Source organism: Diabrotica virgifera, chromosome 2 (assembly GCF_917563875.1).
Source record: "Diabrotica virgifera virgifera chromosome 2, PGI_DIABVI_V3a".
In the NCBI taxonomy this organism is placed as follows: Eukaryota; Metazoa; Arthropoda; class Insecta; order Coleoptera; family Chrysomelidae; genus Diabrotica; species Diabrotica virgifera.
In genome coordinates, this window is record NC_065444.1 from 203,561,532 (window position 1) to 203,633,620 (window position 72,089).

Sequence of the window (72,089 nt, forward strand, 5' to 3'; positions counted from 1 at the left end):
TACAATTATTATGGACTCTAAGGGCCGGTTGTTCGAACGCTAATCAAAAATGATCATTATCAAATATTTAATTACTGTCACCAACTGTCAATGTCAACTTGGTTTGAGTTGCTGAAAACATAATTGATTATTGTTATGAGATTAGTTAAACAATTAACATAACATTTAATTAACATAATTGATTAACTAATTTCATAACTGTAATCCATAATTATGTTTTCAGCAACCCAAACAAAGTTGACATTGACAATTGGTGACAGTAATTAAATATTTGATAGTGATCATTGTTGATTAGCGTTCGAACAACCGGCCCTAAATCTATATTTATTGCACACTAATATAGGCTATTGATTATATTCAAAATAAGATAGCTAAAAGGAACTACAACGTTAACGGGGTTTTATTATTTCATATGGTCAATGAATATCTATATATGAAAAAACCGCGGAGTGCTACCATTTAAAGCGGTGTGTTTTTGAGAAATGGCTGAATTAGTCCCTGGGCACAGGTTACATTAGGGTGAGTTCCATGCACTTCTGGTACAAACCTACCTACATAAAAATAGTTCCTGGTTAAATTTCTTATCTAAATATCACTTTTTAATGTCAAGGATACTTTTTTTTACAAAAATATATTCAAAAGAAAAAGCACAAAGAAACCCAAAAGAAAGAAATTTTGTTTTTTGTGCCATAACTTTTGTCCACGAGGATATAGGTATAGACATTGCTTTACAGAAAAAAAACCTACATATTTCTTCTTTAAAATGTTGTTTAGTAGAGGTAATTAGAATTTATAGTTTTCGAAATATGATTTTTCAAAGTTCGCCACTCACAGCAATTTTGGGCAATTTTCCTTGTTATTTCGCAAATATTGTGCTGTAACTTTTTTCTTCGTAAATTTAGCTATATGCAATGGTACACGTAATAGAAATAGAAATAAATTACCTTTAAAATGGTCTACTGTGTATCGTTATACGACTTTTTTTTTAAAGAGATTATGGTTTTTCAAGGCTGTATACTTTTAACGATTTTTATAATATAATATAAAAATAAAATAATATTATTATATAATATACTATATATTATATAATAATATAATATATAGTATATTATATAATAATATTATTTTATTTTTATATTATATTATAAAAATCGTTAAAAGTATAATAATGGATTCGGTCGCTGACCAGCGAATAGAACACACGTGTTTAGCTCGTATCTTAACTCGATTCTCGGGCAGATATAGCAATAAAACAATTGTGTTATACAAAAGTGCAGTGTAACTATAAACCAATATATGTAGGTACATAAATAAACAACCTAATTAGTTAACTAATTATACAGTGAAAAAATCGGAAAAAAGTAATTCCAACGATAAGGAATTAAATTCTTGTGTAAAGGGATAAAAACTTGTGTGATATCGAATATAAACAAAGCAGGTTTTGCAGTAGGTGGAAACAAAACAATATTGTGAATGGTGTATTTCTACAGGAAAATAAAGCATATTAATAAACAGAATCAGCTGTAAGTAGAAAACTTTATTATAATATAATTAATTTTATTATAAACAGATAACCAGGGCCGGATTTTGATTTTGATTTTACCTAGGAATAAAAGTGCTGGAAAATTAGTAACGGCTAGCGCGGGTGCGGGTGGGAATTTGAACTGTGAGTAGAGTTCTCCACGAAACTTCACCCGTGACGCATTGACTAATAACTCTAGCACGAAAAATAACTAGGAATTAAGAACAATGAGTTCAGATAGCGAATTAGATGATGAAATGAAAAGGAGAAGGGAAGAGGAGGAACATCCCAGCAAAAAATCAAAAATAACAGCTAGAACATCACAAAAAACAGATGAAGATAACATAAGTGGAATGGAACAAATGATGAAAATGATGAGGGAATTAGCAATGGATATAAAAGACATAAAAAAAGAACAATATAGATCTGGAGACGAAATCACACAACTAAAGAATGAAATTAAAGAACTGAAAGATCAACAAAGCGGCTACAAAGATGAAATAAAAAAGCTGCGAGAAACAAACGAAAAAGCTATAAATCAAATAGGTCAATTAGAAAAAGAAATTAGTATAGCAAATGAAAAAATAGAGAAATTGGAAAGAGAAAGAAAGAGAAAAAATGTAATAATACAAGGAATAAAAATTGATACAAATGATCAGAAAGTTTTACGAGGGGCTATGGAGAATTTTATGGAAAAAGAGCTACAAGTTTCAGTAGATGTAAATGGAGCAAGGAAAATAGGAGAAAATACTGTCATAGTGGAACTCAACAGCGTGAAAAACAAAATAGAAGTAATGAAAAATAAAAGTAAATTAAAAACCAAAAAGGACGAAAGAATCTATATTAATGATGATATGTCAAAAGAAGAAAGAATTATTCAGAAAGAAATTAGAAGCAAGGCTATGGTAGAGAGGCATAATGGAAAAAATGTAAAAATAGGATACCAGAAGCTAATCATTAATGGTGAAATATGGACATGGAATAACAGCCAACAACAACTCATAAAAGAGAAAAATATACAACCAAAAAACTAGCAATACAACGAAAGCAGACTGAAATAACGGAGACGACATGGCAAAGTACAGGTACACGAAATAGACAAAATGTACAGATTATTAATGAAAAGCAGCCCATAAAAGAACATATATTAGTAGGAACATGGAATGTAAGAGGAACATACGAAGAAGGAAAACTGAAACACCTAGTAGATGAATGTAAAAAATATAAATTCGAAATAGTAGCACTACAAGAAACGAAACAACTAGGCCAAAACTCAATGGAAATAAATGACTATTTATTTTTCAATAGCGGAGGCGAAAATAGAATGTTAGGCACAGGATTTGTAGTAAACAAAAAGCTGAAAGATCTAATCGTTGACTTTAAACCAATTTCAGAGAGAATATGCATACTAAGAATAAGAGGAAAATACCAAAAAATAACATTTATAAACATACATGCACCGACTGAAGAGAAAAACATAGAGATAAAGGAAGACTTCTACAGTCAAATAGATACAGTATTCGAAAATATTCCCAAATACGATATAAAAATAGTACTAGGTGATGCTAATGCCAAAATAGGAAAAGAAGAAATATACACACCCACCATAGGAAAATATAGTCTGCATGAAACAACGAATGAAAATGGTCACCTCTTAATAGATTTTGCAAAAGAAAAAAACATGATCGTTATGAGCACGTACTTTCAACACAAAAGAATATATCAAGGAACATGGAGATCACCAGATGGAAAAACCATAAATCAAATAGATCATGTGCTCATCGAAAAAGACATGGAAAAATGTATAAAGAACATAAGAACATATAGAGGACCGGATGCAGACACAGATCACTTTATAGTCGGAATACAACTTAAACAGGTTATACCAGTTCTTAGAAATCAACAGAAAAAAAGGTACAAAGTAACTAAACCTATTAGACTACTGTCAGAAGAAGAACAAAGTAAATATGAAAGACTAGTCACTAGAGAACTGGAAAATATTGCAAAAAATGAAAACATCGAACAAAAATGGACGCAAATAAAAGTATGTATGACCAAAGCAGCGCAAGTCAGTAATAGAAATATAAAAGATGGATTCAAAGAATGGTTTGATGAAGAATGTAAAATAGAACTGGATGAAAGAAATAAGTTAAGACTCAAAATGATGCAAGTGAAAACACCAGAGATGGAGATACAATACAACGAACAAAGAAAACGAACTAAAAGAATCATAAGAGCAAAGAAAAGAAAGTACAACGAAGATAAATTGAAATGCATAGAAGAAAACTATAAAAATGGAGAAGTCAGGAACTTATATCAAGGAGTAAAAAATGAGAAAAAGGGGTTCCAAAGAAAACCTGTACACTACAAAAGCAAAAATGGAAGGAATTTAGTAAGCGACGAAGAAATACTGAGCAGATGGAGAGAATACTTCGAAGAGCTTCTAAATGAAATTCCCACAACAGAATATGCAGAAGAAGAAGAAGAAGGACCGAATGAAAATATTGATCAAGAAGAAATACAGGAAAGACCGCCTAATGAAAAAGAAATAAAAGAAATAATAGAAAAACTAAAGAAAAACAAGAGCCCAGGTAAGGATGAAATAACAGCTGAAATGTTTAAATATGGAGGACCAGTACTAATTAAGCATTTGGAAAAGCTGATAAAAGAAATTTGGGAACAAGAACACATACCAAAAGAATGGACTGAAGCCACACTGTGTCCAATTCACAAAAAAGGCGACAAAAGTTTATGCCATAATTACAGGGGAGTAGCCCTACTAAACGTTGCATATAAAATACTTGCAGTACATATAAAAGACAAGATAACACAAAAGATAGATAATGACATAGGAGAATATCAATGTGGATTCAGAAGAGGACGCAGCACGGTGGATCAAATTTTCCTGCTGCGTGAGATACAAGCGAAAAGCTACGAATACGGAAAATCTACAATGGCCCTATTCATTGACTTTAAACAAGCTTTTGACAGAGTTAAACGAAAAGAAATATACAAAGCACTATGTGAAATTGGAATTAGTAAAAAATTAATAAAGATGGTAAAAGTTACACTCAGAGAAACAGAGAACAGGGTTAAAATAAATGGAAAGGAAACAGATAAGTTTAGGGTCGGTGAAGGGGTACGACAAGGAGACCCACTGTCATCACTGTTGTTTAGTATCCTTCTTGAAATAGTCATCAGAGAAGCCGAAATTAACAGGACAGGACTTGTATACCAACGAAAACACCAATGCTTGGCATTCGCTGATGACATAGTAATGATAGCCAGAAGCAAACAAGAATTAAAAGAAATACTAAAAAGACTAGAGGCGATAGGAAGAAAGAAAGGGATATACATAAACGAAGAAAAGACTAAATATATGGAATGGACAGAACGAGAATACACACAAGGACAATACCTGACAATAAACACAGAGGCAAAAATATATAAATTCGAGGAAGTAGAGAGATTCCAATATCTAGGAGCGACATTCACTAGGAGACCAAATATAAAAGAAGAAATCCAAGCGAGAATTATGGCTGGCAATCGTTGTATCTTTGCTCTAAACAACTTATTGAGAAATAAGAACATATCTAGAGGGGCTAAGATAAGAATATACAAGACAGTGATAAGACCTATAGTCTTGTATGCCAGTGAAACATGGACGATGAACAAATCCGAGCAAGTCATGCTTAAAGTATGGCAAAGAAAAGTCCTAAGAAAAATATTTGGCGGAAAGATATGGAATGGAATGTGGATAAGAAGACCAAATGTGGAATTGGAGAGGATGTATGGTGAACCAAACATAGTAGGGATCGTAAAATCACAAAGACTGAGATGGTTGGGACATATCCAAAGGATGCCAAACACGAGACTTCCCAAAAAAATACTAACGGGAGGAATAGGAGGAAAGAAGAAGAAAGGTAGACCGAAAACCAGATGGAAGAAAGATGTTGAAAAAGACATAGAAGAACTGAAAATCACAAATTGGAAAAATAAAGCAGCAAATAGGAGAGATTGGAAAGGAATAGTAAACCAAGCCATGGGCCTTCTAGGCCTGGAGAGCTAAACTATATAATATATATAATAATACATTATATATAGTATATATAATATAATATTATATTATATATTATATGATACCTAATATAAAAAAATATTATTTTTTACATTTTTTACGATTATTTTTAAAATTTCTCATTATAACTTTTTTCTTCTACATTTAGGTATATATTATATTATATAATAATAAAAGCTTATTTTGTTTACTTTAAAATGGTGTATTACAAAACATTCTAGGATTATTTTTGAATAAGATATTATTTTTCAAAATGTAATAAGTACTTGCAACGATTTTTGATTTTAGTATTATTTTTTAAATTTCTCATTATAACTTTTTTTTTCTTGTACATGAATATACTATATATTGCTCAATAAAGAGAGCTTGCTTTCTGTTCTTTAAAATGGTGTATCATCTATATTTAAATAATGGAAACCGAGTGATTCTTTGATATTTTTTACCTGTATTATTTAAAATTATTTTTTTTACAAAAATTACATAAACATTAGTCTTAGAAAACATCACTTTAGTTAAAATTATTTAAACGTTGACATTTAAAAATTTTTCAAAATCAAAGTCCATCTGTTCGTTAGCATTAGCTTCAAGATCTTCCTCTGACACCTCAGTTATCTTAGAGTTCCCACAATTAGTACCCATGCACATGCACCCTTTGCAGAATATTAAACAACTAATTCCTATCTTCCTACAACCGCAGATTTTTGTACATCCTTTGGTACATTTACATGCTATTTTTTCAAGCAAAGCTTGTGGTGCAGGAGCTTTGACAGCAAATATTGAAATTAATCCATATTTTGAAGTTTGCCCGGCCGAGTCACGTGGATCGAAAGTATTACCTATAAAAAAGAAGATTTAATCATAACACACAATCACATAAAAAAGTTATAATGAGAAATTTAAAAAATAATCCAAAAATCAAAAATCGTTGCAAGTACCTACTTATTACATTATTTTGAAAAAGCATATCTTATTCAAAAAGAAACCTGGAATTTTTTATAATACTTATAAAACAGAATAAGCTTTCATTTTTATTATACGTATAATATATACCTAAATGTAGAAAAAAAACGTTATAATGGGAAAGTTAAAAAATAATCGTAAAAAATATAAAAACTCGTTAAAAGTATAAAATCTTGAAAATGATAACCTCTTTAAAAGAAGTCGTACAACAATATACAGTAGAACATTTTAAAGATAATTGTTTTCTATTCCTCTTACATGTACCATTGCATATGCCTAAAGCTGCGTAGAAAAAAGTTACAGAACAATATTAGCGAAATAACAAGGAAAATTGCCCAAAATTGATGTGAGTGGCGAAATTTGAAAAATCATATTTTGAAAACTGTAAATCCTAATGACCTCTACCAAACATCATTTTAAAGAGAAAATATGTAACTTTTTTTTCTGTGAAGCAATACCTATACCTATATCCCCGTGGACAAAAGTTATGGGACAAAAAACAAAATTTCTTTCTTCTGGGTTTCTTTGTGCTTTTTCTTTTGAATATATTTTAGTAAAAAAAAGTATCTTTGACTTTCAAAAGTTATATTTGGATAGGAAATTTAACCAGGAACAATTTTTGTGTAGACGTATTTGTACCAAAAGTGCATAGAACTCACCCTAATGTAACCTGTGCCCAGGGACTAATTCACCCATTTCTCAAAAACGCACCCCTTTTAATGGTAGCACTCCGCGGTTTTTTCATATATAGAGATTCATTGACCATATCAAATAATAAAACCCCATTAACGTTGTAGTTCCTTTCTATAGTACATAATCAATTGCCTAATAGTTGTATTCAAAGATAAATAAAATCAAGCTTTTACTACGTAGACTTTATAAAGTACAAAAAAGCCTTCGCTAGGATTAAACATAATAAAGTAATGGCGATTCTCAGAAGTAAATTTCTAGAGGAGTGAGATAGTACAATGTTATTATTCATCTTATTGTTGTTATTGTTAGCAAGGCAAGACTCGTTAATCTCTGGCACTTGGTCGTAATACCTTTGTACCATACCTTGTTTTTTCCGACATTATAAGCATTTATTGAGATGCCCTTTTCCCATCCTTCAAGTGCTGTTTTCATAATATGCTCTCCATCCCAGGCAACCATATAAGGTTTACAAAACGTTGAAAAAACGTCATAATTATCACCAAACGACGTCAGTTTATCACGTTTTTTCGACGTCGAAAATCACATGAATAAGTCCCACCATAATTTACGTCATTTTTATCACCTTTTAAATATGTGATTTGAAAAACGTAATTTTTACGTCGATTTTGCGTCGTTGTTTAGATTTATTTTTCATTTTATGGTTTTAGAAAAATACACAATAATTAAATGGGCCTGCCGAATAACGTTGGAAGCGTCACATGGTTTATTTTTGAGAAGTCAAAGAAAAAGTTTTAATATTGTGATAATGGTGAGTTTATACATTTTAAAGGTGAGTAATACAGTATATATTTTGTATTCAAAAACTGTATTACTAACCCTTAAAATGTATAAACTCACCATTATCACAATATTAAAACTTTTTCTTTGACTTCTCAAAAACAAACCATGTGGCGCTTACAAGGTTATTCTGCAGACCCATTCAATTATTTGTATGGGCATTGTTGGTATTGCAATTTTTCCATTTAAGTAAAACCAAATGGAAGGCTCGTTAAAATGCATAGAATTACAATATCCTCAATGCAATATATATAACATACATAGAATTTTCACTTTTTATATTATATTTACTGTGTCAAAACTGAAACAACATATAAACTAATAAGTCATTTATTAACAAATTAAATATTTAAGTCACAATTTAATAACAAACTTAAGTTTAAACCATTTAAGTTATATAATATATATGTATATATAATTAGTATAATTATACCATACCTACACTTTAAAGGTACGATTCCGACAACGACTGCAGACGGCAGTTACAGTTGTCACCATAACAGACGTCGTTACTTTGCACTATTAATTTGCATAATTATTAGCAACTGACGTTCTGCCGGACATCAGTTGCAGTCAGATGTCGGAATCAGTCTCATACAAATAAATAGTGCAAAGTAGCAACGTCCGTAACACTGACAAGTCCAACTGATGTTTGCAGTTGCCGTCTACAGTCGTTGTCGGAATCGTACCTTTAGTCAGAAATGAATACATACAAATAAGAACCAATATATTGAATTTCAATGAAAACTATCTGCTTTATATTTATAAATTTTAAGGAAGAGGATTGAATGATAAAAATAGGACAAAACTATAATAGTCTGTGTTCTCAAATATATTTCCATACTCTTATAATCCTCAAATTGATTTCAAATAATTATTACACATTTTTGCATACAAAAAGATCTACAGACACCTGAAAAATATATTTTTTGATTAAGGGACTGTAATGACCAAATTAAAATGATAAAAATAATTTACATGTGACATCTGATAATACACACTTAAAAGACTAGTACATAAATACTCATGATGAAGAAGTACATTATAATTAAAAATGAATAACCATTTTCATATCGCTGCAACATGAAGCCAAAGCCGTCTTATCAGTTCGTCTAGAGAGCGCAACAAGCACTCTGACTGAACAGTTTGAGAACTCATTAGTTTTTCATCAGAGAATGTACATAGCTGTAACAGCTGTACATGCATTGGGTTCTTTTTCTTCTGTCTTGCTGTGGGCATACTCAGCTGCAAATAAGATTGCTGCAATATGGCTGCAAACTTCACTATTACCGGCCAAACACATACAATGTGAATTTGCTATGCCATTGGAACTGGCTATCACCCAAGCATCTAGTGGTTTAGCATTAGCTTTTTGGGAATGCTTCACCTAAAAAAAAATATTTTATCTTTGTGGGAATGCTTCAACTACCAAAATTTATTTTTATTAGAGTATTTGCGTTGTTTACAATGATTGAGAATATTTTAAAATTAGACATTCATATAATATAATTTTAGAACAAACAATCATGACTGTTTATTATTCTCTTTTCTATCATAGCAACTATATGTCGTCGACCTAATCTGTAAACTGCGCAACTCCATTTATCCAAATTTTACAGGAGACACAAAAAACTATTTCTCTAAATATGACTAATGTGAATACTACGTATCTCTCATTTTAAAAGATAGGATGCTAAAATGGGATATTTTATAGATAGGTACACATATCACTAACATTTGTACCTATATTGTTTAATGAGTATTTAATATTATTTACCACCAACTTTTTCTTGAAAATATCACTTTCTAAACAGTGAGGTCAGTCGTGTGGTATGACAAACTGGGGATTTACATATTTTTCAAACTAAATTGGCCGCAAGGGATATACGGTGTATACGAAGCGGTCACTATTTACTCTTCTGGTAAAATATGCATGTGCATCATTTTTTACCCAACGAGTAGGGATTTTTTCAAATAAATGACAGTAATAACTCATTTTCAAATAAATATAGTTAGACAGTTTACAAATTAGGACGATAATAGGTCTGGTTTCATACAGATATATAAACGTAAATAAATCTAATATTTAAAACCAATTTATCCAAAAGACACTAATACTGTTATCTATATATTTCTTAATGGTAAATAAATAAAATAAAGACATACCTTTCCAACAATAATATAGAAATCATTAACAATTTTTACTCCTTTCAAAACAAATCCAGTTGTGAAGGCTTTTATGTGCCTGAAGGATTTTGTATGCTTTCATCTGCTGCTTAAAGTAGTAACTGTGAGACTCTACCAGATGATATGTATCTATAATACATTATAATAGTAATTGGTGGAATATGCACTTTACTCTAAAATCCAATTCTGATTGACTGAATTGTATACGGATCTAAATCTACAATTATTTTCAGCTTCAATAAATGTCTAAAACAATAAAAGAAATAATGTTATTGCTTGCAAAATTCATCATTATTGATAAATATCAGGGAAAAATGAACAGTAAATAAAAATTGTTTGGCCTACCTTTTTCTCCAACATTTTGAGTTTCCAATAATAATTTCCTTAAATAATCACTTAGTATTGTGGTAAATTTATAAAATTCACAAATGACAAACCAAAGTTTAAAAAAACAGCCAACAAAATCCAAATGAATCAAAAATAGGCAAAATAAAATACGATGTCAAACAAAATGAAACGACGATACAAACAACCGTTTTTTTTTGTAACTTTTAAGCTTCTCCCAATTTCGTGACGTCAGCCGTCCGACTTCGGCTGTCTGAAATGAAAACGTATTTTAAACGTATTTTAACGTCATTAATTTTACGCATTTAAAATCATCTACAAAAGATGTCGGTATGACGTAATGTTCAACCACGTGTGTATATTCAACCAAAACTGACGTTTCCTCGACGTTATTGACGTCTCTTGGCTGCCTGGGATATGCTCCCCATTGAATAATTGTGGTGTTAGTATACATCCTTGTCAGACACCCCATTCCGGGTGAAATTTGTTTGAAAGTGTATCGAGCACTTTTCACCTTTGCAGCCTGTATACCTTATTACATTACATAATTCTAAATTTCTGGTGTAAGTATCATAAAAGAATAAAAGATATAGAATAGGAATAAGCCAACTGCTCGCATAATGGCCGGTTGGTAACAGACGAAAAAGAAATCAGGAAATTGTTGTATATTGATAACTATAATTCCAAAACTGGTTACAAAAATATTAGTTTGAAATATATGCAATTTACGCAATTTTCTAGTCTGAAACTACAAAACAAAAAATAAGTTTTAACGTAAATCAAAGCTACACCTTAAAATGAAAAATCTATTAAGGTGTTTTCAAACACTTAGCAGACACTCATAATAAACTTAACAGTTCCATAAAGAAATAAATCACTTACATTCCGGCTGAAACTTCTTGAAACAGATGGCTACAGACAACAAAGAAAAAGCCGAAAGAAAGTTTGTAGGAAATTAAATTTTCTAGCGAACTAACTACAAAAGGCAGAAAACTTTAATGTCTACCGACTTGGAGAGAAAGTTTCTCCGGAGAAAATCAATTCAGTTAAAGCTGTGTAAATTTCGGTGCCCTCCGGGAGATGGCAGCACGGTTTTTAGAACTTTTAGTCGGCATGTCGGGTCGGTGTGTATATTTTCAAATAGTAATTGTAATAACAACTAATCATGAAATAAATTAGTTTAAATACAATAATAGTTTAAATCCAGTAGACTACAGATAAAACTAAAATAATATGAGTAGTTTAAAATTGTTGGCATATTCGGCCACTTCTCATTTGTACAGTTCCAGCCATTGAATAGTTTACACCTTTGCATTATCTAAGCTTTGTTTTTAAACCAAGAGGGGTAAACTAAAAAGACAGATTCACACCCAAGAAAGTCACTATAAATATCACCAATCACATCTTCTTTTTTGGTTGATCATATCGGCCGTTGACGGTAATCCATAAAAATTATATTACCGTCGAGCCCGCTTATTGGAATACCGGTTATAGGAATATACCGTTTAGAGAATAGAAATTTGCGTTTCTACTTGCCACCAATGATCGGTTATTAGAATATCCCCGTTATCGGGATACTTTTGCTTGGCACGAAGGCAATTTCAATAAGCGGGTTCGACTGTATACTAATACGTCGCTAAAGAGTTCTGAAAACTACTGTTTTTTATGTAGAAATGGACTAGAAATCTAAAATTTAAAGAAACGACGCAGAAAATACAAAAAATCGCTGATATAGTTTAATTAACCTATGAAATGCCAATAGTGTCAAAATTTTATAAATGTAATTAAGTCAAAATTTGATAACAGTGGAGTAAACTTATCTGAGGTTGTACCAATAGGGAACTTGCACATTTTTTTTATTACATAATAATGTTCAGTTTTGTTTAAAAATGAGATTTTTAAAATTTCACGCTTCGAAAACTCGTAATAACTTTATACAGAAATACAAATTTAAAGTCTTCTGCGGTATAAAATAGTTCAAACGACCCGAGACGTCACATAGTATTATTATATAGTTATGATTATGGTTATATTTAGGTATATTCTTCTTCTCCTTCTTTAGTTTATTGGCCTCCACCTACTTGGGTATTTTAGTAAGGGAAATATATTTATATTTTAATGATATTTATCGTATCATTGTAATAATATATACCAGTTTGTTGAGATTGGAGTTTGTTACAGTTTTTAAAGTAAAGGAAAGAAAGTTTACTATGGAAAATAAAACCATTTTGTAAAAGTACAAGTTTTCTATGGATAGTTCAAACGATCAAAAACACTTGTGACGTCACATAACTGTATTTTCTATTGACGTTTATAATGTCTAATTTAAAATTATATACAATTTTGTTTACTTTGTTGGTGTAGAATATTAACATATAACCGTATGACGTCACGACGCGTTTTGGGCTGGCTGGTATAATTTGAATTTTTAATCGTCTTTAGGGGCCAAACGAAAGGCAAACAAAACTTTTTTATCTTTGATACTGTTTTAAATTATGTTCTGTTGTGATTAATAACATTTTTGTCGAATTTAAAATTTTATGCAAGTTCCCTATTACAAACAAGCTTTAGGGCGCGGGAAATTTGAATTACTCCTCTTGGTTTAAAAACAAACTATAGTAGCCGATTTTTTTAAATCTGCTGACCCCTTTAACCTTTCCGGAACCGTGCTATAATAGTATGGTATAGTTAGACCCAAACCCAGACATCCAAAGTGAAAGTTATCCTCCAACACCAAATTGTTCTATATGGTCCACATAATCTTCAGAAAAAAGTCACACCATTTTGAGCGTCGGGTTTGGGGGTAGAGGGGGGAGAAATCTACAAATTCGTAGTTTTTTAGGTTTTTTGTCAATATTTCTAAAACTAAGCGGTTTAGCATGAACAACCTTCAACATAAAATTGTTCTACATTAAATTTGAAATAAAAAAGGCCCTATGCATAACCCTTCTAAAATGAACGGTTCCAAAGTTACGGAGGTAGTATGGTATAGTGGTCCAAAAAAAGGCCTAACCCAGACATCCAAAGTAAAAGTTTTCCTTTAACACCAAATTGTTCTATATGGTCCACATATTGTTCAGTAAAAAGTTACACCATTTTGAGCGTCCGGTTTGGGGGGGAGAAGTCGGTAAATTAGTAGTTTTTTTAAGTTTTTCGTCAATATGTCTAAAACTATGCTTTAGCGTAAGGAATGTTCTATAGAAAAATGTTCTACATGAAATTTAAAAAAAAACAGGTTCCATACATAATTGTTATAAAATCAACGGTTCCAGGGTTACGGAGGGTGAAAAGTGGAGGTTTTCGATACTTTTCATATTTACCGATTTCTCCCCCCTCTCCTCCCAAACCCGACGCTCAAAATGGTGTGAATTTTTTCTGAACATAATGTGAACCATATAGAAAAATTTGGTGTTGGAGGATAACTTTCACTTTGGATGTCTGGGTTTTTGGTATAGTTATATCATAAATATTGCCCAAAAAATATAAAAAGTATCGAAAACCTCGAATTTCACCCTCCGTTACTCTGGAACCCTTGATTTTATAACAATTATGTATAGAACATTTTTTGTTTTAAATTTCATGTAGAACATTTTTGTCTATAACATTGTTTACGCTAAAGCATAGTTTTGGAAATATTGACGAAAAACTTAAAAAAACTACTAATTTACCGGCTTCTCTCCCATCTCCCTCCCAAACCGGACGCTCAAAATGGTGTAACTTTTTACTGAACAATATGTGGACCATATAGAACATTTTGGTATTGGAGGAAAACTTTTACTTTGGATGTTTGGGTTAGGCCTTTTTTGGACCAGTTATACTATACTACCTCCGTAACTTTGGAACAATTCATTTTAGAAAGATTATGCGTAGGACCTTTTTTATTTCAAATTTAAAGTAGAACAATTTTGTACAGAAGGTTGTCCATGCTAAACCGCACAGTTTTAGAAATATTGGCGAAAAACTTAAAAAACTACGAATTTACCGATGTCCCCTCTCCCCCCCAAACCCGATGCTCAAAATGGTGTGACTTTTTTCTGGACATTGTGTTGACCATATAGAACAATTTGGTGTTGGAGGATAACTTTCACTTTGGATGTCTGGGTTATGCCATCTTTTGGATCAACTATACTATACTATAAAAACTTACGCTGCAGGCCGTGCGGGGCAACTATGTTACCCCACTAAAATACTTTAATAATTCATTTAAATTTTACATTATTGTTTGGAAAGTTATATAATAAGACACTAGTAACTGAAATAATTTGTTTTTATTATTTAAAAATTTACATTTTTTTTATTTTTACATGTAATTACAATTTGATTTTATTCCTGATTTTTACAGTCGGGGCATAAAAATGTTTTACTTTCTTCTCGATGTGTGGTACAAATTGGTTTTCTGCATGTACTACATGATATTTGAGTATTTCTATCACGTGCCCTGGCACAAAAGCTGTATCTTCGACATATCTTGTTGATATCTTGAATGTTGATAATCTTCCATATTGTTGAATGTCTCTGGCAGGGGTTTCTGGCACTGTGTGCCCCGAGGAGTTAATTTCAAATTTAGTATAAAATTTAAATTATATTTGATAATTTTTATAAAAAAAACGATTTAGTAATATATTTTCTAAGATACCTGGAGGGATAAAAAAAAATAAAAATATTTTGAAAAGTTATAAAGACAAAACGCATCTGGGGTAACCAAGTTGCCCCGCACGGCCACGGAAAGGTTAAACGCACATTTTACGTCAAAGTAACGTTAATTACCAGTGGTGTACCCAGAACAGGTTGATTAAAATTAAAAAATCAAAATAAAATCAAATTATTTTACCAAATGTAACAAAATGAAAATTATGGAAAGAAATTTTTGAAATTATGGACAGAAAGTTTGTTAAATATATTATAAAATAAGATATGGTTGAATGCTCGAATATAAGAGTTTCCCAAATAAAAGGTAGATATCGAGCACAGTTCTGTATTAAATCTTGCCTTAGTGCTTAAGTGTTGACAACCAGAACAACCAAAATATTAGAATAAATACGGAGAGGAGTCCGTCAGAATAGGGAACTTGCAAATAAAAATATTTTTGCATAAAATTGTTAATTAATGTTTAAAAATGTTATATTCAAAATATTACATCTTAACAATGAATAGTGTACGTACAACAACTGATAATATTTCCGCGCCCAAAATTTTCTTTTCAAACAACTTCAAAAGCGCGAGTTGGTCTGACGTGCGTGTCGAATAACTGTCTTGTTTGGTCGATGTTTATATTATTGTATTTAGTGTATAACATACTTTATCAAAATGGAAAATAAATCTACACAATATAACACTAACTAATCTACACTAACTATATAGTGCCAGAATCATGGGCGCTTATACTCATGGGTAGGGGGGGCCGTAGCCCCCGCCAGCTTTTCGTGTGCTGTTAACTATATATGGTTATCCAAAGTATACAAAATATAATGTGCAAAATCGTCACGTCTGCCCCCCCTCCTGAAAATTTTTTTATAGGCACCCGTGAATTTTTATATGGGCGCCCGTGGCCGGAATGCCAAAGCACAACTGTCAGAACATCCAACAATTATTTTTTTACTCTACCAGTAGAACCAAAAACGTCGATTGAAATGAGGATCATTTCAATGTCTCTGAGGATCATTTCGATGTGAATATTTATCTAATTAGGTACCTAATACTAATAAAACATTTAAAATATTAGGTAGTCGTCGGTTCATGAAACTTGTTTATCTGTTGCAGTTGGAACAAGACATGGATAGACCAGAGCGTATCTGTAAAAATTGATGTTTTGCAGAATTGCGTGGATGTTAATTAAACACCGAAGTACTTCTAGTCAGTTTTATTTTAAAAGAAAACTCAATAATTCTACAAATAACTTAAACATCAAAATCAACATTTATTTTTCCTTGACACTTATTTTTGCTTACAGTTGACATCTGACACTTATATAACATTGTTTCCAACTACATCATACAATAACAAAAATCCCCTAGATTTGCCGTTGCTTATTTTTACTGGGTATTCAACACCCCCCCTCAACGGTAAATCTCCTAGATCTAAATTAATTTTTTATTCTAAACCTAGCAACTCTCTAAATTTTTTAAACAGAGTTAAACCTAATGGTTTTGTACATATGTCAGCCTGTTGGTCACTTGTATTAAGATATTTTAATACAACAATATTTTCCTTAATTTTATCTCGTACAAAATGAAATCTAATATCAACATGTTTTAGTCTCTTATGAAATTCCGGATTTCTACTAACCCTTATAGCGCTTTGATTGTCTGCATGAATTAGAACCGCTACATAATCAGGTTTTATTTTTAAATCATACATTAAGTATCTTAGCCAACATGCTTCACTCACACATACACTTAGTGCAACATATTCAGCTTCAGTAGAGGACAAACTGACTGTAGACTGTTTCCGTGATGCCCATGACACCGTGCAATTAAAAACTTTGAATACATATCCTGATGTAGATTTTCTATCAGTACGGTCACCTGCCCAATCTGAATCTGAGTACCCTACTATCAAATTTTCCTGTTTATATTTATGTTTATAGTATATCAAACTCATAGTAACTGTGCTTTGAATATATCTCAATACTCTTTTTATTGCTACCCACAAATCGTTACTTGCACATGTTTGATACCTGCTTAATATACCTATAGCTATACACAAATCTGGTCTTGAGCATAACATTGCATACATCAAACATCCTATAGCAACTCTACATTTCTTTTCTATCTCTATGCTCTCAGATTTTTTTCGTTTGAGAAAATCGTGGTGAAAATTATTATCCATTGGTGTTGTTGATGGTTTGCAGCTTGACATGTCAAATTTCTTCAAAACATTTTTTAAGTAAACAGTTTGATTAATTTTTATTTTGCCTTCAGACAAATTTTGAGTTATGCACATACCCAAAAAATGTTTTATTTGACCTAAGTCGTTCATTTTGAAGTTTTTGTTTAAAATGTATTTTATTTTCTCAACTTCTTGATCATTTGTACCTGCCAACAGCAAATCATCAACATACAGCAAAATGTATATCCTACCTTTTTCATTTACTTTAATATAAAGACAATATTCATATTCAGATCTTGAAAAACTCAAATTTTGCATCAAATTATGAAATTTGTCATTCCAATTTTTAGGTGAACTTTTCAAACCATATAAGGATTTTCTTAATTTGCAAATAGTGCCCTCTTTTTCTTTAAATCCCTTTGGGAGTGAAATAAAAACATTTTCTTTAATATCCCCATTTAGAAATGCACTACAAACATCTACTTGATGAATTTTCATATCAAAAGTATTACACATGGCTAAGAAAATCCTTATTGATGGTAATTTTGCTACTGGACTATAAATATCATTAAAAAACATACCAATTTTTTGAAAACCTCTAGCTACCACACGAGCTTTATATTTCACTACTTTACCATTTTCATTTTTCTTTTTCTTGAACACCCACTTGCACTCAATGACTTTTTGACCATCACTACTTTGCACAAACTCCCATGTTTCATTTTCTAGCAACGCATTTATTTCTGATTGCATAGCTTTCTTCCAATTTTTACACTCACTACTGGCCACTGCATCATCATACGTCTGGGGTTCTTCATCATCACTAAAAGTCAACAAACTCATTTCGTCATCATCCAGAACATAATCATCATATCTTGAGGGTCTTTTTATATGTCTTCTCAGGTCATATCCATGCTCCTGCTCTATTTCATTCACATCTTCAACACTGCTATCAGTTTCGAGGTCACTCTCACTGCTTTCTTCTCTATTATTTTGAGGTTCTTCTGCTTCACTGTCATCTTCTTCTGACTTTATCTCCTCACATATCATCTGTATGTTTTTATTCATGTCTGTCTCCCCATTTTTTATTTCTATGGTTTTCTCGGGCAAAAATATGACATCTCGATGAATTTCAACTTTATTTTTGTCTGGGACAAATATTTTGTAACCTTTTACATCCTCACTGTAGCCAATAAAGAAACCAAACATATTTTTTGCATCCCATTTTAATCTCTTCTCTTTTGGGACATGCACTGATACTCTAGAACCAAAACTCTTGAGTGTAGAAATATTATTGACTTTCTTTTTGTACCATAATTCATAAGGTGTCACATTTTTTATGCTACTAGGGCCTGTTCGGTTTAAAACATACACTGCTGTATGTATGGCCTCTGCCCACAAGTTTTTATTCAACTTTTGCCCTTGTATCATAGTTCGGGCTGATTCAACTAGGGTTCTATTTTCCCTCTCAGCCCTACCGTTCTGCTGAGGCGTATACACTACTGATCTCTGATGTTTTATGCCTTGATAGTCAAGCATCTCCTTTATTTCTTGGTTCATAAACTCTAAACCGTTATCTGATCGTAAATTTTTCATCTTGCTAGTCTCTCTCTCGGCTAATGATATAAAATTTTTAAGGTGTTTCTTAACTTCTGATTTATTTTTCATGAAATACTCGTACCTATAATTTGTATAGTCATCCTTTAACAACAGGAAATACCTATTTCCCCCTAAAGACTCTTCTTCCATAGGGCCACATACGTCTGTATGCACTAATTGTAATGGCTCACTTGCTCTTGATTCACTTAACTTGAATGGTATTCTGTGTTGTTTACCTGTTAAACACTGTTCACACACGAATTTTTCGTCTATAAAATCAATGTTATTTTGCCTTAAAAAGTTTCTCACATATGTAGTATTTTGATGTGCTAGTCTGCAGTGCCAAACTCTCAAACTTTCTGTTGTTTTTGCAGAATTACACTCTGATGAAAATACATCTACTAAACAGCTGTTTTCTTGAACTTGACCGTCAGACAAGTTTTCGTTAGGGGTGCGTTCCGAAATTAAAATATTTGCAAAGGTTTCAGTGTTTTGTTCTTGTGAGAATAACATTTTGTATAATTTGTTATCCCGTGTTGCCAATGCTCTTATTTCTCCTTTGTCATTATAAAATTCACATTTTTCATTGTTTGAAAACATCTTATAACCTTTATCTAAGGCACATCCAGCTGAGAATAAATTAAATTGTAAATCTGGCACAAATAATACATCTGACAGGGTTGACTTTATAAATTTCTTACCATTAAATGCCCATAGAGTTATTTTTCCAATACCTTTAACTGGTAATTTTTCTCCATTTCCGACTTTTACTTGTTTTTTTATAGCTTATCTCTATCAATTCTTCAAACAGATCTTGATTCCAGCACATATGTTCGCTAGCTCCTGTGTCCAAGCACCATTCATTTTTATTTTTCTTACTCCCAGTATATACCATGAATGCATTACTGTCAATTTTATTTTCTTCTCTGCTTGTCTGTTGTTTTTCATTTTTATTTTTATTAAACCAACACTCTTGTAAGTTGTGTCCTCGTCTTTTACATTGACTGCATACTTTTATGTCTTTCTGGCTATTATTATCTCTCTCTTTCTTCTTGAAAAAGCAATTTTTCGCAATATGGCCACCTCTGCCACAAAAATGGCACTTTAATCTGGTTTTCTTTTGCCCTTTAAATTCTCTGCTTGTATCACTTTTCATCGCCAATGCTGTGCTGCCCTGTGCTGACTTACTTCTTTCTTCTTCGATAAGTAGTCTTGATGTAAGTTCATCTAGGGTTTGTTTATCAGATGGTACGGATTCCCATGCGGATCGAAAATGCTTATATTCCTCTGGCAATGCCATAAGTATTTTTGTCATGATCATTTTATCGGACAGCTCTTCACCAGCTTGCTTTAGCTTATTTTTTATCTCTTCAAGCTGTGATATGAATGAGGCAACATTTTTACCTGATGAAAACTCCAAGAGAAAAAACTTTTGTTGCATTAAATGAATGCTCACCTCTGACTCTTTGTCGTAGACAGACTTCAACTTTGTCCACATATCTTTCGAGGTCTCACAGGATAAAATGTGTGTCATAGGGCCTTGCTCTATTCTGGTTACTATAAATTCTTGTGCTTTTGAATCACTAGCATCCCATTTCTTTTGGTCATCTCCAGTAGTGCTCGGTCTCACAGACTTTCCTATTACTATGTCATAATAACCACGGCTTTTTAGCACTACCCTTGTTTGAAATTTCCAGGCTACCCAGTTGTCACCACCACTAAGTTTCAACGCAGCCGATGAATTTTCCATTTTTCGGATTTATGTTTTTCTTTTTTTATGTATATATACTCGAGCTTCTTTTTCACCTTTTTTTCAGCTTTTCTTTTTTTTATTTTCGTTGGCCGCGGCAAACTACCGACACAGGCTCTTCAACACTGACTTTTTTACTGGCGAAATACTCACGAAACAAGTGATCTGGGCCCATAACCTGATGTTTTGCAGAATTGCGTGGATGTTAATTAAACACCGAAGTACTTCTAGTCAGTTTTATTTTAAAAGAAAACTCAATAATTCTACAAATAACTTAAACATCAAAATCAACATTTATTTTTCCTTGACACTTATTTTTGCTTACAGTTGATATCTGACACTTATATAACATTGTTTCCAACTACATCATACAATAACAAAAATCCCCTAGATTTGCCGTTGCTTATTTTTACTGGGTATTCAACAAAAATATTAGTACATTTGGACGTTGAGAGGTGACTCAAATTTTTAATTTTTTTGCAGAAATTGCTTAAAAATAACTCAAGTAATAATATTTGAGTTATCCTCCATCTCAAAAAGGTCCGGAACATTGTTTAAATAATCAAAATGTCAAAAAATGAAGGAAAAATTCGATTTTTCTCTTCGTTTTTTGATTATAACTTTAAAAGTATTCATTTCCGAGAAAAGTTGTACTGACATAAAAGTTGAGTAATTAAATTTCCTACAATATAGAATTGGTTAAAAATTTAAAAAGTAGTTACCCTTGTTGCAAAATAGCAATAATTTCTAAAAAAACATACAAAAATAATTATTCGCATTTTACGTTTTTCAACCGTTTATGCTACACTTAGGACCTTCATATTTCACAAAGAGAAACTTAATGATACCGTAAAACAATAGTGTAAATTTCATTAAGATCGGTTTAATAGATTTTGCAAAATAAATTTTGCAATCCAGCTTTCGCAAAAAAAATCATTTTTTTAAAATGTCACAGGACTAAAAATTAAGCAGATAGCAAGTTGAGTTTTTTTTTCACTTATAGAAGTGTACTGTACCTTTCATTAGCAATTTGCAAAACTAAAATCAGTTAACCACCACGGCGTCAGGAATTTTTTTAAATAAACATTAATTATTGCTGCTACGCGCAGGACAGCGGATAGTTTGTTCTGATTGGGTATTCCAATGACCTTTGATAATGATTGGATACATTTTAATTTTTATTACCTTTCGATATAAGTAAATAAATTTGTTTATTGCAAAATAAAAACACATACATCCTTTGAAATAACACTTTTTTTAGCAAAAACTTTCTTTGTTCATATATTTTAATTTAGAGAATAAAAGTTTATTATTTTTAAACATATGGAATTGTATAAACAATATTTCACAAACAATAATAAAATTAGTTTGATTTTTTTGGAATTAAAATATTAAAATACAACAAAATATAGAGGTAGAATATAATATATTAGATAAGGATTCGAAGAAATTTTGGTGGAAATCAACTTGTGTGAATCAAACACCGCTGTCCTGCGCGTATAGCACCAAAAATTAATGTTTATTTAAAAAATTCTCTGACGCCGTGGTAACTAATCGATTTTAATTTTGCAAATTGAAAATGAAAGGTAAGGTACACTTCTATAAGCAAAAAAAAATTAACTTGCTATCTGCTTTCTTTTCAGTCCTGCAACGTTTTAAAGAAATGAATTTTTTTTGCGAAAGCTGGATTTCAAAATTTATTTTGCAAAATTTGTTAAACCGATCGTAATGAAATTAACAGTGCTGTTTTACTATATCATCAAAGTTTTTCTGGTTTAAATATGAAGGTGCTAAGTGTAGCATAAATGGTTGAAAAACGTATAATGCAAATACTTGTTTTTGTATGGTTGTTCTCGCAATTATTGCTATTTTGCAACAAGGGTGACTATTTTTTAAATTTTTAACCAATTGTATATTGTCGAAAATTTAATTACGCAACTTTTATATTAGTACAACTTTTCTCAGAAAGGAATAGTTTTAAAGTTATAATCAAAAAACCAATAAAAAAATCGAATTCTTCCTTCATATTTTAACATTTTGGTTATTTAAACAATGTTCCGGACCATTTTGGGTGGGAGGATAACTCAAATATTATTATTTGAGTTATTTTCAAGCAATTTCTGTAAAAAAATTTGAGTCACCTTTCAACGTCCATCTCAAAACAGATGCGCCCTGGACTAGGATAACTATATAAATTCAAGATTATGGATGGTCCCAAAATTATTAAGTCAGGTGTTGTACCGCGCATATAATTTGATTGTTAACTAGACAGAAAACGAAATTTTTTTGAGCCCATGGAGGGAAGCAGCCCTTAAAAGGGTTAAACGTCAGCTTTTTGAAAATGCCGCTTCCACGTCTAACTCTGTTCTAGAAGACAATGATAATCAGAGACAGTGTGATCCTAGTTTCACAAACTTAGTTCAACCAGGACCTGAATTAAACCAACCAGCTTTACCTCAAAAACTGAATAATGCATCAACACAGACTCACATCAAAATCAGAAGTAAAAGTATTCAGTGTAAATTTCAAAGAAGTGCTACAGTCGGGTTGTCGCCATTGAAAATACATAATAAGGATACATGAACTTCACCCATAAGAGACTTACAAACATTACTTAAAGATACAAAAAGTGAGTCAGAACGTTCTGTATTTGAAAATAATAGTGAATATAGTGTTAGTGATGACTATTGGTAAAATGAAAGTGGTTCTTCTTGTGACGAAGCTGCTAAAGAAGATGAAGCAAAACAATTTAAAATGTTGTCTCTGAAGTGTACAGTGATGAAGTTACAATACAGACCTAGATTGTATACGTTTCAATTAATAGAAATATATTGTAAACACAAAAAATGCATCTATTTTTAACTCTAAATAGAAAAGGACACATATTTATGTCTCTTGGAGATGATTTCGGCATAAGCGAAAGCAATGCTTCGAGAATATTTGCAAAATCTATTACATTAGTTAGTAAATGTTTAAGATCTTGTATTTTTAATCCCCAAGTTGGTCCAGTTAAATTAAACTTACTCTTAGTATTTCAATTAAAGACGATTAAAATGTACTATACAATCCCCAGAGTAGCCTAATCGCTTTCTTTTGTAAAAGCATCGTGAATAATAGTATCTTCTTATGCGTTTTAATCATTTTAGATGGTAGCAATTTCTAAAGATTTATAAATTTCACTTTGAAATTAAACAAACTGATTGTAAAACTATGCAAGAATAAAAATAATATCTGGTTATTTCCAATTAAATACGATTAAGATGATATATACAATTTCCGTAGATAATACTCCAATCGCGTTTAACCGGGCTCGACTCGTAGCCCGGTTGTGGTCCGTGACGTCAGACCGATAGAAGTACGTTCAAGTGCATTCTAAGAAATTTGAATTTTATAGCATTTTCAAAGCCTCGTCATAAGCGAATGGGTTAAAAATATTTGATTCTTTTACACACAGGCGTTTTAAGATCATGTTAACTTATGTTTTTTAATATTATTTTAATATTTAAATATTTATGCAAGTTCCCTTTTGCTTGTTCTCCTAACTACTCTTCAATATCTACAAACAGTAAAGCGGTAAAAAGTTTCTTTTTTGTCGGAATATAAAGTTAGAATTACGCCTAAGGACGCTTCTCAACAGGGTCTCCATAGCAATGATGATTTCCGACCTTCGCGAGAAGGTGGAATTTAAAAAAAGAGAAGTACTTTAGTTCTCAGAGCATCTTAAGTTGACATTTCTTAAAAATCTTAAAAAAAATTAGATTAAATAGATTCTCTCTCCTGTCATTGCCCATAAGTAGCTTCCAGAATAATTCTTTTAAACTATTTGTCATCTTGTCTGATGTCTGCTATTTGTATAATTTTATGTGAATGTTTACTACATTCCTTGATGGGCTGGATAGCCTCCTATTTTTTTTGACGAAATGCCTATGACGATGGTTTGAGAGCGAATCTATTAGGACAAGATATAATAATGAACCGTGGTGGATATCTACCTTTTTAAATATATTATGTTCTTAGTCTGGGTTAAAAATATCCATCTTATTTTAAATCAATTTTATACCAAAATTATAAACAGTAACAAAATTAATATTTTTAGTGGAAGTTGCCGTATTGTCAATACCATTTTGCAATCTTTTGTTTAGAGATAGTACCTACTAATCTCCTCATGTTATAATCATTGAGCTCCTCACATGCCTGCTCAATTGCTTCCAATCGTTTAATTCTCTTCCGTGGCCTAAGAGTTTGTTCATCTTATTTCGTTGTCAACTCTGCCCACATATTTTCGATATGGTTAAGGTCTGAACTCCGGAAATTCCGCGGAAGGATATGAACATGAGTTTGTTCCAACTACTAGCAATCTGTAATAATTTTACTCTTATGCACCAGACAAATGTCATGTTGGAAAATGAACTTATTATTGGGAATCTCTGGATCATTCATGCCAAAATTTGGTGAAGAAGTGTCTACCGAGAATCCTCCACCATTTTTTTATTTATGAGTACAGTTAGGTCTCTTTTTATGCGGATTTTTTTATGCGATTTTGAAGTTATGCGGTTTGTATTTCATCCAAAAATTTCTATTATTAATAACTAGTATAATTAATATTAACTATTCCCATCCAGATGTCATTAATCTGAGGGTTTGCAATTCGGGTATAACGCGTATAACCTGTAATTCTTTTGAAATTAAATTTAAATGTTTAAGTATTTAAGACTTTAAAGCTCGGTTTCATAATCAGTTAAAGTAGTCTACATCGGTTGTCATTAAAAATCCTCCATGCGAGGCGACCATTTTGCTATCTGACACCGCAGTGTTCAAATGGTAAGGTTTTTTTGACCTTACCATGATCAAATATTCGTTTTATATGTAATGTAATTTTCGTGTGAAAGTCCTTTGTGCTCGTTCTTGATGTTTAACTTTTCTGGATACAAAAATAACCAACAGCAAATTGAACAATTTTTTAAACAGACAGACAAGGTTTTTTCCAACCAATAAAAAACTACATAAGAAACAGAAGTATGTATTTCATATCATACATGGAACCCATCTCTCTTTATAGTGGTATTTTGACCTTTTTGACCATAGCTCCGAAGATGGCTTTATAAGCGGAAAGCGCTCAGCTAAGAATTTTTTATTTTACACGCTTCAAAAGTACACTTCTCCCCCTTTCAGCTGTTGTCCTAAGGGTGTACAAAACTATTTCAGTCTTTACATTTAAAAAAAAAAATTTGTTTTAAGAAATAAAATAATTTATTCGTAATTTTAATGTCAGTATTGTATTAATAATGATTAATGATAAATAAACATTAGTAAAACATATTTTAATTCAAACTGAAGAAAGAGAGAAATCATCATTCTGAACATAGAACTAAAGAAATTTTAAAATATACACTAATTCACATCGTCACAGGTTTAAGAAACATTTTTTTTTAATACTGTAATGTTTCTTACAAATAATTCCACATAATAGACGGTACTTACCTAATACAAAATTGGAACATGGAAGGCCAACGGAGTTCGTCTTTAACCCTAAATTCAGAAAAAAAGATTCTTAAAATATAAGGAATTATTTTTATTACAAAATATGAGGGTATCTTTAAGGATATTAAAGTAAAATAAAAAATAATAAGTTTAAAATTAAAAATATTTCTGAATTTATTAAGTAAAAACATACATTGGGGCCAAAATTTAGCCCCCTTGGCCATCCGAAGGTTAACAGCTGTCTATTTCATTTTTCTATACACGCGAAATTTTTGACAAGTACTTTGGCATTTAGCAAATTAGCACGAGACTGCAATTTTACAGTATGAAAATGTAAAAATGAAGGTGTCAACTATTCAGTGACCGCAGCTCTCCATACGTCATAAATCCATTAATAATACAATTTAAATTAAAACCTATAAAGCAAAACATATATCTCGTCGATGAATCTTAGTAGAATGGATCAATATTTCGGTGAAAACTTTTATTTCTTTTGAATGAAGTGAATAGGGTTACAAAGGTGACTCTTAAATTTTCTGAAACATACTGGTTGTCCTAAAATGACGTCTAAAACAAACTAATAGATAAAACCACCATAATCAAATATAAAGAAGAAGCTTATATTAATAATGGGAAGGTTTGTGGCTTAAAAAGCAAAAAGACAACGGGGTATCGATTTAACATACCTCCGTCAACGGAGGTTTAGATTTATTTAGGAGATCCATCAGGACTTGTGGATATTTAATATTCTGCTTACCCAGTGTTTATTAGAATTAACGGTGATGGTTTTATAGTCCAGTCGGGTTAGATGAAAAACAGTCCTAACCTTACATAGCGAGTATTCTAACCTTAGGGGTTCAATAGTACTGTAAATTTAAAATCACAGCTGAATCCTGCCACCGTGTTAGCCGTCATCATGAATTAAAGGAAAACCGTTCAACAACTTTACATATACTAACATGAATATTTTAGTACAGTGTTAGAAAAAGTTTTTTAGAGAATTATTGTAATATTTACAGAATAGCCATTATAGGAATATTAACAATATTTTTGGATCCTGGTATATAAAGAAATTATTTTGTTGCAAGTATTAAATTTAATTCAATGACTGTTACTAAAAATAATAAATTAATGCAGAAACTGGATGATTAAAAAAATACAAAGGTATTTATGGACAGAAGTTTCATGGATCCAAATGTACTAGAATATATGGAATTTAACAAGACAAAACAAAAAATAATAAGAGAAGACATCAAGGACAACAGTACATAATGATTACTCTACAGAGTTATACTGAGGGTCCTGCGTAGCAAACTCTGAAAACCTTGACATGTAACGAAGAAAGCTAAATGTAAGATCTGAAACACTCCCAGAAATTACTACCGGGGAAATTACAAATGCATTAAAACAGAAAAAATAAATAAAAAGTTTTGGAAACGACGGAACAATAAAATAGATAATTACAGCTGGAGATCAAACTACTTTGGAGACAGTTAAAATCTTATTGATCAATTGCGTATTTGGGAACGCTATCCAATCTATTGGCAAACTGCCCAAACACCCTTACTAGGTGCATAAAAAAGGAGGAAAACATCTACTCAGGAATTATAAAGCAAAATACCTGTTACCACATTCGTACAAACTGATTATCATAATAACTGCCAACAGACTATAAAATAAGTCCAATATCTATCAGAGATGAACAAGCGGGATATCACGAATGTTATTGTACCATAAAACCCCTACAGAGAATATGTAAGCTTATCGAAAACTATTATGAAAACAATGAATATCGTCATTTGGCATTTGTTGATTAGAATAAAAGATTCGATCGTATAAAACTCTACTCTATATTCTATACAACTCTGGACCTTACTAGACGGATGAATAACGTAAGGATTATGTCGAGAGATAAAATATTGCTAAAATACATACTTACACGACAAGGTAATGAAAAAGATTTTACCAATCTAATTAAACGAAACCGTCTACATTGGACAGTACATAGAGTGAGGACGTTTGAGTTGGAATAAATTCGTTTTCTTGAGAATGGGCAACTCTGGAGATAAATCCTGAAACAGGTCAATTTTTATTTTTAAATTACCTATAATTGTTTGGCATAATATGTATCATACTAGTGACGTCATCTATCTGGGCGTGATGACGTATTCGATGATTTTTTTTAATGAGAATAGGGGTCGTGTGATAGCTTATTCGAAAGGCTATTAAATTCTCTATTTAGCAATATAAACAATAACATAATTAAAAATGAATAAATATTTTCAATTTTGTTGCAACACGAAACTACAGCCCCACCATTACTCCATTTCAATCCGAGAGTGCAGCAAGCACCTCTACCGGTTTCGAAACTTATTAGTCTCTCATCAGGAGGCACATATGCTGCTCTCTCTGACCCAACTAGGACAAACCCCGGTGTGCAGTCACGGATTGCAACCAAATGGCAGGGATGCCCTAGCGGCAACTGCTATCAAAAACTAAGTTTCTAATCTAATAGCACATAAAACAACATCCAAAAATGTTATTTTATATCCTACCAGACTGAAAACAATGGGAACCTTCTCTGGTAACACCTCTGAGGCTTCTACAATTTGCAAGCCATAACAGATCCTGAGACAAAGGAAGATGAGGGAATTTTACAATTTATAATTCACGTCCCATCTGCTCAGCGCGGTAAAGTTCCAACGAGAATGGTTCCCTTCGTACTCCCATCGGAGTAAATGTAAATAAAAAATGAATAACCATTTTCAATTTCGTTGCAACACGAAACTACAGCCGCATCATTCTTCCATTTCAACAAGAGAGTACAGCAAGCACCTCTACCGGTTTCAAAACTTATTAGTCTCTCATCAGGAGGCACATATGCTGCTCTCTCCTACCCAACTAGGACAAACCCCGGCGTGCAGTCACGGATTGCAACGAACGAAATGGTAGGGATTCCCTAGCGGCAACTGCTATGAAAAAACTAAGTTTTCAGTGTAATAGCACATAAAACAACATAAAAAAATATTATTCTACATCCAACCAGACTGAAAATAAAGGGAACCCTCTCTGGTAACACCTCTGAGGTTTCTACAGTTTGCAAGCCATAACGGATGCTGAGACTAAGAAAGATGAGGCAATCCGTTACTGCACGCCGGGGTTTGTCCTAGTTAGAACAGAGAGAGCAGCATATGTGCCTCCTGATGAGAGACTAATAAGCTTCGAAACCAGTAGAGGTGCTTGCTGCACTCTCTGATTGAAATGGAATAACGATGCGGCTGTAGTTTCGTGTTGCAACGAAATTGAAAATGGTTATTCATTTTTTATTTACATTTACTCCCATTGGAGTACGAATAGAACCATTCTCGTTGGAACTTTACCGCGCTGAGCAGATGGGACGTGAATTATAAATTGTAAAATTTCCTCATCTTCCTTAGTCTCAGCATCCGTTATGGTGTGCAAATTGTAGAAGCCTCGGAGGTGTTACCAGAGAAGGTTCATATTGTTTTCAGTCTGGTAGGATGTAGAATAACATTTTTGGATGTTGTTTTATGTGCTATTATATTAAAAACTTAGTTTTTTTTAATAACATAATTATTTATACAGGGTGCCCAAAACAAAATTTTTTGAATTAAATTAATTGATATAAAAAAAAGAATGTACGTTATTTATTTAATGGAAAATACATTTTACTGCTGTCAGAAAACAGAAACAATTGTTAATTTTAAAAATTATGTTGCTTTTCGCTAAATGTTCAAACTACTAAGAGAAAGGTGGGTGGCACCTTAATATTGAATTTAAGCTAAAAACAATATATATTTATCAAATAAATATTTTTTTCTTTTCGGAAAACAGTCAAATGTATTTCGAAATAAATAGATTATATACATTTTTCTTTGTCTCAATTAATTTAATTGAAAGAAGTTTTTGGGCACCTTGTATAAATAATAATGTTAATAGTTATATTAGTGAATAGAGCATTGAATAATCTTTCGAATTAGCTATCACACGACCCCTATTCTCATTTAAAAAATCATTGATATCTTCATCACGCCCAGATGGATGACGTCACTAGTATGATATACAGCGTGTCTACTTAAGTTGGAAACATATGGGAAAGTTTTTTATTATTAATTTTACGAAAAAAAGTTATTCTCTATAAAAAGTTCTGCATGCCCCAAAACCTAAGATTCAATCATCAGATATCAAATTTTCTCAATATTATACGAGGTATGTCAAAAAATATGAATTTCGGTCGAGGGTAAAGTACCTTTATTTCTCTCAATATCAAAAATTCTTATAATAAAAAGTTGTTTGGAATTAAAAACTAAGATCAAATATGCAATTACATGCTTTTAATTGAAAAAAAAATTCTCTAATTTATGGATACCTAACATCGTTTTTAATTATTACAAATATGATAACTCGTTTATTATTCACTTTACGAAAAAAAGTTATTCTTCATAAAAAGCTTTGCTTGGTCTAAAATCTAAGACACAACCATGATATATCAATTTTCATTAATTTTATACGAGGTGTGTCAAAAAATATGAAATTCGCTCAAGATTATAGTACCTTTATATTTCACAATATTTCAATTAGAAGGATGTAATTGCATATTGAAACATAGTTTTTAATTCAAACAACTTTTTTAATAACAGTTTTTAATATTGTGAAAAATAAAGGTACTTTACTCTTGAGTGAAATTCATATTTTTTGACATACCTCGTATAAAATTAATAAAATGTGATATCTGATGTCTGCAACTTTGTTCTTCGGACATACAGAGCTTTTTATAAAGAATACCTTTTTTTCGTAAAAGTAATAATAAAAGAGTTATCGTATGTGAAATAAATAAAAACGAAGTTAGTATCAATAAATTTGAGAAAAATTTGGAAAAATTTTTTTTTCAATTAGAAGCATGTAATTGTATATTTTATCTTAGTTTATATTTCCAAACAACTTTTCGTAATAAGAATTTTCGATATTGAGAGAAATAAAGGTAATTTACTCTTGAACGAAGTTCATATTTTTTGACATACCTCGTATAATATTCACAAAATTTGATATCTGATGATTGAATCTTAGGTTTTAGAGCATGCAGAACTTTTTATAAAGAATAACTTTTTTTCGTAAAATGAATAACAAAAAAATTTCCCATATGTTTCCAACTTAAGTAGACACGCTGTATATGCCAAAACATTAAAATTTAAAAATAAAAATCGACCTGTTTCGGTATTTATCTCCAGAGAGAATTTATCATTTTCGAGAAAATTAATTTATAGGGGAGTGCAATTAGAACGAAAACATGCATTGTTTCGGAAAAATTCAAACAAGGTTATATTTTTCTAAAACTTTTTTTTTTAGTTTATACACATGTTAAAGTAAAAAAGTTCTACTCGCAAATTTGTCCGCTAATTGTTCATTAATTGTTTAAATAATAACAATTGTTTTGTAAAAGTAATTTTAAAAATATCGTTGAATTCATCATTTGACTTTGATCAAATATGTTTTTGTTTGGTTTTGATTATGCCGAATCCGAATATGGCATTACAATTTGAAAATTCTTATACAGAAGCTCTTATACAGTATGTGTGCGTAGCTAGGAACCACATGCAAAACTTTTTTATTATCAAATTTAGGAAAAAAATTATTCCTCATAAAATGCTCTGGATAGTCGAAAATTTAAAACTCAACCGTCAGATATCAAATTTTATCAATTTTATACGAGTTTTATCAAAAATATAAATTTTGTTAAAGAGAAGTATCTTCAAATTCCAGAATATCAGAAAATGCTATTATGAAAAGTTTTTTAAAATTAAAAACTACGTTTCAATATACAATTACATCATTCTAATCAAAAAATTGTTTTTAATTTTTTCTTCATCATTATTTTATTACGAAATAGGAAATACCCATCATCAGAGATACCCATCATCATTACTTTATTACGAAAAATAGGTACGATAACTATTTTATTTTTAATTTTACGAAAAAAAGTTATTCCTAATAAAATATTTTACCTGGTCTAAAATATAAGATACAACTAACAGATATCAAACTTTTGCAATTTTATACGAGGTATGTAAAAAATATGAAATTTTCTTAAGAGTTAAGTGCCTTTATTATTCACAATATTTTAATTGGAAGGATGTAATTGAACACTGAAATATATTTTTAATTCCAAACAACATTTCTTAATAAAAATTTTCGGTATTATGACATATAATGCTATATTACTCTAGAGTGAAATTCATATTTTTTGACATACCTCATATAAAATTAATAAAATATTTGATATTTGATGTTTGTGTTAGATTATATATATGATACAGAGTATTTTAAAAAGAATAACTTTTTTTCGTAAACCTGATAATAAAAAAGTTATCAATAGGTTTCAAGTTACGCAGACATACTGTATAAGAGCTAACATTTTTTTTTTGAACATTTAATATTGTCGAAGCTTTTTATCAAATGTATTTTAGGTAAGTTTTATAGAAAAACCTTTTGATCACTTTGTATAAACACTTTTTAACTGGTAATTCTCGTTTTTTTTTTTTTTTTTTTTATTTACACAAATAAACCCGCATCAACCACTAAGGGTTATTAGCGGGGGGACATACACAAACAGTAAGATACATATTGTTATATAAAAATGCTTTACAATCTGATGTATTGTTTAGTCATTTTGAGATAATTTAATAAGGAGTTTAGGTTTGAAGTCAGTACACTTTTAATATTGTCACTAAGAGCACACGCGATCCTTTCTTTCTGGTACACTGGACACTCGATAATTATATGTTTCACTGTCAGTTGCGTGTTGCAATTGGTACACATCGGAGCGGCCTCCTTGTTGAAGATATGCTTGTGTGTTAGTAACGTATGTCCTATTCGGAGTCGGTTGATGATGACTTGGTCTTTTCTATTACTTGGTAACATGAGTTTAGTTCCTACTTGACTTAGGCATTCTTTTAGTTTGTTGTTAGTCTGATCCCAAGTAGTTTGCCACGTTCTGTGGACATGACCTTTGATATTTACTTTGTGATCAGTCCAAGGTATTTGATCTGTGATAGAAATACTTTGGTCGGTAGTTGCATTGCTTGCTAGATAGTCCACTTCCTCGTTGCCAATTATTCCCATATGGGAAGGTACCCAGATGAAGAAAATATCTTTCTGTTGATTCTGTAGGTAAGATAATTCTTCTTTGATTTTGAGAAGAATAGCGTGAGTTGTATATAGCTGTTTTATCCCAAGTAATGCGCTCATTGAATCGGTGATAATCACAAATTTGCTTTCATGGATAGAACCACATTTTTTCATTGCCTGGAGAATTGCTGTAAGTTCTCCGGTATATATACAACAATTTGTTGGGATTCGTACGGTAGACTTGATGTTTCCGCAGATATAAGCTGCAGCATGTCCTTCATCACATTTGGAAGCATCAGTGAAGATTCGATGAGTTGTTGGGTATTTGGAAATTAAATTTTTAAAAGCTTGCTGGATAAGGAAAGGATGTGTGGAATGTTTAGGGAGATCTTTTAGAGACATATCTATTTTTGGAGGTTTGATCATCCAGGGAGGAAAATTTACATGAATGGGTATAACTGTTCTAAATTAAAACCAATACGTTTTGTTCGCTCAGGAAATGGTAGCATATTTCTTGCAATGTTTTCGTAATGATCAGAAGATATATTTGTTCTGTAGAATGTTGTTGAGTAGGTTACGTTGCTTTTGTTTGCTGAAATTCTGGCAACGTAATTCAGTGATAGAAGTTGCCTTCGTTGGCTTAAAGGGAGTTCATTAGCCAGAACTTGTAAACTACTTACTGGACTAGTTCTTATGACACCTAAAACCAATCTCAAGCACGTATTTTGAATGTAGTCAAGTTTCTTTAAAGATGTTTTGTTAGCAGTATCGTAGCATAAACAGCCGTAGTCTAATTTACTTCTTATTAATGATCTATATAGATTAAGTAAAGTTGTTGTATCAGCCCCCCAAGAGGTATTTGACAGCATTTTAAGTAGGTTAATTCTGGATTGGCAAGAACGTTGCAGATTCGTTACGTGGTTTTTCCATTTTAAGTCACGTTCAAAAGAAAGTCCTAAGAAATTTATTTCTTCTGACTGCTTCAGCATAACTCCGTTAAGTGTTAATTGAATATTAGGATAGTCTTTCCTTTTGCTAAAAATTAAATAACGTGTCTTTTCGCCAGAAAATATAAAACCCGTGTTTTGCGACCAGTTTTCAATTGTATGTAAGGCCGTTTGCAATATATGTGATCCCAGAGTTACATTATTTGTTTTTAGATAAATGACTAAGTCGTCTGCATATAGGCTAGTAAATACAGGCAGCTTTATTTGATGTATAATACTATTTATTGCAATCAGAAAGAGTGTAGGACTTAGAGTAGATCCTTGTGGAGTGCCATTTTGCAGTACTCGTCTGGAAGATGTGAATCCATTGGCTCTAACTCGAAAAGTTTGTGTTTCTAGAAAATTTTTAATAAACGACAACATATGCCCTTGGACATTCCATTCTTGAAGTGTTTTTAGTATAAGATGTCTCCATGTTGTGTCAAAAGATTTTCTTATGTCAAAAAATACGGCAATAAGTTTTTGATTGTGCAGAAAAGATTCATGTACAGCTGATTCAAGGGTTATTAGATTGTCTGTTGTGGATCTACCCGTACGAAATCCACTTTGTCTGATACTTATTAGGTTATTGTTTTCGAGATACCATTTAAGACGATAATTAAGGATTTTTTCTAAAAGTTTGCAGGTACAGCAAGTAAGTGAGATTGGACGATAGGAATTTGGATCGTCTTTTGGTTTATTATATTTAAGGATTGGAATTATAGTTGCTTGCGACCATAGATCAGGAAAGTCGTGCTGAATGAAAATATTATTAAAAATATCAACTAATATTAGTTTTGCATTTAGAGGAAGATTTCGTAAGAAAAGAGGGTGGATATCATCAGGTCCTGGCGTCGAATTTTTTGCGCTTAAACAAAATTCTAATTCTTGAAGACTTATGGGTTTGTTTATTGGATTGTCGCTCTCGGTGATTTGTATATTTGACGATTCCATTAGATTTTTATATTCTAAAAAAGATATGCTAGAGTTGGAATCACTAGAATTAAGTTCATATATATCTGCTAGTATTTCTGGAATAGCTACCTTGTTTGAATGCATTTGGTTATTGTATGATAGCGTATCTATGCCTCGGAAGTATTTTGTTCTTTTTATTCTGCGTACTTTGTTCCATATGTCGCCTATGGGAGTGGAAGGATTTATTGAAGCCACATACTTTTTCCAACTGTCTCGTTTTCCTTTCTTGATCAATTGTCTGCTTTTTGCTCTGAGATTTTTAAAAATTATAAGGTTATCGATAGTTTTATGTTTTTATAAACGTTGAAAGCGTGTTTAGACAAAGTAAGTTCTTGCGCAATTTCGTTATTCCACCAAGGAACTGGTTGCCTTTTACTAGATTTTGTTTTTCCCACTGCGATTGTTGCTGCAGAAATAATAATATTATTAAATAGTTCCAGATTTTCGTTTGCGGTATTGGTTAAATTAAAGTTGTTTGTTTGTCCTTCTATAAGTGTTCGATACAAATCCCAGTCAGCTGACTTTATTTTCCATGTTTGGTGAATTGGAAAAGTCAATATATCATTAGTATCTATGTTTATTGTGATAGGGAAATGATCACTACCATATAAATACCCCAATGTGTCCCAGTATAATAAAGTAGCTAGCGACGGACTGCATAAAGAGAGATCTATAGCTGAAAATGTACCATTGTATGAATTGAACCTAGTAGATTTGCCAGTGTTCAGTAACACTAAATTTAAATTGTCGATGAGATTGTTTAAGAGATTACCACATTTGTCGGTTTTGTTACTTCCCCAGGTACTGTTGTGACAGTTAAAATCGCCTAATATTATTTTTGGGTGTGGAATTTGGTTTAAAACATTGCTTAGTTCAGTTATATCTAAATCAGTAGGATGAGGTAAGTATACGTTGCAAATATTGATTTTCATTTTGTGGGTGACTGACACTGCAACTATTTCCAGGTTTGTTTGCAGTTGTATTTCGGTTGACTCTATGTCATCCCTTACGAAAATTGCTGTTCCGCCGCTTGAATGATCTGTAACTCGGTTTCTTAGAAAAGGAACATAATTTTTTAATGTTACATTTTGATGTTTGAAATGGGTTTCTTCTATGCATATGACTAAAGGAAGATAATCGTTTATAAGAAGCTTGATGGATTCTATATGGGTAAAATAACCATTGAGGTTCCACTGTAATATGAATGTATTATTGGCCACTTTAACTATTTACTTGAGAACTTGATTCGTAGTCAGTTTCGTCAGTAGAAGAAAGACTGCTTAGAAGTAGTTTCTTCTTCAATCTGGTAATATTGTTTTTTAAACTTTTATTTTGTGTTTGAGAATATATAAAGTTTAGAATTTCTTTGATTTCATCGCTTTCATTTGAATAATTTTTAGCAATAAGTTCAGGATGTTTTGAGTGAAGGGAATTTGACAGAAACTCACATATTTCATGAAAAGAAAGTGTGAAGGAAGGGATTCTATTTTCAATTTTTTCTTTAATTTCATTGAGAATATCTGGAATAGAATCTTGAGTTTTAGGCTTTTTATTTTTTTGTTTTTCAGTAGTGGGAGGAGGTAGGTCATTTTCAAGGATTTCGGGAGAAGTGGAAATTTGTCTTTTAGTAACATGAATAGCTTCAGAGATTTTTCTATCGCTTTCAATTACTGAATCTTGGGATATTTGTGGTTGTGACGAAATCTGTAGTTCTTTTTTTGTTTGTAAGGAAGTGGTTTGGTCGTTTGTGGCTGATGTTAATTCGTGATTTTTTGTGATGTTAAGTTTCGGTTCCTTTAATGTCTGGGTACCTTCTTCGTGTTCTTTCCGTGGTTGTTCTTCTGGCTGGCTATATTCTTTATTGGCAGAGTTGAGTACGTTCACTTGATGGTCAGTTTCCGTTTGATTAATTGGACTACTTAATGATGATAAAGAATGACAGTCAGAATCTTGATGTCCGACTGTCTTGCATCTGGAGCAGTTTAAACCGTCTATGGAAATGTATATTCTATATGATGTATTGTCGAATGAAATTAGGAATGAGTCAGGAATCGATGCATTTTCTAAAGGACTTATGAAGATTTGCCTTCTAAAGCTAAGCACGTGGCTGTATTCCGGGTCTTGCATGCCTACTCGTAGAAACGTCATGTTGGAGACGGATTTTATACCCATAGTTTTTAGATGGTCTTCAATTATGCTATTAGGTATAGTAGGACATACACTTGATATGATTAATCTCTGGGCAGGAGTTATTAATCTTCTTACTTCAATTTGGTTGCCGTCAATAATTACATGTTTGTGGGAGCTAAGAAATTGGTCAACTATATATTTAGACGAGAGGTAGATGCAGATGCGGTTGTTTGCGATTCTGGATGCCCAAATAACGTATTTGGGCTGTACTATTGATCCAACAGCTTTTACATATTCGAAAACTTGTATTCCTTGTATGGTTGAAAGTATGATACCTTGGTCTTTTGAAGGATGTTTAAAACTGTTTAATGCATGAGAGTAAGAGATATGTGACGTAGTCGGTGTATTTCGTGAAGTAGTAGCTAATTCCGGTTCAGCCATCGTCCCGTTGAAAATTTACATGCATTGGAACAGCGGATCTGAAGCCGGACCTGGCCTCTTAACAAAATTAGACGGCAGCCTAATTACTTGAATCAGCAAAAAGTTGTTGTCGATAATCGATAATTTGGATTGAAATCGATAAAATATTGCCTTTTAACTTCTGATTTTATGGTTAGATATAAATAATGCAATTTTGTACTCACAGAATCGTTGGTTTTTTAACACACTGTCACATTTAAACTTTATCTTGCAAACAATGTAAAAATTAAATTATATTTCGACTTTTAACTACTTGAATTTATAAATTTGTCAGGACCGATATAAAGCTGTAAGATTTGCTTGCTATCAGGACCGGACTCCATCTCGTTTTTTTTTGTTTTTTTTTATTACATTTTTATTATCGTTCTTAAATTTTCTCAGAAAGAAATAATCCATTTCATTTCTAAAGTATAACAATTTAGTGCATTTTAAAGATTACATCCTAAGCTTTAAAAAAGCACCTATAAAACTGTAATCAATCTGTTCAAACTTGAGTAATACCATCTTAAAATGGTGGTAATTCTCTAAAACAACGAAGTTTTCAAAAATTACATTTTTTGAGAAGTCGTATAGTTTGAATTAAATTTTTGAAATTTTTTTTTAAACGAAACATCGTTTAGTAAGATATCTAAAAGGTAACTTGTTCAAAATTGAGAGTTTTATAAGAAAAATTGTATTGGTTACACATTTTTAAACAATTTTTGAACCAAATTCATGCAAGTCTCACTTTCCGCCCACACCGCACTTATGCCCATACATTTTATTTATTTCTGTTATAACCATAATATAGCTGAATTATCCTTCTTTCATCTTCAATTTATAAAATTTCATTTGATCCATTAGTTAAAGAATTACATTAAAATAACTCAACCGTGCACTTCGTCGTACGCTAGATTACAGTGCGCCAATGTTTGTGAGAAGGGTGACTTTAGGGTTATAAATAAAAAATTATAGAAGCTACAGATTTAATTTTAGAAAAATCTTTGTCCAAGGTTTGTTTTGTAAAATTTTCTGAATTTTTCAATGGTCAAGTCAGTTATTTTCTAGAATTTATATTTTCGGAGGTATTTAAAAAAACATCTAATTTCGCAGTTCATTTGTTCAATAAAAAAGTTCAATAAAAAATGAAGCACCCACTTCTCAAATAGAACTTTTTGATATGTTGTTTATTAAACATTTCTTAATAAAATTACAAAAGGTTATATCTTGTTTTATTTTTGCTGAGGTGCAAATCTATATGCACTTCCCTATTATTCCAACTCAAACGTCCTCATTGTACAGCCCAGCCCGGTTCCGGAATCAAACATGATAAAAAATTCTAGCAGCGCAACCTGTGGGAATAAGAAGACAGGGTAAACTGAAGCTGAGGTGAATAGACGGAGTAACACATAATGGTGAGAAAATCGGTACCGCCAATTTGATCAATCCAAGCAAGGGACAGAACAGAATGGCGCAAAATGATTGAGAAGGTGAATTAATCTAAGAACTGTAGCACGATAATAATTATAATCACAATGCAACCGTGCTAATAAAAAATATAGCAGAACGTCTAACAACAAGCAAAATAATAACGGAAAGAGGAGCTAGACAGGAGGACGCTATCTCTCCAAATTTGCTTAGTCTGGTATTAAAGATGTGTTCAAATAGTTAAATTAGGAAAAAGGTAGAACAACTCTGCGTACTAAAGTAACTTAAACGAAAACCTTGCAAAAACGGTTTAAAAATGAATTCAAATAAAACAAAAGTTTTTGAATTTTTTTTTTTTATTTTTTTTTAAACGAAACATCGTTTAGTAAGATGTCTAAAAGGTAACTTGTGCAAAATTGAGAGTTTTATAAGAAAAATTGTATTAGTTACACATTTTTAAACAATTTTTAAACCAAATTCATGCAAGTCTCAATTTCCGCCCACACCGTACTTATGCCCATACATTTTATTTTTTTTAATTATAACCGTAATATAGCTGAATTATTCTTCTTTCATCTTCAATTTATAAAATTTCATTTGATCCATTAGTTAAAGAATTACATTAAAATAACTCAACCGTGCACTTCGCCGTACGCTAGATTACAGTGCGCCAATGTTTGTGAGAAGGGTGAAAATATCACAATCGATTTAAATGGAAGTGAGATTGAAATTGTTAATGAGTATCTAAGTCACATGATTAAACTCAGCCAACGGAATCAAACGAAAGTGGATAAAATTATCATTATCTTGAAATATTTACTTTTTAATTTTAATATTTAAACAACAAGCATTTTTTTAGCCTTCTATCGTCCATATTTGGACATATACCTCCCTCATTAGAATAGAATAGAAATACGCTTTATTGTCACTGAAAATTATACAAATTTTATGGACAAAGCTTAACATAAAGTCAGAAAAAAAAATCAGTAATAACAATAACAATAACAAATACTATTCTCTGAAATTTGATAAATTATGAATATAAAAAAATACAAGTTAATAAAGTATAGAAAAAAAAACAAAACCAATGTATTGCAAAAATTAATAGAAATTGCAAAGTGACATATAACAAAGTAAAATACAGTCATAGGAACTAATACCTTTAAGTTGCTGCATGTGCCACCCAAATATAGATAAGCTTGGTTACTTGTACACTACTGTAATTTCTTAGTTAGTCATTAAGAATCTCTTCCACTGAATATGGTCTTATAGATAGATGAGCTTTTGTTATTTTACGGAATTTGGGGAAAAATGTTGCAGATTTGAGTTGTAAAGGGAGATCGTTTTATAGTTTTTTGCGGAATATAATATAGATTTCTTTACTAACTCAAAAAACGGGATCGGTAAATAGACATCAAAAGTTGAATTTCTGGTGGAGTAGCCATGATGAGGCCTTGCTGGAAAGACATGCAGGTGTTTACGAATTAAGCAAACAGTTTCTAAAATGTATTAAGATGAAAGGGTTAAAATTCCGTGATCTTTGAAGTAACTTCTGCAATTTGTTGTTCTTCTGAGGTTAAACAGATACCTTATTGCTCTTTTTTGTAATATAAAAATAACATTTTATTGGGCAGCTATAGTAGAACCCCAAAAAGGAAGACCGTATCGAAGATGAGACTCGAACAAAGAAAAATATGTTAGTTTAGAAGATGCTAAATTGAGTTGTTTTGTAATTAAGTATATTCAAATGGGAAATAAGCCACAATTTTACCTAAAAATGATTTTATTAACGTTTCGACGCCCAAGTCGGGTGTCGTTGTCAAAATACAAAATAATACTAAATAAACAAAAATGTTGTTGCTTAGTAAAAAATTCTTCTAATAATTTATTTAATCTGACTCATTTATATCGGCAATTCAGACACGTATTATACATTTTAAAGTAGACGACTTTAAAATGATATTGCCAATATTGATGAGTTGCGTTCCTGGGACGACTTTACTAAAAGATAGTTCATTCGATTACATGAAATCAATCCCAACTCAAGAATATCCGCCACAAAAAATCATAGCATGTGATCTGTCTTTAAAAAGACAACCAAATGCAACGGTGGCACTGAAATTCTCGCGTTAGAGATTCCATAGTAAATCACGAGGGAAAACCAGGAAAAACCTCGTGATACTATCCCGACATCGTAAGTACTTGGGTTTACATTTAGTTTACTCTCAAAACTAATACCAAATTCCGACTTGATATTTTAAATTTTAAATAATACTAAAATACTAAATATGTACTAACTCGATATGTTACTGATTTACTAATTGTGGTATTTTCTTTCTATTGACTTCCTCCTTTAATATGGGTAACCACATCCTACTGCATTCTACCGAGGAATTTGCGACACAATTGGTTTCATTTAGCATAATTAGAGCCGCTTCTTTGATTTTTCTCTTTTTACTATCTGCTTCTTTTAGGACTATACTTGAATCTCTCCACTGAACTCTATGTTCATTATCCCATGCGTGTTGATATATTTGAGACCTATCAAATTCTCTATTTTTTATATAAGACTGATGTTCATTTACTCTAACGTCTAATGGTCTTGACGTTTCACCTACATAAAATTTTTCGCATTCACAAGGTATTTTATAAATACAATTCTTTGTTATTTCTTGTTTACTGTTAGGTTTAGTTTTAGATAGAATAGATCTCAATGTTTTTGTTGTTTTGATTGTTGTTGATATTTTGAATTTATTTCCAATTGTTTTAAGTTTTTCGGATAGTCCTTTTACATATGGTATTGATATTTTCCTCGTATTATTTCTTGTGAATGTTGTAGGATCCCGTTCTAAGTTGTTCTGTTCCATTCGATGCAATCTTGACAATTCCTTATTTATAAACTTTATATACTTAATTCCTTAGTTATATTCAGTGGAGAGATTCAAGTATAGTCCTAAAAGAAGCAGATAGTAAAAAGAGAAAAATCAAAGGAGCGGCTCTAATTATGCTAAATGAAACCAATTGTGTCGCAAATTCCTCGGTAAAATGCAGTAGGATGTGGTTACCCATATTAAAGAAGTCAATAGAAAGAAAATACCACAATTAGTAAATCAGTAACATATCGAGTTAGTACATATTTAGTATTTTAGTATTATTTAAAATTTAAAATATTAAGTCGGAATTTGGTATTAGTTTTGAGAGTAAACTAAATGTAAACCCAAATACTTACGATGTCGGGATAGTATCACGAGGTTTTTCCTGGTTTTCCCTCGTGATTTACTATGGAATCTCTAACGCGAGAATTTCAGTGCCGCCGTTGCATTTGGTTGTCTTTTTAAAGACAGATCACATGCTATGATTTTTTGTGGCGGATATTCTTGAGTTGGAATTGATTTCATGTAATCGAATGAACTATCTTTTAGTAAAGTCGTCCCAGGAACGCAACTCATCAATATTGGCAATATCATTTTAAAGTCGTCTATTTTAAAATATATATATAATACGTGTCTGAATTGCCGATATAAATGAGTCAGATTAAATAAATTATTAGAAGAATTTTTTACTAAGCAACAACATTTTTGTTTATTTAGTATTATTTTGTATTTTGACAACGACACCCGACTTGGGCGTCGAAACGTTAATAAAATCATTTTTAGGTAAAATTGTGGCTTATTTCCCATTTGAATATACTTGATTATAAAAATGCCACAAGAAAATAGCTTCAGAACAACATTAATGAGTGGTTTTGAAACAGATCTTATAGCATAGCAGGCTGAGGGGTGTTTCTTACTTAACAAATCGATATGAAGGGACCATTTGAGGTTGCTGTCTAAAAAAATACCAAGAAATTTTACAGAATCAAAGGTAGAGATCCTGCTGTTATTAACAAGCAGGGGTTGAAGAGCACTTTTATAGGATAATGCTACTGTCTTGTCCACGTTAAAAGTGAGTAAATTAAAGTCAGACCAGGTTTTTATCGTAAGCAAATCAGAAGTTATAGTTGCATGAAAAGATGCAATAGTAGAGTTGCTCCAAGTGATACTGGTATCATCAGCGAAAAGAAAATTTTCCCACCGATTTTTAAATTAGTGGTGTCATTTATAAAGATCAGCAACAGTATAAGACGCAATACTGAAACTTGTGGTAATCCACACACAATCGATCTATGTATACTTCCTTCCATCGACCTCTACCCTGAGAACCATACTTCAAATATCTTACAAAAAGCATAATGACTGAAAATGCCGAATCTACTTATGATAATCAACCTGTGAAAAGTTTATTCCCAATAGGAGCATTTTCTAAACCATTTTGAAGAGGCTTTATTTTCCAAAGGAGCTCTGAAAATGCGGACTCTAGTGATGATTAGGAACCTGAGAAAAGTTTATTCTCCAAATGAGCATTTTGAGTTTGTTCTTAGCGTTTTATACACTTTTTATTAAATTAAGCATTCTCCGTATAAGTTTAAACATCCAGATATAGTGAGTTATTATAATTCTGAACCACCTTTTGGACCTTATAAAAAAACTTATAGGTTTTTTTTTCAGAAAGTCCTATTCACTTTATTTTTAAAGTAGGACGTTGTAGAAGTAAATCTTAAACATATAGGTTACCACTTTTATTTTAGAAAGTTTTTTACAGTTTCTGGAGTCTAGTATTTTTACATTTTGGTTAAAGTTTGTCTGGGTGCAAATTAAACTTTCAAACAAATCTTATTTAAAAACTTTGCCTATTTAAGTTGTGAGTGTACATGAGGAACAATAAAGAACAAGTTTTATTTGCGAACCGAAAGCTCTACGTACAAGTTCTAAAATGCGATAATGGGAGAAACTACGACATCTATTTATTTTAACAGAAAATAAGAGACTTTATTTTAACAGATTAAAAGAGACGCGAAAAACAATTACATGAAACCCCATGAAGCCAGCTTTTAGTCACACTCTACATTAACTAATCATTGTTTTAATGGGAAATCGAAACCGTTTCTTTATAAAAAGCAGAACAAAAGGCTATTCTAAAAAATTTCATTGAAATTGTAATTATGCCATGAAAAAAAAGTAATAAGGATTCAGAGTAGAACGTGTGGTTTCGAGACAGTACAGGGTGATCAGTTAAGGGTAGCGAGCGGCCATATCTCATAAGATATTGGTGGTATTGAATTGAGAAAAAAAATCATGATAAAAGCCGCCAAGAGAAATTGCTGGAAATTATTTTCGAGTTTGTCAAACGTCCGCTAGAGGGCATAACAACCAACACAAAGTAGAAAAATGGGATTTTTATAGAATTTCGTCTAATGAAAGTTTATCGATGATATCATTTTCATATTTACAGACCATTTCCCTACATTTTTTGTCTAAAACGGTTTGTTCTATCTATCAAAATAAAGCGGTGTGGGAAGTTCAATTGTTTTTTTAAACAAACCAAGATTTCTTCCGTTTCTTTTGACCGATTTTAGCAAACTTAGGCTCATATGAAAGAGCATAATTTGCACTACAAAACGCTTATTTGGTTTTGAATTTTTGACGTTTGCTGTCGCCGCTAGTAAATGTAATGGTATATTAATTTTTATATATTTTAAAAGAGGATAAATTTCTCTATAATTTAATGAAAAGAATTTATTATCTACCTTTTTTTAAACCGTTGATATTGACCAACATATAAATTTATTACATTAAAAAATGGCACGCCACTGTTTTTTATCAAAATAAAAAATCAGATTTGTAATCTATTATTAGTTGCTAACAAAAAGAACCTTTTGACTTTTTTTCGTTAGACAAACGGTTTTGGATTGAAAAAATAATGGATATGGATAATTATAAGTTTCAAAATTATTTTTAAATATTACATCTCACAATAATAAAATTATTACCTATTATTTTTATCATTAATAATTATTTAATTAGCAAGAGAATGCATTAGTTCATAATTTATTAATAATAATGATTATTATTTCTTAAATTAAATTAAAAATCAAACTTAACTAACATCGCATTTAAGCGAAGCAGGCCATGATCTACGAAACTGAAAATAAAATGAAAGAAAACACCAAATTGTCAATCACGCTGATATTCATTTTGACAGTTCCTGCCATTGACATCTCATTTAATGTCATGTAAAATGTATTTTTACAACAAATCATGCCTTTTACGAACGAAAAAGCCTTTGATATGTTGAGAATTTATTTTCAATATTTTGAAAATGCGGCGATTGCTTCTAGGCGGTATGCACTGCGTTATCCCCTCCGAAGACGGCATTCGAGAATGGTTTTTTGTCGTTTAGTCTTACGTTTAAGGCAACATGGCCAAGTGCAACCAACTCCAACTTTTAGAAGAAATCGTAGAGTAAGAAGAGAAGATAACATTATAACTGTGTTGGCTTATATTCATGCAGACCCCCATTTAAGCATAAGAGAGATCTCCAGATATTTAGGAATATCCTATGGCTCAGTGTAAAAAATATTAATGGATTTTAAAATGCATCCGTATCACGTCGTGATTCATCAATCCTTAAAAGAGACTGACTTTGAACGTAGGCTCAATTACAGGTACTGGCTTAGAGACTTCATTAGGGAAAACCGTCTTATTTTGTCACAAATATTGTGGACAGATGAAGCATCGTTTAGCAGTAATGGCAAGGAAAATCTGCATAACATGCATTACTGGTCGGACACTAATCCACACTGGTTACGTGAAGATTATCAGCAGGGTCGATGGAGCGTTAACGTCTGGTGCGGTGTTATTAATGGTACTATTATCGGTCCGCACATATTTAATGGCAATCTAACCGGTGACATGTATTTAAACTTTTCATTAAACGATTTACCAGGACTCTTAGAAAACGTGCCTTTAGAAGTAAGAAGAAACATGTGGTTTCAACAAGACGGATCCTCGGCACATTGTTCTCTAAATGTGCAAGATTTTATGAACAGGCATTTTCCTAACCGTTGGATTGGTAGAGGCAGTCTATTTTTCTGGCCACCACGGTCCCCCGATTTAACCTGCCTTGATTTTTATCTGTGGGGCCGAATAAAGGATTTAGTGTATAAAACTCGACCAACTACTCGAGAAGACATGATAGTTCGAATTCAAAACGCGATAAATATTATACCAAGAGCGGAAATTGAGGCAGCTGTCAACTCCACCCAGAAGGGATTGGACCCGTGCAGTCAAAATAATGGATAACATTTTGAACATTTACGACAAAATTATTAATTTATTTTTAACATTAATTTTTAAAGTTGTGTGTTTTGTTTTTAGTGTTATTGCTCTTGCTGTTGGACAGTTTTATTAAGATTTTTTTTCCAAATATGTAAATTAGTATATGTTTCGAGATATGGGCGCCGCATTATTTTTTCAATCCAAAACCGTTTGTCTAACGAAAAAAAGTGAGGAGGTTCTTTTTGTTAGCAGCTAATAAGATATTACAAAACTGATTTTTATTGTGATAAAAAACAGTGGCGTGCTATTTTTTAATGTAATAAAATTATATTTTGGTCAATATCAACGGTTCAAAAAAAGGTAGATAATAAATCCTTTACATTAAATTATAGAGAAACTTATCCTCTTTTAAAATATATAAAAATTAAGGTACCATCATTACGTTTGTTTTTTTTTGAAAAAAATTCAAAAATTTGCTGCCATTTCAGTTAACGCCATCTAGCGGCAACAGCAAACGTCAAAAATTCAAAACCAAATAACAGTTTTGTATTGCCTATTATGCTCTTTCATATGAGCTCAAGTTTGCTAAAATCGATCAAAAGAAACGGAAGAAATCTTGGTTTGTTTAAAAAAACAATTGAACTTCCCCAACCGCTTTATTTTGATAGATAGAACAAAACGTTCTAGACAAAAAATGTAGGGAAATGGTCTGTAAATATGAAAATGATATCATCGATAAACTTTCATTAGACAGAATTCTGTAAAAATCCCATTTTTCTACTTTGTTTTGGTTGTTACGCCCTCTAGTGGACGTTTAACAAACTCGAAAATAATTTCCAGCAATTTCTCTTGGCGACTTTTATCACGATTTTTTTTCTCAAATCTATACGACCAATATCTTATGAGATATGGCAGCTCGCTACCCTTAACTGGTCACCCTGTACAAGGGGAGCTCTAAACTGATTTCAACTGAGTACGAAAAATAAAAGACCTCATACTGTAAATAAAGAGGCAGTCTTCTTCTTCAGGTTCCGTGTCCGTATGTAGACGTTGGCCGTCATCATGTTTACAAGTTCCTGAAACCCCTCTCTATCGGCTGCTGCGCGAAATAATTCTTCTACTGTGGAACCACACAATTGTCTAATATTACGCAACCATAAAATATCTTTCGACCAATCCATCTCTTTCCCTAGAATTTTCCTTCTATTATAAGGCGAAGTAGATGGTATTTGGATCCTCTAGTTATATGGCCAAAGTATTCTGTTTTTATCCTCTTTATGATGTTTATGAGCAGACGTTCTGAATTCATCATTTGGAGAACACCTTCATTGGAAGTGTGCGAACCCCACGATATCTTTAGGAGCCGTCGATAGCCCCACAATTCGAATGCTTCTAATTTATTTAGAATTGTGGTTTTTAACGTCTATGTCTCACGACCATACAATAATATAGACCACACGTACCATTTTAGTAATAAAGAGGCAGTACAGGTAGCAATTTAGGATATATGTTAAAATAGATCCCATAAAAAATAAGCATAAAAAATTTTCAGCTTCAGGAAAAGAAGCGTGTAAAAATAAAATAATAATCAATATTAGATTTTAATATTTTTGCTACTTTTCTAGATCATTGTGCAGACTATGACATTGAGGTTAACATTAATCTTTATTTTTTTAATTCATATGTTCTACACTGTCTCTGTTGTCATGGATAATATGAGTATCGTTACCTTTATCTAACGCATGTATCTCGAAGACCTATGAAATCCTGTGGTACCTACCGTAGGAGTCTTCATTCTTAGCTGTAGTTGCTAATTATGTAAGGTGATCACGACCTAGTAAAAGCTAAGTCCTCTTTAACATCGATGCCGGCTTAACTCCGGGTATGGGGCAACACTTACTCATGACTAGCCTTTTTCGGGCTTGTAGGGATTTGCTGGGAGTATCTAAACATCGGTTCTGTAGACTCCGGAGAAACAAAAATGGACTAAAAATTAATTTAAGTAAAGCAGCCTCAGTCATCTGGAAACTTGGGAACTAAATCCTGTTAAAAATCACACTGGAAGATAACATAAATATTATGTAGAAATATCGTAAGATAAATTAGTTACCAAAACCCCGATGAATGGTTTACAGCCAAGTTTGAAAAATTGTGAAAACTTTGAATTATCCACGTCCGTCTGTCCGTCTGTCTGTCTGTTGGTCTATCTGTCTGTGAACACAACTCCTCCGTCATTATACCACGTAGAATGTCAAATGAGGTGTCAAATGAAAGCTTATAATCCAAGGATGGTACTAAAGGTGAGAAATTTGACATATACAGTCTGTCCTTCTGTCCGTCCGACCGCGAATATAACTCTTCCGTCATTGGGTATACCAGGTAGAATGACGAATGAGGTGTCAAATGAAAGCTTATATAATCCAAGGATGGTACTAAAGGTGATAAATTTGACCTAGACTGTCTGTCCGTCCGACCACGAATATAACTCCTCCGTTATTATACCAGGTAGAATGACAAATGAGGTGTCAAATGAAAGCTTATAATCCAAGGATGGTACTAAAGGTGAGAAATTGGACCTAGGCTGCCTATCCGTCTGTCCATCCGATCGCGAATATATCAGTATATCAGGTAGAATGACAAATAAGGTGTCAAATGAAAGCTTATAATCCAAAGATGGTTCTAAAGGTGAGAAATTTGACCTAGGCTCTCTTTGGTCTGTCCGTCCGACCGCGAATATAAATCCTCCGTAATTATACCATATATAATGACAAATGAGGTGTCAAATGAAAGCTTATAATCCAACCTAACATTATACCAGGTAGAATGACAAACGAGGTGTCGAATGAAAGCTTATAATCCAAAGGTGGTGTTAAGGGTGGGAAATTTGACTTAGGACTTCTGGTTTTAGAAAAGCAATCAGAAGCACTGTTTTAAAGTCACCGGTATAGTAAAAGTGATATTCGATCCGCCTTAGCAAGATGAGAATAAATATAAACCTTTGGTTTCATGACTGTTTGTCTGTCCGTTGGCGAATACAACTCCTGCGTTATTAATACAGATAGAATGACAAATGAGGTGTGGAATGTAAGCTTATAACCCAAGGATGGTATTTAAGATGGGAAATTTGACATCAGATTTCCGCTTTTAGAGTTGCAACCGTAAGTTCTGTTTTAAAATCACCGAAGGAGTATAAGCGATATATTATTCGACGTGCCTTAGCAAGATGAGAAAAAATGTAAAATTTTGGATTTAATATCATATCCGGTTAATAAGTTCTAACCAGAAGTGCCATTTTAGTCGCAGAAATAGTACATGTAACACATCAGTCGAAGCGTATTGAAAAGTTGAGTTTGAAACTTTGGTTCTGGTTAATTATTTCTCTTTAAACGGTGATGACCCAAAGTTTATTGAAAATGACTCAAAATTAGTAAAATCGTATATAAATCGACGTAAAGTTACAAGAAGAGTTCAAATATCGAGTTCCAGTTCTACTTTCGATTACTTTGGGTGAAAACCTAGGACTTACGAAGTCCAATTACTTGTTTCACTAAGGACCGTCAAACGTTCAGCAAACACGCAATACTGACACAGTGAGGAAAGTATATTTAATTATCTGTTGAAGTAATGCCTCGTCTCAAAATAGACTTGACAGCAGGGACTAAAATCCATCCGAACATCAGAAAAAATGAAGATTTATATACAAGGAATCTCTCAGATAGTTATGTGGACTTGTGGAAGGATCTAATTCGCTAAAGAACTTCTTTATTCATAACCTACAATCTAAGCATTATGTAACGGTAAAGACGATATAATATAAATTATTCTTGCTTTCTACATACATTACACTACAATGTAAACTGTTGATTTGTATTCACACAGATGTACAAAGTTTTACTCAAACTTGTTTTTTGTTCTTCTACTGGGTGAAAGAAAAGAAATATTTTTCTAAGTGAAAGAAGAAAGAAAAATATGTTAAGTTTGAGACACCCTGTAAGGAGGACGAGATACAATTGTCAATACACATCGGAATCGTACTGTAGTCTTATATTTTGTGACTATTTTGTTTTTTTAATGTCCGTAATATCTTTAGATACAAAAAATATATGCTTTTGCTCTTTAACATGAATGTGTTTTAACTAAAACAAAACTAAATTAACAGAAAAAATATCAGTTAACAAAACAGAAAGGCACATAAAGTAAACAGTTCTTATCAACATGACATATGTAAGAGTTATTTGTCAGCCAAGTAAGAGGTATGCACAGCTCAACATAAGAGAGAGGAGATTGTTTAAAAAAGGGTCTATCTAGTACATTAGTAAATATGTCGATGTCTAAATTTTGAATATAAATTTATTTTTCTTGTCCTTTTATTATTAACATGGTATGTATCTACATACCACTCTTGAGATTCTGTTTCGTAAAGAAAACAATGCTAATATGTAAATAAGCGATGACGAAAAAAGTAACTAATATGGGGGTGCTTCTAAAACATAATCAATATGCAATGATATGGCCGAGCTATAGCCGATAGAAGTACAATTTGTATCCATTACATCTTGCTGCTATGGCTCTATAAATAATTCAAACTTTTACTGAGATTTATTTGCTTCCGTAATCATCGCTTTAGAACCGAACGAATAATTTTCTACAAAACAACTCATGTATTGGAGCTTTGGATGATGTAGTAGAAGTGAATATATGCACCAGCGGATAGTCTCACAGTTGATTAATTATTGTATATCAATTCTAATAAAATTTGCAAAGCACATCTCTTCAACATCGGTCAAATATAGTAAAGTTTGCCGAGTGTGTAATTCTTATCAAATATTTGAACGAATAGATATTGGAAAACGTCATGAAGGTTAGGTGATAATTAACTGTTTTTTTTTTGTAAAAAAACCTCCCTAAACCGGCACTTGCCTATGCCAATTAAAAAAACACACGCGTATATTTGTGTATATTAGGATAGTAATACTGCTTTTTTTAAAGTTAGTTTACTGTTTTTACTAGGAATAAGCAACAATTTTACTTTAAAATGGGTTTATTTTGACTTTTCGATTTCCACTTTGAAAGTTGTTCTCAAAACACAAATTAGACAAATTGTGTTTTTTAACAAAAATGTACTTTATGACATAAAGGATAAACATAAATAAATAACTCTTTTTTGTTTCGGTTTTTTGCTGTTTTTTTTTTCGTTTGTAAGCCTGAAGGTTCAAGGATTGAAAAATTGTTAATATTGTTCAGTTTTGGAATTCAATTCGACAAATGCGCTATTGGATGGACCGAGCAGCTTAACAGTACTGTGGCTCATCCCAAGACCGGATATAGAAGCAGGCAGTCTTCAGCAAGATTAGCACGCTACTTTGTCCATGTGGTGAAACCGCTCCCGTCTGAACAAATTTCTGATTAGGTTTCTTTGTGGATTCCTATTTAGAAATATCGCCTTTAAACAAATCTGAAGGATGCCGGGTGGAATTTTTGGGCAGAAATTGTTTAAACAATTTTTTTAAACAAATACAAAAGATCACCTTTTTTGCGCTGGAAAATATTTTTTTAGGTTTTTTAGGTCATTCTAAACAAGAAAGGTATATTGTGATTTTTCTCAAAAATGAATAGTTTTCGAGTTATAGTCGATTTAAAATCTAAAAAATGCGAAAATACGCATTTTGAGGCTTAAGAACTCATATTTAGAATAGTATTTTTAAGGTTGCCAAGTACTTAAATTGTCGTTTAAACATTCATTTTCAATATCTTAAAGAGTGGTCGGGTCTAACTTCAATTTACAGTGTTGTTATTTAATTATTAAATATGCGTGTCCATCCGATTTTTTGCCGGTGCGGTGCGCTCTATTTCAAAAATCTCCTATTTTCCTCCGAAAAATATTTTTTTTAGATTCTTTGGGACATTCTAAATAAAATAAGTTTCTTGTCATTCTTCTCAAAAGTTAACAGTTTTAAAGTTATAAGCGATTTAAAATCCGAAAATGTGAATTTCCCTTTTTTCGGATTTTAAATCGCTTATAACTTTAAAACTGTAAACTTTTGAGAAAAATGACGAGAAACCTATTTTATTCAAAATGTCTCAAAGAATCTAAAAAAATATTTTTCAGGGGAAAATAGGAGATTGTTGAAATAGAGCATCGGTAAAAAATCGGATGGAGACGCATCATGGAGCTGGATTAACAATTAAAAATAACAACGGTGTAAATTGAAGTTAGAGACGATCACGCTTCAGAATGTTGAAAGTGAATGTTTGGACGACAATTTAAATACCTTCTTGACAACCTCAAAAATACTATTTTTACATACATACATAATCTTCTTTTTAATTTTACCGGCTGACGCCAGTGTCGAAATCAAATTTTACATTTCAAAAATAAATATAAACTTATATAATAACTACATACAACCTAATTAAAATCTAAAAATAACTTATGAATCTTTTATCGTGGCGCTGCAATATAATTTCTTCTCCATTCTCTTATATTGTTTGTCAAAGTTTTTGCTTGCCTGAAGTCTATACTTCTTTTCGTTAAAGCCTTTTCAATGGTGTTGTTCCATGTTAGCTGAGGTCTGCCTCTTTTTCTTTTTCCTTGCGCCTTACACTTCCAGACTATTTTGGGAAGTGTCTCATTTGGCATTCGATTCAAGTGGCCAAACCATCGTAGCTGATTTTCTTCAACTCTATCCAGAACTTTTTTTTGCAAGCGTTTTCTCATATCCTAGTGTCTGATACGATCCTTCCTGGAGCCTCCAAGTACTCTCCTTAGGTATTTCATCTCCAGAGCCTGTATTCTCGAAGCATTACGTTGGTTTATTATCCATGATTCACTGCTATATGTTAGTGTCGGCACGTAGATGGAATTTTAAAGACCTTCATCTTTGTCTGTCTGTCTCTCTTTCGGTGTTTCTTATTCTGCTGTCTACTTCTGTTTCAATATTTCCATTTTCGTTAGTGAACCCTCCTAAATATTTGAATCATGACACTACTTGTTCAATTGTTTCATCGTCTATTGTGATTTGGAAATCTTGTTGATGCGGTATACTCATTACTTTTGTTTTCCTGGTCATTTATTATTAGTCCTCTGTGAGGACTATTTTAAATATTGAGTTTTGAAGCCTAGAAAATGCGTATTTTCGCATTTTTTAGATTTTTAATCGCTTATAACTCGAAAACTATCAATTTGTAAGAAAAATCATAAGATAACTTTCTGGTTTAGAATGACCCAGAAAACCTAAATATGTAGATATATGTCAGAGCAAAAAAGGTGATCTTTTGTATTTGTTTAAAAAAATTGTTTAAACATTTTCTGTCCAAAAATTCCGCCCGGCACCCTTCAGATTTGTTTAAAGAGAACATTTTTGAATAGGAATCCGCAAAGAAATCGAATCAGAAATTTTTTCAGACGGGAGCGGTCTCACCACATGGACTAACTGATGGACCATAAATGTTTGCCCATAACTACAGGGTGATGTCTGAGAACAAGATCGATTGAACGATGACGACCAATGCGAGAAAAAAAACGAAATATTTCTTCGAATTGGTAGGTGCAACCTAAAATCACTATCCAGAAGGAAAAAAGAAATAACTAAAAAATTTCAACAGAAGAACAGTGATATCTGTGCATTTCAGAAGACAAAGAAAAAGGGGAAAAGACCAAATATTATGTTATACTACTTATTATTCTAAATTGGTGTTGTGAAAGAAAACAGAGCCAAAGAAGGAGACGCCCTATTAGTACACCAGGAACTGGTAAATCAAGGAGAAGACTGGTAAACATGTATCAGAGGAGTATCAGAGTAAACATGTAGGAGAGAATACATAGTTTGTAGACAGATTAAACTATACGTCAAAGTTTTAAATCTGATAGCAATTTATGCACCTTAGAAAAGAGATATAAATACAAGAGAAAGTTTCTAAGATTATTTCATTCATAGGAGATTCTGACAAATAGAAACCTACATAAATCTAAATTAAATCGATTATCTTTTGATGATTTTAACCTCCAATCCTATAGTATGATATTGGATCACGTGAGATTAAAATTATACTGAGAATTATCTACTGTAGAAAATTACCGATAGAATTTTTTTAAGTAGATTGTTTCTGTTTAATGTCAACCATTTTCCTAGTTTTGACAACTGTCACATTTAAGAAAATATCCATAATATAGGTATTAAAAAATAATCTTACGAATATCACACGGCAGTAAGAATAAACAAGAAAATATTGCTTCATTTTTACTCAAATTTGTTGTCATTGGGCAATAGCCATTCGAGCCCTGCGGGCTCTCGTGTCTATTGCCAGACAACAAATTTTCGAAAAACTGTCGCATTATTTTTAATTTATTCTCACTCTCTTGTGATATTATACCCGATAATTTTTGATAATTTCCCATCGTCAAGTATTTTACGTCACATGCCCTTCGTTGCTACGAAAAAAAATATACTCAGTGACATTAATGACAATTAATATTTTAAAAATTATAAAAGTGATGACTTTCAACCGTCAAATTAATATTTATAACAACTGTTTGTTTAACTTACATAAATAAATTACAATAAAATTTTGGTTTTGAACAGTTTTATTCATGAAATAATCTCAACACATTGCACTCGATCTCTAAAATTAACATAGAATTTTAGAGCTCTTGTGCAATTAATACTGATAATTTCTTTAGTACTATCGTTAGGTTACAAGCTCTCATTTGATACATCTTTGGTCATTATATCTGTTCTAATAACGGAGGAATTAGATGCTGTTTACGGGCGGATAGACAGACATAAATAATTTAAATATTTCACATTCTAATCTTGTAAAATGGGTGACAACAACAAGATATACATCACTATTTGCCCTTCGAACCGGATTAAATGAACGGTCTGTTATAAATGCAAAATCAAAAACAATAAACAGTGGAATATTTGATAAGGTGTTACTTACTTCCCATACTATATTAATCCTCTTCATGGAATGTTTGCATGATTCAATTTGCATATTAAATATATACACATTTCAATAAGTAATGTTGTTGTCTATGCCAAGTGCAATACGCAATTGAAACTTTAATCTTATGGAAGTTAAATCAACATCAACACGCTAGTCGGGCCCTCTAGGGAGCCCATATATTTTTTTAATATTTACGTGTAATTTTTAAGTTATAAGAAACCAAAAATGTTCAGTTTTATTCTAAACCATATTTATTAAAGGTAAAAAATGAAATACATATATCATTTTAATGAAATTAATAAACTATAAGTAAAGTGAAACGAAATAGTACATTGTTTACCGGGTAGGAAAAGCTTAACATTCCTGGACGACTGTGAAGATTGCTAAGTCGAGGCGCAAGCCGAGACTTAGCAACACAGAGTCCAGGAATGTGGCTTTTCCTACGAGGTAAACATACTATTTTTCCGCAAATCGTTTAAAATTCGACAGATACTTATTGATTTAAAAAAAACGCGATAATTTTATTCCCAAATAAATGGTGCTTTGAAATTCCTAATAAAATTACTTGGGTTACTATGGAAACGTATTGAGGTTGAATTATCATTTATGTAGAACACTAACAACTGTACGGAAATATCATTTCCTTACAGTAAGGAAATGACATTTCCGTACAGTAAGGAAGTCCTGACTTTTTCTTCAAGAAATTTTGACAGGAATGTCAAAATTTCCTGGCGATTTGCGGAAAAGAATATTCTTACAGTTTTATAATAAACAAAGGAATAATAATCTTTTTTACATGAAAAACAAATAACATAATTATATCTAATCGAAACGTCAAATAAACATATTTCCAAACTAAAATTTTCTCTTATTCCTAACTTAAATAGTAAATTGCGTAAGATGCCATAAGTAAATAGATTCAGAAAAATAAAATTAACTTTTTTTTGCATAGGACACTCAAACTACCTGCCACCTTTTCTTCTTGAATTGATTTCCAATGTTCTTAGGTGCTGATTTACAAGTTTCGTGTCACAGTTTCTAAGAGCTGTGCTATTCGCGATTGAAACGGAATATAGAGGGCAGGTCGAATGCAGGAAAATGGCCGATATAAATGGTATAAACAAACATTCAATTGAGGAATAGAACAATACTGATTTGTTTTAAAATATTTTAATGTGCTCATAATGCTGAAATTTACTAACAATTTTTAAAAAGTGACCAAATTCCATTCAAATCAACAATTTTCTGGTTTGTTTATACCACTTATAGTGGTTCAAATTTATTCCACCAGAGGTCAGATACTTTGTTTTTCATCGCGAATAGTTAAAAAGCCTCTGCTTATTTCCCACCAATCAAAGTGGAATTTTTATTAGTTTTACGGACCAAAAATAACGAAATTATGTCAGTTATAAGTCCTTGGTGGGCAGTCATATCGTGTGAGGAAGATCCCTTGTACAAAGGTTTTTTTGGGGAATCTTTTCGTCCTTTCATTATATACTAGGCTGTGTCGTCGCCCCCGTTAGGTACCTAAATTATTTCAATTCGAAAAGAGGTCCTTATAACAAATCCACAGGGTGCCGGGAGTTGCCGCGGTGGGAAAATTGTTTAAACAATTTTTTTAAACAAATTCAAAAAACAATTTTTTTACTTCGCACAATTTTTTTTAGATTCTTTAGATTTTTTTTAGTCATTCTGAGCAAAAAAAGCCTCCTGTGATTTTTCCCTAAAATTGATTGTTGTCGAGTTATTGCGATTTAAAATTTGAAAAACGCGAAAATATCCGTTTTCAAGGCTTTATAACTAGGTTAAAAATAATTATTATGAAAGTCAGAAACTGACCAAATCAAATTTTAAAGCCCCCCCCCCCCCCCTCCATACATGATCCTGAAGAAATTTGTGTCATTAATTTATTACTACCGAACGACAGAAAAGATCTCTGTAACATACAAGATATAGTACGGTGAGGAAGACAGAGACGACGAGAGTGGAATCAGCATATGACAAGAATTGACCGCGAGAGAATAGCTTGTATAGCCAGGAATTCGAAGCAACATCACAGCTACGAATACAAGCTGAAAATCAGTTAAGAACAGGCCAAGAGGCCTAATATAAAAAGAAGGAGAAGAATTTATTACTAAGCTGTTATTTTTTAATATCATCAATGAGCGATAAGAGCGTATTGAGGCGGCCGTCAATGTGAGTGCGAGTAAGATGCACCATTGGACTGCCGGAATGGTGCATTTCTTTCGCACTCACCATTCACGGTCGCCTAATACGCGCATAGCGCTGACTGATAATTATTAAAAATAATAGGTTAGTAATAAAATAACAACAAAAATTTAGGGGGGCTTGTAGGGAGGCTTTAAACTTTGATTTAGTCACTCTCTGACTTTACAATAATAATTTTTAACTGAGTTAAGTCTTGAAAATGGCCATTTTTGGAGTTTTTCAAATTTTAAATCGCATATAACTCGACAACTATGAATTTTAGAGAAAAATCACAAGATAACTTTTTTGCTTGCTCAGAATGACCCAGAGAATCTAAAAAAAATTGTCGAAAGTAAAAATAATTTTTTTTATTTGTTTAAAAAAAAGTTTAAACAATTTTCCTATTGGGAACTCTTTTTGGGTAAGTTTGTGCAAAAAAACTAATCGGTATAATTTACCTAATGGGGGAAACGATACAGCCTGGTCTACATAATGAGTCTACTTTTTGAATGCTTCGAATTTCTTCTACATTATTCTCACCATAAACGATTGTAGGATATAATTCTCAAAATCGACTGATTTTCTTGCATACGTCAGTTTATGGGACCACGTTCCGATGAATATATGAATTTTTCTCCAGAAAACTCGGGCCAGAGGCCCTCAAGTTTGTTAGTCGCTCTCAGGAATAAACGTCTACATATGTTTATATTTAAAAATAATTAATTATTAAACGAAAAAAGTTGTAAAAATAACTTTTTTAACATTGTCTTCTAAAAAATAAAAATTGTCTTATGGAGTTCTCAAAAGAAAGTAAAAGTGTGGAGATATTTTTACTTGATTGCTTCCAACTGGTTTATCGGGAGTCCTTGAGCAGGAAATTATAAAAGGGAGAGCTTGAATAAACTCAACAAACATGTTCATTCAAAGTACGTATCCTGACCTGACATACAGAAGGTCAGGCACACGCCCATCAACACGTTGCTATGACGACCTTGTCGCATCAAACTGTGCCGAGGGTGTAATCTGTATCGCATCGAAGTTTGCATTCTAATGTTTTCTCTTTTATTTACCCGGTTGCGGATTTGTACGTCTGTCTCAGTTTCGTTGTTGATTATTTGATTTTACGTTACACAGAGTGGAAGCTCTACGCATATCAACAGGCTGATCTGTTTTAAAAACTCCCGGGGAAAGCAACCGGTGGTGGAAGACACAATCAAAAATTATACTAATAATTCCTTCTTTACACCTTTTACGTAAGATAGGTCTTAGCATGTTTCAGAGTTTATTTGTAAAAAATTACATTTAATTTTAGTTTAATATACTATTTAACAATAAAACACTGAAAACGTTTGTTTTCTATACTTCCACAAAATTTATTATAACTATGTGACTACAGCTGTTTCGGCAGAGTGCCTTTCTTTCTCAAGTGACTTAGTTTACTATGTGTTTGCCTGTTTTAAGTCTTTAACTGAAGAGGTTGAGGAGTGGGGAGCTGTTTGTCTCGAGTTGGTCATTCAGAATTACATCTGTATTTTTCTTCTTCTTCTTCTTCTTTTTGTATAGACATGGCTCTGTCTGTTTTTTCAATGTGCCTCTAGTAAGTTGTCGTTCCATCGTTTTCGTGGTCTTCCCACTGATCGTCTTCCTATTGGGAAACCGTCTCTCGCTGTCCTGACTACCATATTTGTTGTCATTCGGCTTATGTGGTCATTCCATTCTATTCTTCTGTTTTTTACCCAGTTATTAATGTTATCCACCTTGCCTCTCCGTCGTATATCTGTACTTCTAGCTCTGTCCCATAGAGTCTTACCATCGATTTTTCGAAGGGTTTTCATCTCCGCTGTTTCGAGCAATCTTTTTGTCCTCTCTGTGTCGGGTCGTGTTTCTGCCGCGTATGTCATTATTGGTCTGATGACTGTTTTGTAAATTCTGCATTTCATTTCTTTTCCGATATTTTTATTTCTCCATATTGTGTCATTCAGGCAACCTGCGGCTCTGTTTGCTCTATTTATTTGATCTTCCACTTCTGTTTCGCGTCTTCCGTAGCTAGATAGTGTGATGCCTAGATATTTAAACTCCATCACTTGTTCTATTATCTGACCTTCCAGCTCCAATTTACATCTTATTGGATCTGCTGTTATAACCAGGCATTTTGTCTTTTTTGAGGAAATTAACATGTTAAATTTTCTGGCGATTATGTTGAATTGGTGCAGTATACGTTGTAAATCATCTTCACTTTGAGAGATTAGTATTGCTTCGTCCGCACAGCAGATTATTTTAAGTTGTTTTTCTCCCATTTGGTATCCTTTTTCAGTTCTTACTTTTTTTATTATTTCGTCCATGATCAGGTTGAACAATAAAGGACTCAAGGAATCCCTCCGTCTTATCCCATTGCCGGCTTCAATTGGGTCAGTTAGTTCATCTTCCACTTTTAATTTTATTGTGTTGTTCTGGTAGATGTTTTCTATCGTTTTAATTATTCCCAGAGGTACCTCTCTCGGGTATAACAAGTGGATAACGTCCTTTAATGTGACCCCGTCAAATGCTTTCTTAAGGTCCACGAAACATAAATATGCCGGTTTGTTTTATTCCAACGATTTCTCTTGAACTTACCTCATTATAAATATAGCGTCAGTGCACGACCTTCCCGACCTAAAACCTTGTTGTTCTTCTGCTAATGTTATAATTTCATTCAATTTGTTTGTTATCACTTTTGTTGTTAATTTTAATGTTGTGTTTAATAAGTTAATCCCTCTGTAATTCTCCGGATCTGATTTGTCTCCTTCTTTGAAGAGAGGTATTAGGATGCTTGATCTCCATTCTTGTGGTATTCTGTTTTGTTCTATTATTTTTTGTATTAGTTTTAATAGTTGTTTAGCTAGATCTTGTCCTCCGTACTTTAGGAGTTCGTTCGATATTCTGTCCTCTCCTGGAGATTTTCTATTTTTTAATTTTCTTAATGCTTCCTTTACCTCTCCCTCCTCGATGTTTATTTCTTCGTTTGTCGTAACTTCAGTTGTTGGTGGTTCACTGTCGTCGCCTTTAGCAAATAGAGATCGGAAGTAGTCTGCCCATGTTTCCTTCTCAATGTGTTTCGCTTTTATTAATTCGTTCATCTCCTTTCTTTGCCCTCTGATCATTCTCCATACTTTTTTTGTGTTCCGTAGAAGTCGTGTTCCACCTGTTTTGAGAAACTCTGCCAGTGCTCCCTTTTTATTTTTCTCACTAAAGTGTTCGTTTCGTTTCTGATTCGTTTGTAGTGGTTGTATGCCTGTTGTGTTTGTTTTGTTCTGTATTGTAAAAAGGCTTTCTTCTTTTCTTCGCATTCTATCTTAACTTCCTCTCTAAACCACGGGGTTTTCTTCGTTAATATGTGAGTATTCGTTACTTTTCTTTCTCCAAGTGATTCTGTTGTAGAGTCGATTATGTTATTTTTGAGTTTTTGCCAGCTTTCATCGATGTTATCGTTTTCTAATATTCCATTCTCAGCAATTTTCTCTGATATTCTTTTCTTGCATAAGTATTCCGTGGATTCCGTATGTAGTCTTTCGACTTTGATTTTTGTTTGTGTTGGAGCTGCCCTCTTAGGTGTGAAATATTTCATAACAATTCCTATTTTATATAACACTATGGTCGCTACTACATCTACTGAGTTGAGGCATCTTACGTCGATTATTTTTGATGGATGTATATCTCTGTTGGTTACAACATAATCTATCATACATCTTTGTCCACGAGTGTTATTGAATGTATAATTTCTGTTAATCTTTGTGGTAAATAAATGTGTTGTTTATTCTAAGTTCGTTATTTGTGCAGAAGTTTATCATCTGTTAATCTGTATTTTTTAATTCATTAATTTCCATAGATTCTAATAAGATAGTTTAATGCCTTTATTTTGAATATGCAGAATTTGAAACTCTTCATTAAAAGAATGATTGTGATCTAGAAGGTGAAGGGCGTATGTAGAATTGTCTGTTTTTCTATTGTTGAAAGCCCTTTTGTGTTCTGCTATCCGTTTGTCAAAGGTTCTGCCAGTGTGACCGATGTAAGTTTTCGGACAGTCACCACAAGTTAGTTTGTAAACACCACTCTGCAGTTGCTTTCTCTTTCGGCTCTTATTGTTCTTAATCTATTTGCTTAAACTTAAGTAATTGAACACAAAATAATTTTAATCTTCATGTGCGGTGCTCGATTATTGAGCGTTGGTTATCAAATTGGCTATAGTAATTTTGTTGATGGTAGTTCGGAAAATGGATGCAGAGGATCTGTTAAGCACCTCACCGGTTTCTAAGTGATGACGGTCTTCTTCAACCTGACCCTTTTTCTTCTGTCTATATTGCTTTGTATTATTAAGGCCCGATCTTTTCGCCTCCGAATAACTAGTTATCGGGAACTTTATCTGGCAGATTACTTGTAAATCTGTCAGATAAACTTCCCGATAACTAGTTATCTGGAGGTGAAAAGACCAGGACCTAATGGAGTATTTTATACAGAGTGAGTTGTAAAGCCTTAATTATCTAGAAAACGGCTTGCACGATTTTTTATGGATTTTGGAGAGTAAGAGTTTTCTAATGCGGACGACATTATAATGGTAATTACATTATTGTCAGATCTTCCGGTTTTCTGTAAATCTAATTAACTTTCTTATTTCAAATGGAACACCCTGTATATTTTTTGAATAACTATTTAGATGGGAAATAAGCCACAATTAAATTAAAAAAATAATTTTATTAACGTTTCGAAGCCCAAATCGGGTTTCGTTGTCAAAATACAAAATATTACTGAAATAAACAAAAATTTTGTTGCCAAGTAAAAAAATTCTTCTAATAATTTATTTAATCTGACTGATTTATATTGGCAATTCGGACGTATATTATACATTTTAAAGTAGAAGACTTTAAAATCGTATTGCCAATATTTATGAGTTGCGTTCCTGGGACAACTTTACTAAAAGATAGTTCATTCGATTACATGAAATCAATCCCACTCAAGAATATCCGTCACAAAAAAATCATGGCATATGTGATCTGTCTTTAAAAAGACAACCAAATGCAACGATGACAGTAAAATTCTCGCGTTAGATGTTCCATAGTAAATCACGAGGGAAAACGAGGAAAAAACTTCTTGATACTATCCCGACATCTTAAGTATTTGGTCTTACATTTAATTTACTTTCAAAGACTAATACCAAATTTTGACTTTAATGTGCTTAAATTATAAATAATATTAATAATACATAGATATACAATAAGTAATACTATAATATAAAATTTGTACTAACTCAATATGTTATTGACTTACTAATCGTGGTATTTTCTTTCTATTGACTTCCTCTTTCAGTATGAGTAACCACATCCTACTGCATTCTACCAAGGAATTTGCTACACAATTAATTTCATTTAGCATAATTAGAGCCGCTGCTTTGATTTTTCCCTTTTTACTATCTGATTCTTTCAGGACTATACTTGAATCTCTCCACTGAATTCTAGGTTCATTATTTCATGCGTGTTGACATATTTGAGATGTATCAAATTCTCTATTTTTAATATAAGACTGATGTTCACTAATTCTAACGTTTAATGGTCTTGATGTTTCACCTAAAAAAAAATTGTTCGCATTCACAAGGTATTTTATAAATTTTTATTACATTATTTTAGGCTCTTTTGATCATTGGAAACAAAAAAGGATTTCTGTAATTTTTCTCTAAAAGTTAATGGTTTTTGAGTTATAAAAAATTTAAACCTGAAAAAAAAAAACGAAAAATGTTTCATACCTCCTTCTTTCATTCAAAAATCGTATTTTACATGTTACATATATACCAACTTCAACCACTAGAATATCTCTTATTAAGACTTTTAGAGGTACAGTATAAGTGTCATATGATAGTAAAGTTACATACCACCTTCACTCACTAGGAAACTCAAAATTTTAGAAAATGTGAAGCACCCCTTCTTCCCGTAGGTCTTCAATTATTGTATTTTGTATGCTGATCAACATTTAACATAATAAAAAACGTGTTAAGAATCGTATTCAGATATTACAAGAAAAATGCATAGAATATGTTAAAGATTATATTTAAACATAGAGAAAGCAATTTTCAACTTATTATCCTCCTCTTTAAAAATTATATCCTAAATATCTCGTTTTTCTATTTTCAACAACTCTAGGACTTCTCTCTCACCCCTTATCTCTCTCATCATCTCATTGTTGGTAACACGTTCTGTCCAAGATATCTTCAGCATCCTTCGCAAAACTTAAATCTCAAGGTCTTCTATTTGCCACATATTTGTATTTCCAAGAGTTCATGTTTAGACTTCGTATAAAAGTGTGGAATAAAAAACGAATGCTTTCCCTAATTAGTATCTGATATCCAATGATAAGGTAGGATTCCTTAGAAATTTCTTTATTCTTTGAAAAGCGGACTTTGCATATTCTATACTAGCTCATATTTGGATTTCATGGTATAAATTGTTTGTATCCAGACCAGCAACCAAGATACTAATATCTCTGAAAGCGTTCTATCTTTGTGTTATAGATATCTTCTTCTTCTACGGCACTACAGCCCAAATTGAGCCTTGTCCTCCTTTATTTTTTGCCTCCACCCTTGCCTGTCTGTGTCTGTGGCTGCTCTTCTCCATACACGGACTTCTAAAAGGGCTTGTGCGTCGCTGTTTATTGTGTCTTCCCAGCGCTTTCGTGGCTTCCCAACCGGTCTCTTTCCTTGCATTCTAGCATTCAGTGCTCGTTTTGGTAGCCTATCTATTGCAATCTTTGTATTCTAATGAAGTCTGACAGGGGCGTTTCCTTATAAAGTTGATAAAGCTCGTTATTGTATCGACTTCTGAAAATTCCGTTTTCCCTCAGAGCTCCTAGTATTCTCCTAAGTACTTTCCTTTTGAATGTGTCGAGTTTGTTTTTGGATATTTCTTTCAGGACCCAGGCTTCACTACCATAGCACGTTATTGGTCGAATTAAGGTTTTATAGATTCTCATCTTTGTATTTCGGTGGACACTTTTAGACCGAAATATATGAGAGAGCCTGCGTTATTCTCTTCCGTATTTCTCCATCTTCTGATCCGTTGGCATATATTTCTACTCCCAGGTATGTAAACTTTTCAACCGTTTCAATATCATCTTCATGTATAATGTTTTCTGGGACTATATTTCTTCTCGTCTGAATCATTATTTTTGTTTTTTCTGTGTTAATTTCCAGACCTAGAATTTTTGTTCGTGTTTTTAACTCTGCATATGTTTCATGTGCTCCTGTTGATGTTCTACTGATAATATTAATATCATCAACATAAGCGGCCAGTTGAACCGTTCGGTTGGTCAGTAGGTTTCCTCGTCCAGTTTGCATTTGCCTAACCACATACTCCAGTGCCAGGTTAAACAATGCCCATTTCCCTGCTTTAGTCCCTGCGAAATGTTGAAAAATCTGTCCGGTGGTTTTGTATTCATACACATGCCTGAGTTTCATCCATTGTGGCTGTGTTATAGATATAATTATTATTAATATGGACACTTGGTATAAGTTTCCTTCTGTTTCGTTTGTGATTAGTTTCACCTCTAAAATATATCCTGTTTACTGACCATCATGACAGTGAAAAATCGTTACCAGCCCTCAGCACTGTTCGCAATAATGATGATTTGGTCTGCTTAGTATCTTAAGTTATTTACGTATTCTCCTTCAATATCTATTCCTTGTTCAATAATTTCAAGGGCATTTTAAAAGAACCTTTTGCAAGTATATAATATTGAATTATAGTGGAGAAAATAGACAGCCTTGAAGTACTCCTCTTTTTCTTCACATTTTAATCATTTTAATCACATCAGTCAATGTTATGGTCTATAATCTATAACGTATTGTGTTGCGGTACCTATATTCTATATATTTGGTAAGATCTGTATATTTTGCGCGATATAAGTTACTGAACATAATACATATGTTTTGACAGTATCAGGTGAGATGAGACTTCATCAAAATTGACATCAATAATTGTATTTTGTATGCTTATCAACAGTCAACATAATAAAAAACGTGTTAAGAATCGTATTCAGATATTATAAAAAAATGCATAGAATATATTAAAGATTATTTAAACTCGGGGAAAGCAATTTTTATCGGTATTCGAGCAGGATGAACTTTCCGAACCCGTGACACGTGTTGAAATTAGATTTCTTTTTCCATATCACTCAGCCGTCAGGTATCAAAAAATACACAACAAAAATATTTTCTCCTCGAAAAACCTTTCATTGTTTATTCAAGAGTGAATGGCCTGTTTAAGAATCTGTATCTAATAAACATGATAATACTTTGTTTTCGAAAATTTAAAATATTTGTAAAATTATGTAAGTGCATAAAAATTTTACGTAAATGATTAAAATTATTGCAAATCAGCTGACTGAAAATGAAAATGTGTGGTTTAACCTGCCAGTGAAACAGCTTCTGAATGTTCATTCATTAAGGCGGGTTGACATTACTAGTGAATAACGAACGTGGCTCACGCTTACGTATTTTGCCCGTGCTATTGTAGATATTTTATTATCTATTTTCAAACTCGAGCAGTACATTTGTATTTGTATGCAATGCATAAATACAAATGTACTGCTCGAGTTTGAAAATAGATAATAAAATATCTACAATAGCACGGGCAAAATACGTAAGCGTGAGCCACGTTCGTTATTCACTAGTAATGTCAACTTGCCTTTATTCGTGATCGCAAAAAGCTATTTTTTGTAATTAAAGTTAATTAGTACCGTTAAGAGGATGGGTACGTATTTTGGGCTGCAAGGCTATTCAAATAAGGATTCATTTTTATCTAATCCTGAGAAAAATAATAAATATTTTTAAAAAATTTAAACGCACAATGAAAGATTACGTTATTAGCAAGGGCCGAAAGTCCCAGAGAACTTATATAATGTTTATTTTAATAAGTTACAGGGGTGAAAATCTAACAGAAAATTTTGTGTGATTTTTAATTTCAAATATCTCATTCAAAATAATTTTTTTTTTCTAAGGGACTTTCGGCCCTCGGTAATAATTTATTCTTTCATTCTGCATTTAAATTTTTCAAAACATATTTATTGGTTTTTTCAGGATTCGAAAAAAATTAACACAATGTTCGTGGTAATACTTTCTAAATCTATCTTCGTCTTAAAACGCACCCAGTCGAAAAGAATAGTGTCAGTCAGACATTGAAAATCAGTGACAATTTTAAATATTTGACATGGCATCGGGAATAATTTGAGTTGTTGATTAATTAATATTGATATATAGTGTATTTGATAAATAATTGATTTAAGAAGTGAAGTTAATAAAAAGATATTTATTGTGTATTATTTTTGGAAGATCCAAGCAGAGAATACATCAGGATAATATATTCTGTGATCCAAGTATTTTGTTGTTAAAGATGTTCAAAATTGTAAGCGTTCCATAGTAACAATATATTATTAAGAAATCACTTTAACACTTTTCCTCTTTTCTCGATTGAGTATTAGTTTTTGTTGTACATATAAATTATTACAATCACTAAATACATAGTTAGTGAAAAAATTATCACATTTATTAACCGAATTAATAATTTGCAATTATATAAATAGCAGATATCCAAGAACATTCAAAAGCCATCTCTTTAAGTTAATTATGACATTTTAAAGTAGAATGACATTCTAGTAATATTTACATATCCATACCAGTGTGAATTTTACTAATTACACGTAATTTGCCGTGTAAAGACAGTTAAAGTAGGGATAGCCGTAAACTATTTACGAATTATGTAAGGATGGCCTTAAATAAAATGGTACAAATGGTACCAAATGCACCTACTTGCTTTTGTTTTGACTAAAACAGGGCTACTTGTCCAACTGAAAATTTAGTGAATATTTTTTGTATATAAATCGAAAAAAGTTTACACTATAAAAAACTTTTGGATTTTCATTACATTTTCAAATATATCATTTTGCAAATTGTATCCTTCTCAAACAATCTTTTTCGTATAATTTTTGTCTGACATATACGATAAGGCTTAAATTTGTGTCCCCTTAATTTTCTCCAAGCACTGTCAAAATATATAAAGTGTCCCATATAAAAACATATATGATGGTATTATTATATCCTCAGCGAAACTCCCTAAGAAATTTTTTCTACGCCACTGAACACTACTATAATGATCCAAAAATGCCAATAAAGTTTTTTAAAATTGTTCTTAAAAAAGAAAGTCTACAGAGTGGTTGATTAGTGGGGTAAAGCTCCGTAGATCCGTTATAGTAATAGATAGCGATAAAAGTTAATAACAAAAATTGCAGACAAATTTGAGCTTTACATTACATAATTAGTTAGAATATTACAAGGTGTTTGATGACGTAGTGGCAAACCAAACTTATGTTTTTAAATGGAACACCCAGTATTTTATTTTATATTCGAAATTTCCTTAACTTACAAAAATATAAAGGTTTGGTATGTTATACAGGGTATTTACAAAGTTATAAAGTTATAACCAATTTTATATGAAAATCGTAACAAGTTCAATTCCCTGAATAAATAGAAATAAGTACAACGGCAATAATTTATTGATACCATATTTTTTCATTTAGTAATTAGAAATATCAATCATTTAGGAAAATTTTTAACAATAAATAAAAAAATATGGCATCAATAAATAATCCATTGCTTTTGTGCTTATTTTTATTTATAGAGTGAGTTGAACCTGCAACGATTTTCATATAAAATTGGTTATAACTTTGTAAATACCATGTATACCATAAAAAAACCTTTATATTTTTGTAATGGAGCAGTTAAGAGTATTTCTAATATTGAATAAAATATATGATGTTTTATGTCAACAAACATATGTTTGGTCTGCTATTATGTTATCAAACACCCTGTAACATTCTAATTAATTTTAAAATATGGAGCTCAAAGTTGACTACAATTTTTGATATTAACTTTTTATTGCTATCTATTACTATATCTAGGGAGCTTTACCCCACTAATCAATCACCATGTATGCATGTTTTTTTGACATGACGTTTTTGACATTTTTTTAATAATCGCCCTGAATCTCGTTAGTGTGGGAAGCTCTAGCTATTCATGATTTAATTGGGCATTCCGTAGTTAAACTAAAAAATAAATCATGATATTTAGTCCATTCTTTCACGGTTTTTGATCTAAATTTTAAAGAACCGCTTGGATTGACATGAAATTTGGCATACGTATAGCTTACATGTCAAAGACAAAAAGTGATATTGTGCCGATGTGTGCTTTTGCCCTGAGGGTGACTTTCACCCCCTCTTGGGGGTGAAAAAATATATGTCCAAAATAAGTCCGGAAATGGGTAAACTGACTAATTTTAAGTAACTTTTGTTCTATAGAGATTTTTCGCCAAGTCAACACTTTTCGAGTTATTTGCAAGTGAATATGTTCATTTTTCAACAAAATAACCACATTTTTAGACGGTTTTTCGCAAATAACTCAAAAAGTAAATATTTTGTCGAAAAAAAAGTTCTTAGCAAAAATATAGCCTATAAAAAAGTAAAAAAAAAATGGTGTACGCGTTAGGTCTCTGGATCTCGTAGAACCAGAGTTATAGCCAATGAAAAATAGATTCATATTCACCAAATTTCAAATAGAATATTTCGACGTGAAATATCCAAAAAATTAAGCACTTTTTGGGGAAAATCTATTATAATTTTTTTAAAGTGTTTAAACAAAGCTTTATTTCTGTTTTTACAAAAAGTTTCTAGCATTAAATTTAAGCAAGTTACGCTCAAAATAAAGCTGGTCCCTTTTGTTTTTGCAAAAAAAATCGGGAAGACCCTAATTAGCAACTTAAATTAAATTAATCGTTACCGCTCCACAAATAATTTTACTTATGTTGTGTTTATATGATCTGTAAGTTTCATTAATTCAAAGTGCTTATTTTTGAAAAAATTTGGTTTCAAAATAAAATTTTTAAAAATTTAAATTTTGAAAAATATGCTTTTTTTCAAAATACCTTAAAAATTGTTAGAGATACCAAAAATCTCGAAAAACAAAAAAAGTCAGATTTGCTTTTCTGAATATCATGTATTTTTTTGTTTTTCTGTTAGACAAAAATTGATTAAGATTTGGTGTTTCTAAATTTGCATACATTCGTGATCAGTGACTCGTTCAACCACTTTTAACTACAGCCCTTTCAATAATAAGGACTTTGAACCGATGAAACTTACAGATCATATGATCAATACATACATGAGTCAAGAAACTTGTAAAGCCGTAACGATTAAGGTCATTTAAGATACTAATTAGCGGGTGATTTTCTCGATTTTTTTACCAAAACCAAAAGGGAGTAACTTTATTTTGAGCGTACCTTGTTTAATTTTGATGCTAGGAATTTTTTTTCTAAAACAAAAATGAAGCTCTTAAAATATTTTTAAACACTTAAATAAGTTGTATTGAGTTTTCCCCGAAATGTGCTTCATTTTTGGTTATTTCACGTTAAAGTATTCCATTTGGAATTTGACGAATATGAACCTATTTTTCATCAGCTCTAGCTCTGCTTCTACTAGGTGTAGAGACGTGATATATACACTATTTTTTTTTTATTTTTTACAGGCTATATTTTTGCTGAGAATGTTTTTCGACAAAATCCTTACTACTTGAGTTATTTGCGAAAAACCGTCTAAAAGCGTGGTTATTTTCTTAAAAAAATGAACATGTTTACTGCCAAATAACTCGAAAAGTTTATCCATTTCCTGACTTTCTTTGGACGAATATTTTTTCACCAACAAGAGGGGGTGAAAACCACCCCCAGGGCAAAAGCACATATCAACACAATATCACTTTTTTTCTTTGACTTGTTAGCTATGTGTATGCCAAATTTCATGTCAATCCAAGCGGTTCTTTAAAATTTAAAGGTTTTGCAATATTTTACCGTTAAAGAACGGCCTAATTATAAGTACTTTTTTACTGTAATGTTGTAGCATCATATTCTTTCGATTAAAATAAAATTAAGCTTGTGGATAAAAAATAATAATTTATGTATTTGGAACATTTCAGTTCAGATGTTCGTCTAGGCTATATAGACTATAGATATCTCATTTTTTTGTAAATTACCCCGCGATTCAAAAATAAATTCCGGTGTGATACGATTTGACATTCAAAAAAAAATTGAGAATAAAAGTTGACAATACTTTAAACGCGTTTTTAAAAAAAATGGTGTACGCGTTAGGTCTCTGGATCTCGTAGAACCAGAGTTATAGCCAATGAAAAATAGATTCATATTCACCAAATTTCAAATAGAATATTTCGACGTGAAATATCCAAAAAATTTAGCACTTTTTGGGGAAAATCTATTATAATTTTTTAAAGTGTTTAAACAAAGCTTTATTTCTGTTTTTACAAAAAGTTTCTAGCATTAAATTTAAGCAAGTTACGCTCAAAATAAAGTTGGTCCCTTTTGTTTTTGCAAAAAAAATCGGGAAGACCCTAATTAGCAACTTAAATTAAATTAATCGTTACCGCTCCACAAATAATTTTACTTATGTTGTGTTTATATGATCTGTAAGTTTCATTAATTCAAAGTGCTTATTTTTGAAAAAATTTGGTTTCAAAATAAAATTTTTAAAAATTTAAATTTTGAAAAATATGCTTTTTTTCAAAATACCTTAAAAATTGTTAGAGATACCAAAAATCTCGAAAAACAAAAAAAGTCAGATTTGCTTTTCTGAATATCATGTATTTTTTTGTTTTTCTGTTAGACAAAAATTGATTAAGATTTGGTGTTTCTAAATTTGCATACATTCGTGATCAGTGACCCGTTCAACCACTTTTAACTACAGCCCTTTCAATTATAAGGACTTTGAACCGATGAAACTTACAGATCATATGATCAATACATACATGAGTCAAGAAACTTGTAAAGCCGTAACGATTAAGGTCATTTAAGATACTAATTAGCGGGTGATTTTCTCGATTTTTTTACCAAAACCAAAAGGGAGTATCTTTATTTTGAGCGTAACTTGTTTAATTTTGATGCTTGAAATTTTTTTTCTAAAACAAAAATGAAGCTCTTAAAATATCTTTAAACACTTTAAATAAGTTGTAATGAGTTTTCCCCGAAATGTGCTTCATTTTTGGTTATTTCACGTTAAAGTATTCCATTTGGAATTTGACGAATATGAACCTATTTTTCATCAGCTATAGCTCTGCTTCTACTAGGTGTAGAGACGTGATATATACACTATTTTTTTTTATTTTTTACAGGCTATATTTTTGCTGAGAATGTTTTTCGACAAAATACTTACTACTTGAGTTATTTGCGAAAAACCGTCTAAAAGCGTGGTTATTTTCTTAAAAAAATGAACATGTTTACTGCCAAATAACTCGAAAAGCATTGACTTAGTGAAAAAACTCCATAGAACAAAAGTTACT